The 72,089-nt window shown below is 40.8% G+C and overlaps 2 protein-coding genes across 2 annotated transcripts; both read left to right on the top strand.

Annotated features, from left to right (window-relative positions):
• Positions 1 to 17,589: 17,589 nt before the first annotated feature.
• Positions 17,590 to 20,111, top strand: LOC140364426 (tubulin beta chain-like). Its single transcript, XM_072450554.1, has 7 exons — positions 17,590 to 17,709; positions 17,933 to 18,041; positions 18,332 to 18,442; positions 18,534 to 18,778; positions 18,852 to 19,174; positions 19,510 to 19,854; positions 19,967 to 20,111. Exons 1-7 carry the CDS (start codon positions 17,653 to 17,655, stop codon positions 20,109 to 20,111), a joined length of 1,335 nt encoding a protein of 444 aa, XP_072306655.1. The 5' UTR covers positions 17,590 to 17,652.
• A 1,558-nt stretch (positions 20,112 to 21,669) lies between these two features.
• rnpc3 (RNA-binding region (RNP1, RRM) containing 3) lies at positions 21,670 to 39,970 on the top strand. The gene is made up of 15 exons (XM_072450553.1): positions 21,670 to 22,044; positions 22,133 to 22,180; positions 22,263 to 22,375; positions 22,866 to 22,952; positions 25,900 to 26,011; positions 27,305 to 27,373; positions 28,145 to 28,269; positions 29,328 to 29,453; positions 30,176 to 30,315; positions 33,478 to 33,657; positions 34,838 to 34,932; positions 35,005 to 35,063; positions 36,919 to 37,051; positions 39,560 to 39,634; positions 39,759 to 39,970. The coding sequence occupies exons 1-14, from the start codon at positions 21,892 to 21,894 to the stop codon at positions 39,623 to 39,625; spliced, it is 1,506 nt and encodes a 501-aa protein (XP_072306654.1). The 5' UTR covers positions 21,670 to 21,891; the 3' UTR covers positions 39,626 to 39,634; positions 39,759 to 39,970.
• Positions 39,971 to 72,089: the final 32,119 nt, after the last annotated feature.

The following is a 72,089-nucleotide window of genomic DNA, read 5'->3' as shown; positions in this document are numbered from 1 at the left end:
ACCACTGCGGCCTCACTGACACATTCATGGATGGAAGCATGAAAGAGCTCTTTTAGAAGCTGCCCATGACCTGACTTTACTGTCTGTGCTTCAGTCTGTGGACCTGCTCTGGACCAAATACCATGGAGAGGAGGACGCTAAACCAAGGAAGACTACGACATTGTTCAAGCCAGAGCCAGTGGCCTGTTTGGGGTTAGGTTTCCAAAAATACTGTAGCAAGAAGAATTGAGGCCACTATGGATCACTTGATGTTTGGATAGTTCCAGTGTACCAACAAAATGTGTACTTTTACTACTACAGTGTAATGTGACTAAGTAAACACATCACAACTGGAGCAAAACCCAGGACGGAGATCAACTCAGGAGCTCATCTATGGCAATGAATACACCAAAACTAACTAAGACCCAGACTTTTTGACTTTTTGACCAAGACAACTGTTGGAATCTATCATGAACCTAAGCTCTGTAAATGAGTCGATTTTTGGTGTAATTGTACTTTTTTGAGTATTTTTTTTGTTCTTTGTACTTTAGTTACTGAGTACAGCTCGTGTCCCAATCGTCCCCGTCCCTGGCCGTCTCACCACTGAATCCTTTCTACACCTACACACATAACATCGCTGCGTCGCCTGCTCTGATTGGCCAAGAGCTCAGCAAATATGCAAATAGTGGTTTAAAACAACTGAATTCTTAATATGACTAAAAAAAAATATATAGGGCTATTATAGATGTGAGAGCTCGGTCTGTCTACTTTCCCACATACCGTATTTTTCAGGACTATAAATCACATCTTTTTTCATAGTTTTGGTCGGGGTGCGACTTATACTTATATTTATACTTATATACTTATACTCCTGAGGGACTTATATGTGATATTATTTGTTCTTTTCACACTTGCAACCGCATTTCATACTCCAGTGCAACTCGTATATGTTTTTTTTTCTCTTCTCTATTATGCATTTTTGGCTGGTGCGACTTATACTCCAGTGCGACTTATACTCCAGAAAATACAGTACAACAAACCAAGATCAAGTTTGTCGCCAAAATAAAACCCAAAACCTCAGCCCTTTCCCGTTCCAGCGGAGTCCATATTCCTGTTCAGTATCTCTCCTCCTCCTCCTCCTCCTCCTCCTCCTCCTCCTCCTCCTCCTCCTCCTCCTCCTCCTCCTCCTCCTCCTCCTCCTCCTCCTCCTCTTCCGATGGTAAAATCCAGAGGAGGGAGCGTGGAGGATCGGATGTCCACCGTTCCTCCCATCACCTGTGAAATTTCAGAGCCGGGCCACGCTGAAAGGGGGTATTGTGTCCCCCTGATGAGGAATGCCCTGCGTCGCTCCTCAAAGAAAAGGCTTCATTTGGCCAGGAATTTGGAGGCACCTCGAGAAGTGCGGAGCGGAGAGCGAGCTGGTCAGGGGTGAAGATGCAAATGCAAAGATCTTCAGATGTGGTGAACGGTAGATTTAATAAAGAACGGAGAAAAGGATACAAGAATATAGTACATTTTAGTTATGCACTCAAATGAAAAATATAGTATGTTAAGTGAAGGCAAACCCTGTTATAAAAATGTCATTAATTATTTCTTTATGAGTCGTTAAAAGTTAATCAGTCATTTACTGCATTTTAAAAAGAAAGAAATATGTTTGCGAGGTTTCTTTTCCTGTGTAAATAAAGACTACATCAGCTAGGAATATTTTGTATGGTGAGGATGACATCTAGTGGTCAAACGGTTCAACTATGTTCATCTACATAAAATACATGCTGGGAGTAAACGCCAGGTAATACCTATTGTCTATATTATAATAACAATGGCTGAATATAATAATATTACTTGTTATTGCTCTAAATTATGTTGTTTTATTTAATTTTTAAAAATATGGTCCTAACAATGACATTGATTGACACCCGATGCATTGTTTTAAAGCCCTCAAGGAAGTCAGGTTTGAGACTTAAGTCCCCTAGTGAAAACTTGTGAGTCACGTGACACGCCTGATTCAATACGGTCATCTTCAGGTTGTTCCTTGTGCAGTGTTTAACTCGGTCATTATGAGAGACATTGTGCATCTAAAGGCATCAATGTGGGAACCAGATTGGAGCCACGGTCAGACTGTAGTTTTTGTTTGCATCATAGCTGAAACGTGATATATTGTGTAAATTTGGTTTGGGAAGGCTCCTGCAGTTGGAGCGAATCAACGTTTACTACTGCATGGATCTATATTATCTGAATAGGGTATTGCTAGCCTAAACATGCCGCTAAGCCAAGTGCGCCATCCTAGCCCAGCTCGGGCGCTGATTGGTCAGAACAGTAACTGTCCAGACTGATCAGCGCGTGTAGGTGATGTGAACGAGCTGAAGTGCCATGAACGAGCTGCAGGAGTAAAACTATGGATCCATGGGTTTAATAACAGAACAAATCATCAAACTAATGACCACCATGGATCTGAGGGCAGTGGATCTACTACTCAGAAGCTTGAAATGTTTATGCCTGAAAAACTGAAGAACATAAGAAATGCTACGGAAGGAAAACAAGGAAATGGAATTTATTGCCAGCCAGGTATAACATAATTGACGTTCAAAATCTGTAATTTAATAAACATATTTAAGATAATACATTCCATGTATTTAATAAGACTCACAATTATTTCAATTGTCAGTGAAACAGTTTACAACTTAGACATTAGTTTATGGTTTTATATTGTCTTTGCAATACACCACAAAACACTAAATAATAACAGTAACATTTAGACTAATAGAGCTATGACGCTGCATCAATGTGACATGTGATTAACAGTGTGAGAAAGTGGCACAAACTCAAGGATGTGACAATCATACAATTATTACTCATCCCACTTTTCACAAGCACTCAACATGGTTCCGCTGAGCAAACACTTTTTTAAAACTTTGTAACTCTGTTTGAAGTTATACCATGTAACCTAATATGTGGGTTATATCAAGTGTTTGTGTTTCTTTGAGCAATTATAAGGCCTCAGACTCAGATAATGTGGCATGGTGTACTACGTCATGTTCATAATGAGCACACATGGTCACTGCTGTGACCACGAGCCACTGATAGAGAAGAGCAGTAGGGAGAAGCCATGGACACAGCGAGGTTGTTGACACAATATTTCTTATACAGATCCATTTCTGTGTGTTTACAGGTAAACTTGCTTTCATGTCTTGACAGGTTCTGCAGCTCTTACGTCAATTATTTTGAATAAACGCTGGCTAAATAATGTGAAAAAGTACATAACGTTTAGGCATGTTAGACTTTATTAGTCTCTGATTACACTCCACCACTTTCCCCAGGACAAGCTCTCATTTGGAGAGCTTTCAGAATCACATACTCATGTATGCTACAAAGCACTATGCCTACAGCCCCAAAGTTTATACAGCCCGAACACAACTGCAGCTATAGACTACAACTACCATAACAGCTGTGGTCTTGCAGGCAACAAAGATGGACAACTTTTTTTAAAATATGTCTAAATCATTTTAAATTTAAGTAGAAATATAAAGTCCAGCAACAAAATTCACTATTTTACAAGGCCGTGGCTGGAGAGCCGCGGCGCGGTCAAATTGCCGGTCAGTTTCAGGGACCGCGGCATTTCCCTTATAGCCCGTTATAGCCTCATGGCTAACTCTAACCCTAACCCTAACCCTAACCCTAACCTTAACCCTAACCTCAACCCTAACCTTAACCCTAACCTTAACCTGGCGCAGTCTAAAACGGCGCTAAAACGCGGTCAAATAGCGGCGCAGTTTCAGGAGCCGCGGCGCGCGGCCAGCAGAAAAATAACATGGCTTTTTCGGCCGTGTGCCGCGGCTCTGCAGACACTCCCATTTTACAAATACAAAAAGGTACTACAATAATGCATCCAAGAACTGGAGTGTGCCAATTACAAGCAGTTACATTCTTACGCTCCAGAAGGCCATTGTTTCGGGGAAAGTAGAGAGTGGCCTTCCACAAAGAGGAAGTCTGAGGGAGGATGATCCCAACCGCCTTGAACTTGAATCTGAGGCCCAACCCACAGCAGTTTGTAGCAAGACACAAGACAAGGGGAGCAGCGGGCCCACTCACAAAAGACTAAATGTATATTTTGAGGCTCTTATTATTTCAAAAAAATGTAATAAAGTTTCAAGTCAAGTAAAATATGTTGTTATGCCTTGTAAATGATTGGGGTGTATAATACTGGATTATTTTTAACAATATACTTTGCAGTGACAGGGTAAACATTGATGAAAATAATAAGAAATAAGACTTTGGATTATTCAAAATGAGTGTTTTATTCAGTAGAGTCAAAGAAAGCGTCTCACTTTGAAACCTGTGTACTGTCCCATCGGGTCTGGATAAGTTACCGTTATTCTCCAAACACAGCAGCTGTGTGAGTGTCCATGATAGTCGGCCATTGTATTTTCTTGACATGATTTTTTTTGTAAATCTCCTTTTGCTTTTCTCCTGAACCTCCACCAGTAGCCACAGGTCGACTAAAGTATTGAAACAATGATTGAAACACACGCATACTTGCAGTGTTACTATATTTACATTTTGCAACAGTGCAGTGGCACTTGTAGCTTCTAGAGGCGCAAGACCAGGAATCTTACGCGGTATAACTTTTAAGCCCTCAATGAACTCAGGTTTGAGATAAAAGCCCCCTAGTGAAACACCTGTGAAACACCCGTGAAACACCTGTGAAACACCCGTGAAACACCCGTGAAACACCCGTGAAACACCCGTGAAACACCTGTGAAACACCTGTGAAACACCCGTGAAACACATGTGAAACACCCGTGAAACACCTGTGAAACACCTGTGAAACACCTGTGAAACACCTGTGAAACACCTGTGAAACACATGTGAAACACCTGTGAAACACCCGTGAAACACATGTGAAACACCTGTGAAACACCTGTGAAACACCTGTGAAACACCTGTGAAACACCTGTGAAACACATGTGAAACACCTGTGAAACACCCGTGAAACACATGTGAAACACCCGTGAAACACCTGTGAAACACCTGTGAAACACCTGTGAAACACCTGTTCATGAACCGTCTGAGGCGTTGTTGTTGTGGTGTTGCTTTAAATGGCAGTTAGAAACCAACTGAAAAGGTGCATTTACCGCCACCTACTGTAGCTGTAGTCTCCAAAATGTGTTTCATGCTGTAAAGTAAAAAAACAAAAACAGAGAGAAAGAGAGAGAAAAAGAAAAAGAGAGAAACCGTCTGAGTCACATGACAAGTTTCAAGAACCATCTAAGTCATGTGATCAGTGCTTTGAAACACATTTCCAAAGCAGTGTTTCTTTTTCTTTTCTTTATAGAGTCATAGACTCCTAGGCATCTAGGCTCTCTCTCCTTCTCTCTCTTTGCCAACTGCCATTAAAAGCCACACAACAACAACAACAACAACAACTGGGTTGGGTCTGGGTTGGCCCCTGCTTAAACTGCTGCCCCAGCAAACCTGGCTCAGAAAAGCGGAAGAAGATGGATGGACATTAAAATCTAAATTTAATATGAGCATTAGTATGAAAAACAAAACAAAAATCGAAGGAACCTCAATTCAATGGCATCATCTTGCGTCGCCACAGTTTTCTCCAAAAAACGTCTATGAAGAGAGAGTGCATCTTGTGTTTGAAAACTTTGTTTTTCATTTTATCAAACTCTGGAAAAACAAAGACTAAGCGTAAAATGGATTAGGGTTAGCTAATCCCAAAGTGGACAACAGAAACTACTTCACTTACAGAACGTAACAGGCGTTAACACACATAGATCGTTTAAGACTGTACACATGGGACATATAGCATTACCTTTGGGTCAATCTTCAGCTTTTACGGACACATCTTCAGAAAAAAACAGGGTTATGATGTCCAGATTGATCAATTTTTCAATTATTTTTTCTAGTATTACTTTATTTTTATTCATGGTTCTTTCTATTCAATGGCAAGGCAAGTTTATTTGTAAAGTACAATTCATACACAAGGTAATTCAAAGTGCTTTCCACAACATGCAAAAATGCATTAAAATCACTAAGACATGACATAAATCACATAACAGTTTAAGACATAAAAGAAAAGAATGCAAATTAAATCCATTCCATCATATGCAAAGCTAAACAAAACTGTTATAAGTTTAGATTTGAAAACTGTCGGACTTCCGGGTATGACGTCACTCTAGACGCCAGTTCGGTGCATGTCTTCAGCATGAACCCTTTTTTGTTTTCCATGTTAGCTTGTCATCTGATTCCTGTTTCGGTGGTATTCATGTTAATTTGTTGTGTTCGACCAGAGGGTCTAAAAGCATTCAGAATTTATCAATGGCAAAATCAATATGATCAATCCAATGGCTTCGGAATTTTAGTAGCATCCTTTAATGTTAACGGCATACTGAACCCAATCAAACAATCATAAATTTGAACAAAAATGATAACAGAAAGAATAGATATCATATTTTTAAAAGAGACCCATTTAATGAACATTTCACCATAAAAACTAACCAAATTTTGTTATAAAAAATCGTACTATTCATCATACGAATGCAAACACAATAGTGGAGTTGCAATACTGATTTCAAACCTCTTGGATTCAATATATCTGAGAAAACAAGACAAGGAGATGGTTGTGTAATTCAAAAGAATGAATTCCCTAAAAATTACAGGCTAATACACATTGATCAGCTTAAGCTCTCCCTCACACACGTTTCCAGCAGGTGCTCTGTGTGGAAAACTTACTTTCACATTGTACATTAAGACAAAAAATATGAATATTAATGAAGGTTGAATCTCTCAGGACCAGCTTTGCAGTAATTTTCCGTGAAGATGTTCTTTCGCTGTCCGTTTCTAATATGGTCATGTTGGGGTCTGGAACAGGCGGGGACAGATAACACACAACAGAGGAAGCAGATAGAGCAAGAGTGAGATATGTATTTGCAGTGTGCGTGTGAGGCCTGAACCACACTATTGAACACAAAGCATTAGAATATTAAAGGTTTATTAATGACAACAAACCAAATAGCTTTTGAACAGAATTTTGAATGTAAAGACAAATAGGGTGGGTATGTACTGATTAAAGGAACTATAAATGGAAAGGTTTTTACTCTGCTGAATGTGTATACTCCGCCAGGGAGTGATATATCTCCATCTATACAGATATTATGGACCTAATTGTTAACCACTCTGAGGGAACCCTGGTTTGGGGTGGCGATTGTATTCGCAACCTACATTGGATCTGTCAAATTCGAGAGGCACTGGAAGAACAATAAATAAGAAGTTCCGTAAATGAATGAAGAATATAGGACTGATTGACATCTGGAGGGAGAAAAACCCTAATGCACGCCAATATACCGTACCTTTTGGGCTATAAAGCACTCCCTCCGGAATAACAGAACTCTGAAAACAAACGTACAAGACAAGAGACATTATTCTTTCTGCCACAACTCGGGTATTTTTGACTCCCTGGGCCTCTGCCAATAACAACATCGCTGACGGTGGATTATTGAGCGTTGTTTGGATATTACGGCAACATAGAGGAACGCCTCGGTCCGTATGATGGGGAAGAGGAAGAGGAAGCGTGACCTGGTCGGTGACGATATGAACAGCGGGAAGGACTCCCCTGGAGCCACTGATCCTGTGCAGCGTAGGGCGTCTTCTTACTCGTCTATGGAGGGCTCTCTCAGTGAGGAGCAGGGCGGGGGGGTTGTAGATGTCGGGGATGTGAGTTCAGAGTGTAAGGTGTTCATAAAGCTCGCGCAGGATAATGCGTCCTTTAAGGGGTGGGATCCGATGGCGTTGACAAGGAGCCTGACTGTAGCTGTGGGAGTGGTCAAGCATGCGAGTGTCCTTAGGGATGGCTCGCTGCTGGTCGTGTGCAAGGACGTGGCTCAGCAAAGTAAGGCGATTGAAGCTAAGTGTCTGGGGGGGAAGGACATTCTTGTGTCTGATGCTGTAAGAGGCATGGTCAGGGGAGTTATCGTAGGCGTCCCTACGACGACATCTGTGGATGACATAAAGGAGAATTTGACTGGAGCTAAGGTAGTGGATGCTAGGCGGTTGAAGATGACCCGGGATGGGGTAAGGTGTGACAGCCTGTCGATAATGATTAGATTTGAAGGTGGGATCCTGCCTCGTGTGGTGTGCGTTGGGTACATGCGCTATGGCGTACGCCCATATGTTCTGCCGCCCCTGCGTTGCTTCAAGTGCCAGCACTTTGGGCATATTGCAGCGGTCTGTAGAGGGAAGCAGAAGTGTGGTAAATGTGCAGGAGACCACGAGTATGGGAAGTGTGACGACGGAGCAAAACTCAAGTGCTGTAACTGTGGGGGAGAGCATAGCTCTGCCTACAGGGGATGCGTGTTCAGCAAGAGGGCTGCTGAGGTGCAAAAAGTTAGAGCCTCTCAAGGCATATCCTACGCGGATGCGGTCAAGAAGGTGTCTGGTAGTCAGGTGAAGGTGGATGCAGTGGGGGCTGCTAGTGCTGCTGGTGTCCTAGGCGACAGGGGAGGGGGCAGCGTTGCCCGCGGCCAGGGGGAGGTCCCCACTGGGATGCCTGTGAGTGTGGCTTCCACGGGCAGAGGCCCTGTGGGTGCGGAGGATGTACTGGTTGTGAAGAGGAAAGATTTCTTCCTCTTTATGGTGGAAGTGATTAACTGTACTGGTCAAACCAAGAAGAGATCCGAAAAGACTATCTCTAAAGATCATCGCTAAGGCTGCAGGGAAGTACTTTGGAGCTGGGGGTCCCGAGTGGACGGAGATAGAGGATGCGCTGCGGGAAGGCACCCTGCCCCATTCTGGCAGTGGGAGTGGGGGGGCTCCCGATGCGCCGTCAGGTTCCGGGGGCTCATAATGGCGGTGGTTGTCTTGCAATGGAATGCGCGTAGTCTTCGTGCTAATGGCCAGGAATTTAAGCATTTTGTCTCTACCTTGTTGAACAAGCCTCACGTTATGTGCGTGCAGGAGACTTGGTTACGACCTAGGTGGGGTTTTGGGATACAAGGGTATGTGTGTGTTAGGAATGATAGGGAGCAGGGTAGAGGCGGAGGTGTTTCTGTGTTTGTCCGAGATGACCTAAATTACGTTGTTGTCAGTGTGAGTAAAGCGCCGGAGGCTCTGGCGGTGAGGGTCTGGCTGGGTGGTGAAGCTGTTACTGTGGTTAACCTTTATAATCCGTGTGGTGAGTTAACGTTAGAGTCCTTACATAGTATCGGTAAGGATGTTCGGGGAAAGGCCGTGTGGTGTGGGGATTTTAATGCGCATAGCGCTTTGTGGGGCGGTAGTGGTACCGATAGGTATGGGCAGGTGGTAGAGGGTTTTATCAATCAAAGGGAGTTGGTTTGTCTGAATGATGGGAGTGGGACCCGCTATGATATGGGGACCGGTACGGAAAGTGCAATAGATCTTACGCTTGTGTCCAAGGAGTTAGCTGGTGTTTGTAGTTGGGAGGTTCTTGGTAATCTTTCTTTTGGTAGCGATCACTATCTAGTCCGCACCGAGATTGGCTTTGGGAGCTGTGTGGTCAGGGGGACGAGGATCCAGAGGTGGCAGTTGGCAAGGGCGAACTGGGGGGCTTTCCTGAGGAAAGCTGATGATGGTTCTAGGGTTCTGCAGGAAGGAGGATTGACTCAGGTGGATGATCTCAATAGTGCAATTGTCTCGCTCATCACGCAGTCAGCGGTAGGCACGATTCCTAAGAGTGGTGGTAGTGGACATAGGAAGCGGGTGCCGTGGTGGAATGAAGCATGTGGTCATGCTGTTAGGGCGAGAAATGCGGCGTTTCGCCGGCTAAGGGTTACCCACACTGAGGGTGCCCTCATTGACTACAAGAGGGCCCGCGCTGTTGTGCGGAAAACTGTAAGAACGGCCAAGAGTGCCTATTGGAGGCGGTATTGTTCCAAAATTGGGAGAGAAACGCGTCTCGGGGATGTTTGGGGGATGATTAAGCGGATGCATGGGGTTGAGCGCTGTCATGGGACCCCGGTCCTAATACTGAATGGTGTTGAAGCAGTCAGCGACGTTGACAAAGCTGAACTGTTGGCCAGCACCTTTGTGTCGGTGCACAGCTCTGACAATCTCTCACCTGCGGAAAGGCACTACAGGGAGAGTACTCTGGCCCAGAATTCTGAGCTGATTGGGCACCAGCCTTCGACTCAAGATGACCTTGACCTTCCGTTTAGTTTGTTTGAGCTAAGGAGAGCACTTTCTAAGGCGAAACAGACAGCCCCGGGTAAAGATGAGGTGTGCTATGACATGCTCTCTCATTTGACTGATGACACGCTTGGGCTAGTCCTGGGTCTTTTCAACCGTGTTTGGGATTCAGGTTGTGTTCCATCTGCGTGGAAACAGTCTACGGTGGTGCCGGTTCTGAAGCCGGGTAGGCCAGCGTCTGACCCTTCAAGTTATAGGCCGATTGCCTTGACGTCGCAGCTCGGGAAAACGATGGAGCGCATGGTTACCGAGCGGTTGGATTACTTCTTGGAGAGTCAGGGTTTGCTTCCCGCGCACCAGAGTGGTTTCCGTAGGGGCAGGAACACCATGGATTCCGTGTTGTGTTTGGAATCTGATATCCAGCTGGCCAGGGCTCAGAAAGAAAAGGTTATTGCGGTGCTCTTCGATGTGGAGAAGGCGTACGATATGGTTTGGAAGGATGGGCTCCTCATTAAGCTGCGGAAGTGTGGTGTGAAGGGTAAACTGTTTAGCTTTCTGTCTGGCCGGCGTATCCAAACCAGAGTGGGCGCTGCTTACTCTGGGGTCTATGGGGTGGAGAATGGGATCCCGCAGGGGAGTGTGTGTAGCCCTATCTTGTTCAATGTTATGATTAAGGACATCTTTGACGACGTGGATGGGTCTGTTGGGAGGAGCCTTTATGCTGACGATGGCGCTCTATGGGTGAGAGGGAGGAATCTCCGGTTTTACGAGGCAAAACTGCAAAGGGCAATACAGCAGGTGGAGCAGTGGACCCTGAAGTGGGGGTTTAAACTGTCCGTACGGAAGTCTCAAGTGATCTGTTTCTTCAGGGCATAGGGACGTCTCCCTTCGACTGCATGGGCAGGTGCTCGAACAGGTCAGGGAGGTGAGGTTCTTGGGGGTCACCTTTGACGAGAGGCTTAGTTGGCGTCAGCACATTGATGAAGTCAGTGGTAAATGCAAAAGGGTGAATAACTTGCTTCGTTGTCTATCCGGCCAGGACTGGGGGGCCAGCAGAAGGTCGCTCCTGGGTATTTATCGGGCCGTCATGAGGGCGGCTATTGATTATGGCTGTATAGCCTACATGTATGCGGCTGAGACTAACTTAAAGAAGCTTGATGTGGAGCAAGCCCAGGCCTTGCGCATCTGCTGTAGGGCTTTTAGGACCTCCCCTGTCTCGGCGCTGCAGGTTGAGTTGGGGGAATTGCTACGGCTCCGGAGGCTAGAACTTCTGTTGGCTTACTGGGTGAATGTGCAAGGTCATACGAGCTCTCACCCGGTGAGGGACTTTCTCAGGGTTGATGGGGGGCAGAGTGAGGCTGGCGGTATGGTTTTTAGCCAGGTAGGAAATGCGAAGGCGCGGCTTGCGGGGGTTGGTGATCTGCGTGTGAGCCCGTCGGTGGCTTTGTCTGCTATAGCTCCGTGGAAGTTTGTCCCGGCTCCTGTTGATGTTAGCTTGCATGGCAAGCTTAGAGGAGTCGCTGGGAGGGCACCGCAGTTTGCCGTTCAAGCGCTCATCGATAAGCACTCAGGTGATGTGTTTATTTATACCGACGGGTCTAGGGATCCTTAGAGTGGGCGTACTGGCGCCGCTTATTTTGTGCCTGACCTGGGGCTGGCGGTCAAGAAGAGGTTGACAGATCGCCTTTCTGTTTTCACGTCGGAACTCATAGCGATACGGTTGGCATTGGAATGGGCGGAATCTGCTTTGCAGTGTTGCGGCATTGTGGTGGCCTCTGACAGCCTTTCTGCATTGCAAAGCATTAAATCTGGGAAATCGGATTGCAGACAGGATGTGTTGAATGGCATCTTCTGTCTGATGCTCTCCCTGTCCAGGAAGGATGTGAGGGTTTCCTTCTTTTGGGTCCCTGCGCATGTGGGGGTGGATGGTAACGAAATGGCTGATGCACTGGCTAAACATTCCCTTAGGCGGCCATCAATTGATGTGGCGGTTGAGTTAAGCAAATCTGAAATCGAGCCCGTTATCAAGAGTCATGTGGTCGGCCTTTGGCAGGAATTTTGGAGCCACTGTGTTACTGGACGGCATCTCTATCACGTACAGGGTAGTGTGGGTCCTTGCGGGTCTATGGGCAGGAACGCGTGGGAGGAAAGGGCCTTCGCCCGCATGAGGATTGGCCATACTGGACTCAATTGGTCACTGAGTAGGATAGGCAAACACCCGACCGGTCTGTGTGGTCACTGTCGGGTGCCAGAGACTGTCGAGCATGTGCTGATTTGCTGTGAGGCTTATGATAGAGAAAGGGCCGGGTTGGCCTTGTGGTTTCGGAATAATGGGCGGGAGTTCAATCTGCGGAACGTTCTGGCGATTCAGTCACAGGGTTTGTGTCAGGCTGTGGTTGCTTACTTATGTAGCACAGGGCTGGGTAAACGTTTATAGAGGTGGGGGGTGTTGGAGACTGAGCCGAGGATGAGGAGCAAGAGGATGTTCTAACGCGCTTTGACTTCATGGGCCTAGAAACACCAAAGTGATGGAAGAAGGACTTCTAAAGGATAAAACGACAAAGACGTCCCATGACCTCATGGGCTTTGTAAAACAACAAAGACGTCCCATGACCTCATGGGCTTTGTACTTCCAAAGCACCGAACGTCAAAGAGGGAGAGGAAGATGAAGAAGAGTCTCCCTGGAATAAAGCCGGTTGGTCTCTGACACAACAACTATTCTAGTCACAAAGACATATCATGACCTCATGGGCTTTGTAACACCAAAGCAATGGGAGTACTACTTTTACGGACTATGACAGAGTCTGAGGACTATGAAACGTCTGAGGAATAAAGTCTGGCGGTAATGCAACACTCGGATGCCAACCGCCATAAAACAACAACAACAACAACAACAACAACAGCCGCTCCAACGAAATTTACAAAGAAACAAGAATTTTACATATACGGGGCGCACCTAGATGATAAGGGGCACACCTGTCAATAAGCCGCACCTGTAAATATCTCATGCTTTGTAACATGAGATATTTACACACGCCAGTTGGCTTTTGAACCGGGGGTCTTGCTGCGCCGCATCTAATTAGACTAATTTCTCAGTGAATATAAGTTGGATTGTAATAAAAGACAGAATTTTGAAGTTTAACAAACAGAGAACCCATCACAGCTGTCCCTACTGTCCCCTCTGTCCTTGGTTACTCTGTGTGAGGTGGTTTACCTGTGTCTGTGTCTTCACATCTGGTTCAATCTGCTCCTGCGCTTGTGCTTAGCGAGGGAATTGTAAAAATCTGTTTGTAAGCTGTATTTTAGGTGACTTTACATTATCTTTGCATTGTTTATGCTTTGCACCGACTATGTACCAAGATACGCCTGGTCTTGGGAACGACAGAGTCACTCTGGCTTAAATTAAAAGTAGACTTTTTTTCTTGCAAAAACTGTCGACTTCTTACTCCTGGATGACACTGGAATTGTTTTGTGGAGTGCTTTTTCAGATTCCAAAGCGAATATCTGTGCTTGTAGCTCGTTAATTTCCGACAGCGTTCACCGGAGTTTGCTTCCCTTCTTCTCTCGGACATGACGCTGGCTCGTTAGATATGTTGTTAAAACTGATTCAAAAGCAAAATAAATAAGGAAGCAGTTATAGCAAGCTGGAGCAAGCAAGAAAAGCGTCTGCACTCTTCGGAATCAGGAAGCAAGACACGTATGCTTTATTTTATTTTCAATATGTTTCTTGTGGGCGTCTCCAAACAGGGTCTATAAGAAAGTGGCATTGCAGAAAAATCTGCCCAGCAAGGTATATTTTATACAATATTCATGAATGTATCCATGGGTTTTAGTTAGTACAGTTGGCCATCAATTGATGTGATGGTTGAGTTAGGCAAACCTCAAATCACTATCGTATGCAAACATCCTACCGGTTTATGTAATCACTGTCAAGAGCCAGAAACTGTTGAGATTCGCTGTACGGCTTATGAAAGAGAAAGAACCGGGTTGGCCTTATGGTTTCTAAGTGGAAGATTATATAGTTAGGTTGTGTTACACTACAATCTGACATGAGGGGCGGCGGAAATGACGGGAGAGTCTCCGGGAGGTGCAGCTGTGGTGGGTGGCGGGGTGTGGCACTATGGATGCAGGCCGCCGTGGAGTCCCAAAGAAGAAGGGGAAAGCAACTACAGCAGCAGCTACAGAAGAAGAATAAAGTCTGAAGTATAAGGCTTACAACTACAGTAGGTGGCAGTAATGTAACGCTTGTTGTTGTTGTTGTTGTTTTATGGCGGTTGGCATCCAGGTGTTGCATTACCGCCAGACTTTATTCTTTCGACTTCATTTTGTTGTTGTTGTTTTATGGCGGTTGGCATCCGAGTGTTGCATTACCGCCAGACTTTATTCCTCAGACTCTGTCGTAGTCCGTAAAAGTACTCCTTCCATTGCTTTGGTGTTACAAAGCCCATGAGGTCATGATATGTCTTTGTGACTAGAATAGTTGTTGTTTCAGAGACCAACCGGCTTTATTCCAGGGAGACAATGTTGTTGTTGTTGTTGTTTTATGGCGGTTGGCATCCAACTGCTGCATCACCGCCAGACCTCATTCCTCAGACTTTTCGTAGTCCTCAGACTGTCGTAGTCCATAAAAGTACTCCTTCCATTGCTTTGGTGTTACAAAGCCCATGAGGTCATGATATGTCTTTGTGACTAGAATAGTTGTTGTTGTTGTTGTTGTTGTTGTTGTTGTTTTATGGCGGTTGGCATCCAATTGTTGCATTACCGCCATACTTTATTCCTCAGACTTTTCGTAGTCCTCAGACTCTGTCGTAGTCCGTAAAAGTACTCCTTCCATTGCTTTGGTTGTTGTTGTTGTTGTTGTTGTTGTTGTTGTTGTTGTTGTTTTATGGCGGTTGGCATCCGAGTGTTGCATTACCGCCAGACTTTATTCCTCAGACGTTTCGTAGTCCTCAGACTCTGTCGTAGTCCGTAAAAGTACACCTTCCATTGCTTTGGTGTTACAAAGTTGTTGTTGTTTCAGAGACCAACCGGCTTTATTCCAGGGAGACTCTTCTTCATCTTCCTCTCCTTCTTTGACGTTCGGTGCTTCCAACGTACAGCTTTATTCTTTAGGCTTCATTCTATAGGCTTTAATATTTCCACTGATGTCGCTGCTTGGTAGCCGTGCGTCTACGAGACTGGGCGAGGGCAGGAGACCACCCCCACCCCCATCTCGTCACTCTGATCACTCTGACTCCCCAAAAGCAGACCCCCATCACTCCGACTCCCATTTAACGCCTTTAGCCTGTTTTCTATATCTGCCCAATCAAGCTCCTTTGTTCCAAGGAATCTCCCTGCAGCTTTAGCAATGATCCTGATCCTTTCAGTTCTGCTTTGAGTCTGAGCAGCACAGTTTACAACATCCACCATAAAGAGTACAAAATCCTCTCTATCCACAACCAGGGTATTCTCAATAATTCTGGAACCTGCACACTTGGGACCTCCACTCTTGAAACCTTCACACTTCTTGGGAGCCACGCTGGCCTTTCTCATTTCGCCCTGGCTGGGAGCAGCGCTGGCTCCTCTCTCTGTATTTACTCTGAACTCGTTACTTGAAACTTTCTTGACTGCATCTGCATAGGATATACCTTGAGAGACCTTTATTTTATGCACCTCAGCAGCTCTTTTGCTAAACCTGCATCCCCCGAAGGCAGAGCTATGTTCTTCCCCACAGTTACAGCACTTCAGTTTTGCTCCCACGTCACACTTTCCATACTCGTGATCTCCTGCACATTTACCACATCTTTGCCTCCCTCTACAGACCGCTGCAATATGCCCAAAGCGCTGGCACTTAAAGCAACGCAGGGGCGGTGGAACATATGGCCTAACGTCATGGCACATGAACCCAATTAACACCTTACTAGGCAGGCACCTCCCTTCAAGCGTTACCATTACCGACAAGCTGTCACATCTTACCCCAGACCGGGTCACCTTCAACCGCCTAGCGTCCACCACCGTAGCTCCAGTCAAATTCTCCTTAACTTCATCCACAGACGTCGCCGTAGGGACACCTACGATAACTCCTCTGACCGTGTTTCTTTCAGCATCAGACACAAGAATGTCCTTTCCACCCAGACTTTTAGTTCCAATCGCCTTCCGTTGCTGAGCCGCGTCCTTGCACACGACCAGCAGCGAGCCATCTCTAAGGACACTCGCACTCTTGATCACTCCCACAGCTACAGTTAGGCTCTTTGACAATGCCACTGAATTCCACTCCTTAAAGGATGCACTATCCTGTGCAAGCTTTATGATCACCTTACAGTCTCTGCTCTCACTCCGGATATCAATAGCTTCAGCCTCATCCTGCTGCTCATTCCCAGAACCCTCGGACGAGCTAAGGGACTTTTTACGTTTCCGGGCACGTGCAGCCAGAAAAGGCTGCTCCTCCACGCCGTCCAGAACGTCTTCGACCACCAGGATTCAGTGTCATAAGGGCCAAGATTCTAGAACGTCACTTCAAATACTCTCCTTTACATTGTCTTCTCATTCTAAAGTCTAAAGTCTTAGACGTAAAGTCTGGCGGTAAAGTAACACGTCTGGCGGTAATGCAACACTTGGATGCCAACCGCCATAAAACAACAACAACAACAACAACAACGTCTGAGGAGAAGTCAAGGCACTGGAAGAAGAACTTTTAGGACTACGACAAAGTCTAAAGAATAAAGTCTGGCGGTAATGCAACACTCGGATGTCAACCACCATAAAACAACAACAACAACAACAACTTGGATACCAACAGCCATAATACAATAAAGTCTGGCGGTAATGCAACACTTGGATGCCAACTGCCATAAAACAACAACAACAACAACAACAACAACAACATACTACAGTGGACGGCGTTAGAGGGAACTGAAGAATGGAGTCTAAAGGATAAAGTGTGAAGAATAAAGTCTGACGGTAATGTAACTCTTGGATACCAGCCACCATAAAACACCATAGAAGAAGAAGACGTCGGGCTGGCAGAGACCTCTCAGGAATAAAGTCTAAGGAATAACGCCTGGCGGTAATGTAACACTTAGATAAAACAACAACAACAACAACAACAACAGAGACCTCTCTGGCACAGTCAAAACCGTCATGGCGGCAATGTAACACTTACCAGCCGCCATAAAACACCAAAGAAGAAGAAGAAGAAGAAGAAGAAGAAGCGGAATAAATTCTAAAGAATAAATTCTAAAGAATGAATTCTAAAGAATAAAGAAGAAGTGGCGTTAACGTAACACTTGGATACCAACCGCTATAAAACAAAGAAGTCATCTTCTCATTCCCTTTATAGTCAAAGCACGTACAACTACAAAAGGCGTACAACTACAGTAGGTGGCGCTAAATGCACCTTTTCAGTTGGCTGCCAACCGCCATTAAAAGCGACACAACAACAACAACAACAAGTACAACTACTCTGCACCTGTTTCAATACACTAGTTTCAAGACTGCGATTGTCATCTTCAGGTTGTTTCTTGTGCAAACGTTCTGAACACAGACATTATGAGAGAAATTGTGCATCTACAGGCCGGCCAATGTGGGAACCAGATTGGAGCCAAGGTCAGAATGCAGTTATTGTTTATATCATAGCAGAAATGTGATATATTCTGTAAATTTGGTTTGGGCGGGCTGCCAATCTAAACTAACGTTAGCTTATAAATAAATCCACACTTGAGCCACCAAGATAAGAACAGCCCTGATGCCTTAACGCTAATGTGCCGAGTTTGCTATTACCAGTATAATTATTGACGATCAACACTTTTGATAATTTGGTCGTTGACAGTTTTGGGAGGTGATAAGTGATGAGCATGGAATCGATCCGTCCGGGACGTACCACGGCGACAGCGACCTGCAGTTGGAGCGAATCAACGTTTACTACAACGAGGCGTGTGGTGAGAAACAAGCTTTTTATTTTGTAGGCCGATGTTCTACTGTTGATTTTGGACAATCTGTAGATTGCTAAAACATATGAAGATATACCCGATACTACAATGGTGTTTTCCTACATAATGTTTCTATGATACTAGAAAATGAGAAACAAATCCCCTGTCATTTTATTTTCACTGCACAGTTCTGTCAAGACTCGGTTAATAAACATGCCCGAAATATTGATAGATAAGATGTATGTATGATGAAGAAGAATCAGAATAATAATACATATTTTTCACCCATTTTATCACAGGAGGAAAGTATGTCCCCCGTGCAGTTCTTGTTGATTTGGAGCCAGGAACAATGGACTCTGTGAGATCTGGCCCATTTGGTCAGATTTTCAGACCAGACAACTTTGTCTTTGGTAAGAATGTGAATGTTCATTTAACATTTAGTTACTTTGCAAGTAGATGTCCAGCTTCTTATTTGTTGCATATTGTCATATGCTAATAAAGGCCAGAGTGGGGCAGGCAACAACTGGGCTAAAGGCCACTACACAGAAGGAGCTGAGCTTGTGGACATGGTGCTGGATGTAGTGAGGAAAGAGGCAGAGAGTTGTGACTGTCTACAGGGCTTTCAGCTCACACACTCTCTGGGAGGAGGTACAGGCTCTGGTCTGGGTACTCTACTAATCAGCAAAATCCGAGAAGAGTATCCAGACCGTATCATGAACACTTTTAGTGTGGTGCCGTCACCTAAGGTACTCGCAACTTCATTAAACGGATAGAAAAAGACTGTTTCCATGTCTAACTTTCTCCTTTTTCTCTGGGCAGGTGTCTGACACTGTGGTGGAACCTTACAATGCCACACTCTCTGTCCACCAGCTGGTCGAGAACACAGATGAAACCTTCTGCATTGATAACGAGGCCTTGTATGAAATCTGCTTTCGTACTCTGAAGCTCACTACACCAACATACGGTGACCTGAACCATCTTGTCTCTGCCACCATGAGCGGTGTCACCACCTGTCTGCGCTTCCCTGGTCAGCTCAATGCCGATTTGAGGAAACTGGCTGTAAACATGGTGCCATTTCCCCGATTGCACTTCTTCATGCCAGGCTTTGCCCCACTGACAAGTCGAGGCAGTCAGCAGTACAGGTGAAACTTTATAAAAGTGTTAAATAGTATTTACTAAAGGGTCTAAAGGGTTATTTTATTCTTATTTCAATAACAATAGTAATTTTCTTAGATTTTTGCAATCCATCAAACATTGAGGTAAAAGTATCACACAAAAAGTGAATGAATATTTTAGGAAATCTCACTCTCAATCCTTGTTTGTATCTTTTTTCACACTTAAAACAACAACTCATGTTGTACTTCATATTTTAATGTAATATCTTTCATACATTTATATGTTTATATTCTGCCCACTTCTAGAAAGGACACATCATTGTGCATCTCAATGATTTCTTAGAATGGTGCTTTTCTTGCAGGGCTTTGACAGTTCCTGAGCTAACCCAGCAGATGTTCGATGCCAAGAACATGATGGCTGCTTGTGACCCTCGCCACGGCCGGTACCTCACCGTGGCAGCCATTTTCCGAGGCCGCATGTCCATGAAGGAGGTGGACGAACAGATGCTGAATGTGCAGAACAAGAACAGCAGCTATTTTGTGGAGTGGATCCCCAACAACATCAAAATCGCAGTGTGCGATATTCCCCCTCGTGGACTCAAAATGGCAGCTACCTTCATAGGAAACAGCACAGCCATTCAGGAGTTGTTCAAACGCATCTCCGAGCAGTTTACAGCTATGTTCCGTCGCAAAGCTTTCCTTCACTGGTGAGTAAATGGAATTAATTTGGTTACTGCTGTGGGTAGTAATCCGGGACCTGTGCTGACATGCTACTGCGAAATCATGGATGAATGAATAATAATATAATAATGTTTCCAGGTACACTGGAGAGGGCATGGACGAAATGGAGTTCACTGAGGCAGAGAGCAATATGAACGATCTAGTGTCAGAGTACCAGCAGTACCAGGATGCCACTGTAGAAGAGGAGGGCGAGTTTGATGAGGAGGAAGAAGAAATTTCCTGAATGCTGCCTGAATGTTTTCACACTTGTTGCGTTATGATCAAAATTATGCATTTTAGACTTCCAAAGAAGTCTAAATCCCCGTTTCTACTGAACCCACACAGCTCTACTCTGCCTGGTTCTGTTTCTATTATGTCATATCCTTAGAAACTCTTTAACTTCCATCAGCACTTTGACCAATCAGTGACCAGTGGGTAGCATTACTTACTTAGTGATGGGCAAAGTGAAGCCTTATGAAACAGCAACGCTCTCTCTCTCTCTCTCTCTCTCTCTCCCCCTTTTTTTTTTACGGCATAACGTAAAACACATACTTGAAAAAATGTAAAACTACAGTAGGTGGCGGTAAATGCACGGTCAGTACTAGATCAGTCCCCCGCTGCCTCACGTAAGTCAGAATTGGCTCCAATATGGCGGCCCTAGTGGCGGCCCAAAAAGACAATAATTATATGGCGGCCCTCAATACGCTTCAGACACTGGGTTAAGGTTAGGGACAAGAGAGCGGATTTGGACCCAAGAGTCCAACCTCAGTCGCCGCCATGTTGGGGCCAGTAACTTCCATTTCAGCCATATTTGAATTCTGGCTTTCGTGAGGCAGCGGGGGTCTGATCTAATGCCAACTGTAAATGCATCCTTTGATTTGGCTGCCAACGTCATTCAAAGTAACATAACAACAGTGACATCTAGTGGTATTTTTTAGAATTACAACATGCACAGTGGGTCAAACCACATTCTATTATCTATGCTTGCCAATAAAATAAATTTGCATTTTAGTTGTGTGTATTATTTATGCAACTCTAGAATAATATGAATATAACAAAATCAATTTGATAAAAGCAATGATTTTTTAAATTTGATTTTACATTTAAGGTTTTAATTTTCCTTCTGTGGAGGGACGCATTATATTTTCTTCACTTTATTTGTGCTTTTATTATCTTCCATAGGAACAGCACCTTTAGTCCTGTACCACACTAACCTTGAACTCTGATACTCATGTGTGCAAGGTCATTGCACCAATGTGACAACGTGTGATTAACAGAGTGAGAAAGTGGGACAAAATCTAGAGGATGTGACTATCATAAAACTATGGTAGTCACATAGTTTGCTTGTCTGAATATTTTCACAAATAGTATTCCGACAAGCAAACACCTGTTTTAACCTTTGCTTGTCGGAATATTTTCACAAACAATCAAACACCTTTTTTAACCTTTGTGGAGCAGGTTGAGACTTTATAGAGTCATTGAGACAGACTCTTCTGTGGTTTGTTTAAGTATGGTATATTTATATGGCCTATTGGCTAATTTAAAAGCCAAATTCAACAAAATAAATAAATAAGTAAATACATATTATACAATCCTTATATATTTCCACATCTTCAGTGTCTCATATGTTATTTTATTTAGTAAATTAGACACTACAATTATCCACGGAAACCATTTAAAACAAAAATACATAAAACTGCTGTACCTTTCCTGTCCACAGAGCGGCGGTGTCGCACACGCTTCAGTGGACAAAACCGGAAATGTGTTTGTTTTGGAGCCTAGTTAGCATGCGGTTGTAGCTTCACATTAAATTCACACGTTATTTGAAGCTACCTTTAATGCTACACATGATTTAGAATAATGAACAATACACAAAAAGGTAAATGCAGTTAGTCGATCTATATTCCCTGCCTTTGTTGTGCGCGTGTAGTGGCCGATACCTGTGTTTGTTTTCTCTTGCCTCGATGGTGCAGTCACTCGTTAGCCTCTTCTCTTTCTGTTAATTAACTTGTTACTTCACTAAAATGGAAACGAGTGAAGACACGACGAAGCCAAATGTCAGTAAAACGCTGCTCATCCGCCACCTTCCCGCCGAGATGAGCAAAGACGAGAAGGAGGACATGCTCAAGTACTTTGGAGCCCAGTCTGTCCGGGTATTACCGTGCAGGGGTCGTTTGGTAAGATTATTATTAGGAAAAAAACGTTATTATTATATTACAAGCGTGTGGGATCTTCATGCACGTTTAAATAAATTATCTTACACAGAAAAATGTAGCGTTTGCAACTTTTAGAACGGAAAATATTGCTGCAAAGGTGAGTTCATCTTATCAGTAGCTAATTACTTAATTGAATCGACCGTGTTTAATCATATTTTTCCCTGATTCTTCCTTTTCAGGCACTTGTGAGGTTGCATCAGTTGCAGGTTCTGGGTCATACGCTTGTGGTAGAGTTTGCAAAAGGTCAAGATTCTGCCATAGAGTTAAAAGATCCACCAGTGACAAAAATAAGGTAACAAACTACTTTAAAATATCAATGAATGAACCTTACTGATATATACCAAAGTGCGGCACAGCACATTTTAGATTACATATTTACCGTTACAGATCCACAAAATAAACCATTTCATTAGCTGGTCTCATTTATAAAACTATGGAATTCTGACCAAAAGTGTCCATGTAAAAGAAACAACGTCATACAGTGGTTTCGTGGACGGCACACTTTCACCAGCAGTTTTCTTTTAATAACTCTTGTCAAATTTAACGTGGAAACTGATGCAACATTGGAATTAGATTAAACTAAACAACAAAGCTTGTAACTGTATGACTATGAATTGTTATCATGTCAAATGAAAGAAAAAGAAAGTAGAAATAAAAGATCCTCCTTAGCATTAAATGTGATGTTTTTTTGTTGTGTTTATCAAAATCAGAACTTTAAATCAGTAACATCTTCATCTCCAAGACTTTATTCAATTATTCTGCTTTATACTTTCATTTCACAGTGACAAAACTACCACAGAACTGAAGAGGCCAGAGCCCAAACAGCAAGATGTTCCTTTATTAGAAGAGAATATTGCTCCAAGCCTTGGGTAAGTGCTGCTCCGTTTTTCACCGGTGTTAATGAGCTGGCCTGGATGCATCGTTATTGCTCATAGAAAGCCTCCACTGGACAATCCCGTGCTCGCTTTGCTCTGCCTTGGGGCTAACAGGCAGACCTAACCTGGTGCAGTGTGAGTCGCTGGTCAGGAGATGTCAGCAGGCCTGTGTCCAATTAGACATGCGGGTTCTGGGGAGCTCCTGACAGGGCTGGAGAGAAGAGCCGGGGCTGTAACGTCTCATTCTGAAGCTGACAGCATCTCAGGCTGTTGCAGCTCGCTTTTACAGTTTATACTTGGCACTTACCCTTTTCCTAAGAGCAATTGTTTTGAACTAAAGACACTTGGTACAGTTAAATGGGCAGGGAAATCCGAAAACCCAGTAATGTGATCTGATTTTTGATCATAAAAACGCACGTGACACATTTAATACATTGATTAACATTAACTGTAACAGTTGTATTTAGAAGACAAAGTACAATGAATATTAAAATAACTAACATTTTAACACTAGTTTGACTTTTTTGGTATTAATTTTCCTTTCTAAAACCTAGTTACCTTTATTCAGGAAGTCCGTCTGGGCGTCGCAATCTTTCTTCCGCTTGTAACATAGGGTTGCCAACCTCGAGAGATTGTTTTCAGGGAATTGGTGCATTGTTGACATGTTGGTCACACGAACATTTTACATAAATCAATCCACTTTAAGATATTTTAGCCGCAAAACTTCACCCTTGCTCTCAGTTATAAATAAATGTAATCATGGCTGTACTTGAAGAAGTCTTTGCTGCGATTGTGAGTGTCATTTTGCGCTGCGTGAGGTCATTTTTAGTCTTGGCAGTTTTACTCAACATTTGGTAAGATAAATGGTAAGAAGCCAGCCAGTGGTCCAGGTGAGACAGTCCACTTTGTTCAACAGAGCACAGATATGATGGTTACACTGAGATGGTGCAGTGACGTCTGGAAGTAAGATCGTGATTGGTTTAAACTGGCTGTTTTCATCGTTCTGGTTCACAACCTTGGTTCATATGAAACTTAAGCTGGTCTTATCTATTGTACATTCGTCTACAAATAAGGCAAAGTGAACCATTTGTTGACTTTTTCAGTTCTTTTCAATTATTGCATATAAGCTTAAACAATAAAATAAATATTCATGTTGAAACGTTTTATTTGCAATGTAACGCTGAAGGCTTTTAATCGACCAACATTCTTATCAAGGAATTCTATGGACCACTGCAGAAAGGAGGAGGGATGGAGTGAGTTATCTGGACATTTGGGAGTAAATGACCTTTGGGAGTAAATTACCTTTAGTCCACTTAAGTTGACTAATTGATGCACAGAAAATGTCTGTTGTAGAATTTCTTGTGCACAGTCTTAACAAGGACACCTCCATTTCCACCATTGCTGCTTCTTTGTGGTTGGCTCCATCTATGACGGGCATCATCCAACTGTTACAGAACGTGTCTTTCTCTAACATGAGAAAAGCTGGCCTTCTGAGCGACTATTTAAACCTCTGTGTGGAAGCAGTGTCAGGCTTGAGTAGCCAATACTAGCGCAATGTTTTGAGTATTCAAGACGTGGTGTTCTGGACTGATGGTAAATAAACTTCTATTGCCTCAGACATCCAGATTCTCCTGGCTCTCATCTAGGACTCGTTTGAAAGACAACACTTGTGTTTCCCTAACAATGTCAATGGTCGACTATAGCCCTTCTGCAGTTTTCATGCTAAAAAAGGAATTTGCGGATTTATAGTGTTTGGCTTTATAAAAGATGCAGTGGAAAATCTATTCTATTTAAAGGTTGAATGGACGATTTTTTTGGCCCAAATCTGAGTCTTATTTCCTCGTGGCGTGGACTGCCAATTAGTCCTGCCACGTATCAATCATAAAATGCACCTACCGCTCACCTGCAGCCGCGTCAGACTCGTCCCCCGAGAGTAGCACGGTTCCGCGTGTCTAAGCGCATTGATCTATCATAATATAGTTCCCTCAGTGTACGGGACAAAATTAGGATGGAGATGGACTGTTCGAGCTGTCTCATAAGAGACGGAACTCTACGGGGGACGAGAGATGCGATGTGAACCGTCGCGCTAATAAACAAACGCACGTGTGTGTTGTATCAGTCCGCGCACTTCCGCCTGCGTTCTCAAATCGCCGAAAAATCGTCCATTGCTCCTTTTAATCAAGATGGTTTTAACCCCCACATTTTTTTTTAACAACATGCTATAGTAATTTTACAATTTGAGTAATGTGTACGAAATATTTTGATGTCAAAAAGTGTGTATGCTTTTTTTTTTTGTGTCAATAGAAGTGTCTAATGTGGAATTGCCTCGTTACTTAATCAGATTTACTCACGAGAACCTGGCAAAAAAGAAAAATCACATTGAGTTGGAGTATTCTATGTAAATGCCTTGAGACGGTGTATAAATTAATCTTTTGTCTTGTTGAAAATGAATTTAGAAATCTATGCCGACTAGTCTTCTACCAACATAACCGTAAGTTGCCGCCCTACTCTAAGCGCAACAATTCAATGATTTCACAGTGAGTTACAGTAATAGTTTTGGCTCTGTTCTTCGGCGGCGCCAGCGCGGAGCCTCGTGGCAGGTTAAATTTCACGTTCCGCTCGGCCCACACCTTATTAGACCCGAGCACATTTAGATTTGTTCTCCTGTGTCGTACTCAGCCTTATGAAAGTTATTATGTGAAGACAAGCTGGCACTGCTGACGTGGCAGACCGGTCCCAGTGCCCCTTAATAGCTGGATTTTTATACACTGTGTTGGCTGGAGCACTTGTCATGTTAGGAATAAGCTGTCTTGCTAACACTTACTTCCTGTAGCACCTATTCATTACCGTGGCATGGTGTTGTTGAAGGAGGGAGGAAAGTGTTTTAAAAACAGTTTGGAAAATGATTCTGACTGACTTTTCTTTCTCTCTCATTTCCCAGGTTGAAATTTCAGGCAAATCCCACCTTAAAATATTTATACCCCCCACCTTCAACTGCCTTCCTCGTAAATATCACACACGCTCTCATCTGTGTGCCCAAGTTTTATGTTCAGGTAAGTGCCCACAATGCCCAATTTGCATGCCAGTGTTGAACTAGTTTTGTGTTCCATGCCCTGAGATGGATTCCTTGCTACGAGAGTTTGCTGAATATGTCTCCCCACTCTTCAAACTATTTCACCGTGCTTACAGTCCAGCCTGATAAAAGCTGTAGACCAAAAACATACTGGAAGGACACGGTTTACTCTTTTTAACCTATTATAACATCGTTCCACATGCTGTAGTTGTATTTAGCTTAAGTTGTGCTTTTTTTTAGGAATCAAAATCCTTTCTTCTCACTCACCCAGTTTATTGGCGTCACAGTTGGCTATACCGTGCTGTTATTTTAGTCTGTAAATCATCACCAGACCCGTTGATGGCATTTCCGCTGTCCAATTTTGCTCTTTACAACTGCGTCCCTTGGTTAGTATGTCTGGGGCTAGCCTTTGTAAGTCCCTCTGCTGCCACTAGATGGAGCGCTAAAACAATTCCTGGTGTGGGGAAACGCCAGACTCTGAATGTCTTGTGTGGTTTGAAGATACATTATTATAAGTTCTAAAACATGAGATGCCACTGCAGAGGTACATAAAAGCATGTTTAAAGGAGATTAATGACATTATTACTTTGCTTTAATATTAAAAGGACATAAAAAGCATCTTTAGAAACAGAGAGGCGTGCACAGAAATCCAATATTTTTTTAAATAACTATCTCTTAAATGAATCTGGTTCCACATACAATACAACATACACTTTACTAATGCTTTGCGTCGATTGGAACCGTCCATATTCCTACTTTCTTATTTGAATTATCAGTGTAAAAGCTGAATTTGTTGTACGCGTTCAAAATTGCTCAAGCCTTTCAAACCCTCGCTTTTATATTGAAACTGGGAGAAAAAACCGACACCGTAGTAAATGTCCCAGGGGGAGTTTGAACTGCATCCAACCTTAGCGGGATCAAACGGTAAACATTTGCCTTTTTAAATTTCAATTTGGGGCGTTAAGCAAGTATTAATAATAAACCACTAGTGGGAGGCATGAGTTATGGGCTTAACATTTCCCTGAGAGCAGTGACGCCTGGATTTTCTCAAACGTTTCTTACTCATTCTGTCCTCTTGGTGGTGCTATCGAGCTGTACAGAGTGTGCTGTAGTTTTACCAGTATTTTGCCTTTCTCAATCTCGCCTTGAAGCTCTTGTTGTAAATCCAAATGCGTGCGGATGGCAATCTGTTTCACATACGGTCGACAAGTTCAAGCAGGATGTTTGAGTTCGGATTTTCAGATTCTATTGTCATTATTTTTCCACCGCACAGGTTCTCCATCTGATGAATAAAATGAATTTACCGTGTCCCTTTGGCCCAGTCACGGCACGACCGCCTTTGGTAAGAAAAGCATGTCCTTGGTGGAAACTAAATCTGTATCTTAGTATTGTCACGATACAAAGAAGCGACAAAGAACTGTTATAACACTGCGGGAAAGGCTTTTGTTCCCGCAGTGACAAAATAAATTCTTGTTCTGATATAGATGAAGAGAATTTTAAAACTTCTCACTATTTATGTGATATTTATTTTTCAGTATTGATTCAAACTAGTATATAGTTTAGATTAGTATTGATTGTTTTGAGTTTGCAATACACTACGAAATATTATGTTTGTGAGTAAAACAAAGTCACAAAGTGAATTTACGCACTTTAATTTGTTTTTCCTTTTTGTTAATATGTTCTGTTAAGCTCTGATTTTCATTGTTCCATATATATAATTATCTTATTACTATGTTTGTGGAGATATTGACAGAACTTATTGCAGTACATTCAAATGTTTTTGTTTGTTTTTTAAGTCAAGTTTGCACACTTCTTCAATAGTGGGATCAAACGCAGCGTAAATTAAATTAAAATAGAACGAGACGTAAGAGATGTAGTGTGATCACATCCTAACTCATCAGCCATGTATTTTTATTATGATCGATGTTGGTGATCAGTTAACAACTTGCCTTGCTTCAGTTTGAATCAATAAACAAATATTAAGCCTAATTTAAAAAAAAAAGTTATCTCAAGAGAACATTTTATGCACCGGAAGTTTACAATACAGACAGAAATTGTCAATAAGTTTGGTATTATGTGTAGAAGAATGTAAATTGAACCTTCTTGTCTTCAGTACGAGGTTTTTGCCCCAGCTCCTCCTATGTTTCCTCCGATGCCCGCTGAAAACCCCCCTCTGCCCAGGCACGAGGGGTCCAGTGAGTCAGAGTACGAGAGCGAAGACGATGAAGTGAAGGAGAGGTGAGCTGAGTCACAACGTGCACAACGATCCCATCTAATCAATCTTTACAAATTAACAAGAAATACCAAGACTGCTTCATGGCCAGGTACAGAACATAGTGTCGTCACCAACTAATGGCATATTATTTGACGTTTGAAGTTATGTGATTGATCAACAATTTATTGCATTATTGATATTTACATCTGTAGTAAACTAAAGAAATACTGAGAAAAACATGTACTGTGCGTCAATGGATCGACTAAAACGGGCATGGAAAAAGCTCTCGCATTGAGGATGTAGTGTCTCTAAGATTTGACCATTTATATGTGCAGTGACGAGGCCAAAACATTACAGATCATGCAATTACAAATATAGAAAGCTAGTTAACTGTGTATTTATCTGTAAAAAGGCAATTCACGGCCAAACCTAAAGATGAAACCTGAATATAAATCCTTTAAAAATCCACTCTCAAAATAATTAGTCAATTCATCAATGTTTTGGTTGACCAAGACGCCATCAACTGATTAAGCGACTTTAACGACTAAAGGTCTACAGCCCTATTGGTAATAATTGTCAATATTATTACATTTTGGCCCAATACATGATAATATTACGTAATACATTTCTATATTTGTTTAGCTCTTTATCTTGGGTAGGACACCACCAACTGCATGTCTCCATAGAAATGTTATTGCTTTGCCTTGAACCTGCCACAATATACAGCTTATCTCTTTGGAGGCAGGCCAGGTTACAGGTCAGATCTGTGGATAAGAGAGTCCAACCACAGCAACGACTACTCCATCAGGAAAGTGACGCAGTGAGACTTTAAAGCAAGTTCTGCTCTATAAAAATAGACATTCGTTTGAGACTTCGCATTTGCCTTGTGCTGAAGTATAAAATGTGTGAGTGCGTGTGATTGGCAGCCACATCTGTCAGTCAGTCCGCCCCAGGGCAGCTTAAAACGAGAAGCGTGTTCTAAAACTGTATGATGCCTGTCGATTTGGGGTTCAAGTGTAATAAATGACTCTAATCCCGGCTAATCATTTCCTCCTGATGTGATTTCTCTGTGCTATTTCAGGATTGCCCGAGTGATGGGCCTGGTCAACCAAGCGTGCAAGAGACCGCTGAGACAAAAGACGTCCTCCAAACGGAAGAAGCCCCGGATCAAGGATCTCCTCTTCGCTCCGAAAGCAGACTCCCAGAGGTACAGCAAAGGCACTCAGGCACGTCACCGCGCTCATCTCCAGACAGCATCCAGGCATCTAAAAGGAGAACGCCCATCTCCAGGCAATAAACGCTCTCCTTTAAGACATTCTTTTGAGGCCGCGGGACTGTTTGTCACACCTTAACGACAGACCACAAAACTTCCAGGCTAAGTATACATACGGTAGTGGTCTCCGCTGACTTGTGCATTGATTCACTGGGTCGTCTTCGGTTGCCTGGAATAAAGTTGTCAATGTATATGAAAATGTATAGACAGATAATTGACTCTAAAACTAATATTGAAAGTAGATATTCATTTGAGCAAGTATTAAGAATTAGAATAGAGCAAATGTCATTGTGTTACATAAAAAGATGTTTCATTATTATTGTGATGGGGCTGTGAAATTAATCATCTGAATCGTAAGTCTGTCATTTTTAATTGTGTATTTTTAATTAGCCTTTTTTTCATGAGGTAAAAGGCCAAAAGTCTAATCTGTTAATGTTCATGAAATTAATATTGAAATACACTGTTATTGTTAAAATTGTGACCGATCCAAATGAGAAAATAGTTTGATCTTCATTTTTCTGTCAAATCGCCCTTGTGGTATTGAGTAATGAGCCTTGAGTTTGAAAATTAAATATCGTTGCAAATCTAAACCAACAGAACCAATGTGAAATATTGTGGGAAGGAAAAGGTTGATTTCCGTCTTCTTGTGCCCAAAGTGCCTCAGTGCTGCAGCCGTCAGACGTGTTTGAGCAGCCAAACCCGACCGGGCACAAGAAAATCGAGTTCCACATTTCAGTTTCGGAGACAAAAGTAGAGGCAGCTGGACCAGGTGTGGAGCCTCAGCGCGAGCAAAGAGGTAATAATATCACTGCATTCGTACTGCGCGTTATTGAATGTAAACAGAAATATAATAGATGTTTGTACACGTACAATCCCCAGCAATAACATGTCCTTGGACTAAAATAAATAAATGGGCACTAAAACATTACAGTTATAGCACACACAATCCCCATATTTTCTGTCTTTTTAAACTTTTGTTGCTGTTTGTTTTGTTTCTGGTATAGAATTATATTTTCAGTTAAAGATTGCCTATAGCAAGTCTCACTTTGATGCACACTTTACCACCTTATGAAATATTTAAAAAGTTCAGTTTGAAGACAACTTTTCAAACAAAGAGCAGTATAATCTACCTCTCTGTCAATAATGTTCAACACCAAAATGAAAGATGGAATGCAGCCATCTCCCCTCTGAGCGTCAAACACACAAATTATGATGTCATAAGTAGAGCTCCGAGATCTTCTGCACTATTGAGTCCATAAATCATCGCCTGAGTCAGTCCGAGCATCTCATGTCAAATCACAATCATTACTGGGTTAGGGGAACAACTGCATGTTTGCATCAGCAGCATGGCAGAGGAAATGCATGTAATTTCCTCTGCAGCCAGTAGATGGAGCCCACAGGCAAATCATGGCATGGGGAAAAGCCACGGCGATCTTGTTTTTTGTAAAAAAAATAAAAAAATGTTTTGATCTAAATCATGAAATTCTAAAGTCAAGGGAAAGAGCAATACAATTACAAATACTGGATACTTATTGTCCTTTTAATACTCTAATTGCAAGGTAACATTTATAGATTGATCGATACTGTGGATGGATTGATTTACTTGCCCTTTTCAGGATCCTTAGACCCCTCACACTTCACCTGTTGTACTGCCTGTAACTTAAAACCAATGGATAAGTCGATGCAAAGTGAAGTTATGCTAGTATCCATAGTGAAAAAATATTTTTAAAAGAGGACAATATTCAACCTTTCCCGCCAAATCTAGATCTGCCTTAATCTCTAACAGAACTAATACAAAACATCAAAACTACTAATATTCTTGTCCTATCCATTGTATAAGTAAAAGTCCTTTGTATTGTCATTGTGATATTGAACTCTGTATTATAGTTTGACATTTGTGCATGGTGACAACACTAGTGTCAACAGTTCAATTGGTCAGTAAATAAAAGTACTACTGGCCACACAAAGCCTTCTCCATGATCTGTTTGAGGGGATGTCACTGGAGGAGCAGAGGCTGTTTTTCCAGCTCTGCACTCCCCCATTTGCCTTATCTCCCTTCTCCCTGCCTTCCTCCAACTTCACTCGGACGCAAACCCCCGAGTAGTAAAATAGATCTCAAAAGTCGCACACAAAAGCTTTCGTGAAGGCGTGGCGGTGATAAACTTCGACAGGTGGCTTTTTTGGATTAGTCTTGTTTCGGGGGAAGTGGCGCTGGAGGGAGATCCGATAAACACGCCATTTAAATGAAAAGGGGAGCAGGGCCAGCGATAAGGAGTGGGATAATTTCTGAAAGCAGTGATCTAGTTCTGTGGCGAGCGCGTATCAGGAAAGCTTTTTACTCCAGCGCATAGACACACACGCACACACACGCACACACATGCACACACCTTAGAGGGATGACAAGTCTTTTCTTCTCGCCCTGTTTCGTGGATTTGAACAGGCTCACTGCTCCTGGTAATTCCTCTGACAATGTGTGCAAAAGCATGGACGTGGCCATACCCGAGTCTATGCAGTCACTCACTCGCACTGGAAAGTAAGGGTGCGCAATATTGGAATTAAATTAACACCTCCAATAAGAAGTAGTCAGAAGATGTTTTAGTAGTTCGACAGAAAGGTGCTAAAAGCGTATCTTTTTAAAGTTGATGTAATCTTGTTCCATGGTAGAAAAGGTTGCAAAGATCCTCTGAGACTTTTTTGACCATGTTATGTACAAATTAGCTGAGGTTTAAGTTTTAGACAAATGTGAAAAGACTGTCAAACTCCACACTATACCACTTTGATTCCTTTTGTTTGGAAGTTTACAAAAGAAGTATTAGAATTTTGTTACCACTTTATAATAACTACACCTAAATTTGCCTTAACAAAGCATGAACAAAGACATACCGGTAATGAAAATATAGTTTATTAAGAATGATTTAGTTTTAGTAACCATTAACTAAGCTTAGGTGTTAGCGTTAAGGTTAGGAATTAGTTGTTATAGTAATAGTTAAGTGGTCTGAAGTGTAGTTGTTATAAAGTTTTTTTTTTTTAAATTTAGCACGTCTTTAAAACATTATTCAGTTGATCAATTATTTTCTATATTCATTTTCTCATGTTTCCATGGGTCAGTCCCAGGGCAATGTAGAGTAATTTAATAATTGTTTTCTGTAGTACTAAGATGCATATATTGCATATCAATCTAATATACTAGAACAGTCTTTTTAACTTATTTTTTATGAAATACAATCATAATTTGGGTATAGTCACAAGGAAAACAATATGCAATGCATTTAATTTCTGCATTATTTATGAACTCTTAATTCTTCACACATTTTGGTCCATATAGGGTTCTATAGCGCCACAAGCATCAGTATCTCAAACTAAACTGGATATGACAGAGGATTTGCCTCCACTTTGGTTCTTCCCTCCCTGAGCTGCTGTGGTTTACTGAAGAGGATAAACAATGTGCAAGTGATTATTCGGCCATCTGCTGTGAGATGTTTAATAATTCCACCTGTTTCGATGCACACTAGTAAATACGCTTTCCTAGTCAAAAAGCACAGAGCAACATGCTATATTTAACAAGGCTGCATATGAAAAGTCTGATATATTCATGTGTTTTTGGGGCTTTTTGTCGTTTTGACATATGGTCTGGATACTATAGTTTTAGCTCTTTTGCCAATGTGAGATTCAAGCCATCCTTAATTTAGTGGATCTTTATCTGTGTGGGTTCCAAATGTAGATTTTCTTTAAAAACACCTTTTACAAGTATGATATTTTTGCAGCCTTATTGTATTTACATATTTGTTGTATTGCCTATTTTAGTTAGTATTATTATTAGTATTATTTAGTATTCTTATCACGAAATGCAATATATTGTACTGCAGTGTTCCATAAGTACATAGATTATATGTGTCGATCGTCACGCTTTGCCCATTGATTTGAATCCATTTACTTGTTCCATGTGTGTGCGCCGTAGAAGAGGAGGTAGAAGACCCCCCGAGCACTCAAGAGGCAGCAGAGGTGGTCGAAGGGTTTGGAAAGCTCTTCCCCAGCGCACAGCCGCCTGAAACCCAAGAACAAGAGAGTGAAGACGAGGATGTGCCCAAAGACGTCATATCCCGGAAAGAGCTGGACAGGGGACGGCTCTCCAAAAGTGGCAAGTTTTTTAAATCAATGTCACGTAATGGGCTGACTTCAGGATTTTTCAAATGGATTTTTTGATCTGATATATATTACAATATATCCAATATTTACTAGCGACATACCTGATTTATACAGTCTAAACTTTCCACTATCCAAACTTATTCCTCACGTTCCAGAGAAATTCCTTGTATCCCAATTCCTCATGTTTTTCCACAATTTTCAAAGAGCAGAGTTTTGCTGTCATCTTTATTATTATACTTTATATAAAAATAGTCAAACACTAACTTCCTTCCTGCATCTTCCTTTCCATAGTTGGGCCACATCACGGTCTGTTTTTAAAATTATGACTAGACAATATTAATGGATCTAAGAAGCATGCAGACAACACACAGCGGCCTCATTTTGCAGTATATTTGTACTAGATGGACAAATATGGATTAGAGACATTTAAATAAAGATGGGGGGCAGCATAATATTTCTTGTTAAGATCCAGATTATTGTTGTAATGTAGTGAGGGGTTAATTCACAAATAGAAATTATCCGGTTTATTATCTGTTATTGTCTGGATATTTATAACGAGAATGTCATGTTATCGATATCAAATCTGGCTCTTGGAGTGTGACACATTTTCTATGTATGAGTTTGCTGTTTAAATCAAAGTTTATGGCCCCGCAGCATTGTAACATTCATTTCTTTAACCCCATCAGGCTCCAAATCCAAGATATTAAAGAATAGCATGCGATGCCATAAATAGTAGCAAAAAGGTTAAGAAAACATTAGCATTCTCAGCACATGCGATACATTGTCCCCAAAACAAATCAGTTTCTGCACTGCCACGATGAAAAAAAAAAAAAGTACAAGCAACAGCCTTTGAAATGCATATTGGAGAAAAACTGGCAGTTGGTGTGGGCATGCGAGCGTTGAAAATAGGATAACACTGTGAGACACGTTTGAAAAGATAACACGCGCATAGCAAAAGTAGCAGGATGCGTGTAGAACAACTCGTACAATAGTGAAAACACAAATACTAGTTAATCCATTTTCTTGTGCATTGATTGAGAGACTAGTTATTTCTCAATTTAACCCTGCGTCTTCTCGGATCAACTTTATATATCCCTGTTTTATAGGTCTAAGCAGGTGTGGAAGCCTTTGTACAGGGCTTTATTTTCCTCTTTTCTCCCTTTTTAAAACAGAGATTAAAAGGATGTCTGTGTTCAAAAAGTATGAGGCGGGCGAGCCGACCTGCAGACTGTATGTGAAGAATATCGCTAAACAAGTGGACGAGAAGGTAAGAACGTTCCTGTTCGAGCCACTACAAAACCTCTTTTATGTGGAGAAAGTCAATGTATTTGTGTTGCAGGATCTGAAGTACATCTATGGGAGGTATATTGATCTTTCATCTGAAGCTGAGAGGAACATGTAAGTGAAAGGGAATGTATATAAAGGGAATATATATACATTTATAAATCGAGGTTCAGTTTTGGATATTACCTGCTTTGCTAGATTTCTCTTGTTCATATTTTTTCAGTGTCGACACACTTTCACTCAAAACATGCAATAACTATGCTGATTGCAAACAATTTTATATATTTTTTTAGCAAATTATACAGTTTTGCAGCAAACCAAAATAAATATTTTAAATGTTAAATAAAATAAAAACAAGTACAGCATTACCAAAAAAACAAAACAAAAACGGCAAACTTCAAAAAATAGACTTGTATTAATGTCGATTATGTGCTGCCCAGAGGGTTCTTGTAGGTAACCCATTTTTGTCCTTTTTCACCAAATTTGTTCTCTTCAAGTTGAAAAGTGAAGGTCATTTTCCCCGTGAATAGTTCTTGTACAAAGTCCGCTCCATGTGGCCGGGTGACTCAGGAGTCAGCCATTTTCTCGTAGTGACCTTCCTCACCGCAGTTCACAATATTTTGACCAAGTACAAATATATTGCCCAAGCACAACACTGGGTGTGAAAGGTACAGGATACTGAAGTATATTTGATGAAGCTAAATGCACAGTGTTCCAGAAGGTTTCGATCATCGAGTATGATCTGTAATAACCGTGTCTTTGCCTCGGCACATCTGTTGAATTACCACTTGTCTGCTTTTAATAGACGACAAATACCGTTCTTTCATTTGAAGCAAACACTATTTTAATTTAATATTAATAACAAACTTTATTTATTATGCACATTTATGAACCAAAGTACTTTTATAGTATGATTAAAAACAAATTGGTGGACAATCAATAATAAAACGGAAATGCAATTCTATTAAACGATAAAAGCGATGTAATAATACAACAACATTGGGATCAAGAGGACGGGCATAAAACACTTTTTTATTGGACATACTTGAGTACCCTTTAATTTGTTAAAGCTATTTTTAACATTTTTATGTAGTCGTTTCTTTTTGGTCTAATGATATAAAATGGGACCAATAAAAATGTAACTGAAGTCTAAATGTTGAACTTAATTTCAGACATTGATTAAAACAACAAGTAGGCCTATGTTTTTCCACCTGATATTGTAAGTCAGTTTATAGTGTTTATCAAGTTATTCTGATCGATTTTGTAACTTCCCTATATTGATTATACATAATATTACTACTAATAGTATAATTCATGCCTGACACAAACCACCCCAGTCACATTTTTGATATTGTCTCATTTGGCACAGACTCTTATTGACACATTCCTCCACTTCATATCTTCAGCTGCTATTTCTGACTCTGACGATTTGTCCCTGCCTTCTGGGGATTCTCTGGTTATTCATGCTGACTGCACATTAGGATATTAATAAGTATTTAACCTGACGTGGAGACCACGAGGGACGTTTTGCGTTTGTGCACCCGCAGCACTTCAAATGAATCTTCCACTGACTCATCAAACGGGCGTATGTTCAGGAGACGGGGCCAGAGTCTGAGCGCAGTCGTGTAGGCAGCAGACGGCGAGGTGCTACTCTGCCGAATAAACAGATTGTTCTGCTTAAAAGTGGTTTGGTCCGGGCTTTTGGAGGTCTTCTTCCAAATCTGGAGACCAGTAACACTGAAGAGGGAGAAAACTTAAATATAACCAGTAACTTCAGGCCACACTTGTACCTCTTGTGCATATACATTTATTTAATTATTTAACTCCTTTTATGGCTCAAACAAGTTATTTGATTAATTCCAACTTGTAAACTAATTTAAATATATATTGTTATATGGGGGGTGGGGGTGTGGGGGGGGTGTGGTCCGGGCCGGCCCGCAGCGATAATGATGTCGTTTTCGTGTCCCAGGTTTGACATCGTGCTAATGAAGGAGGGGCGGATGAAAGGCCAGGCCTTCGTGGGGCTCCCCAGTGAGACGAGTGCACAGCGAGCCCTGCGGGACACCAATGGATACGTGCTCTACGACAAACCTCTTGTTGTTGTATCTTTTAATACCCGCTCTCGAGATCAAACGGGGACAAGCATTTCAGTTTGAGGGATGCAAAAGCAAGAAATGTGTTTAATAGCCTCCTGTAATGTAAAGCAGAGTAGAAGAAGACGACGATGAAGGTAAAACTGATGTAAACACATAACTTAGTACTTTTTAACTGTGGATATACTGATGAACAATAGGGGAAACATACTTATAAATGCTGGATGAAACTACTACTGGTTGGAGGAGCTATTGTTTTATCTAGAATGTTCCACAGTACGGCTTTAAACATCTCTATCCCCACTGAGGCGACCTGCTTACATTACATAACATTACATTACATAACATCTCCATTGAGACGAGCAGGTGGCGGACCCCTGACCACATAGTGCACCTTTTTTAATTCTGATGAACATGTTGTCAATATCAGGAAAAAAAACTACATTTGCTGCTGTAATCGATTCCATTGATACAGCATACTTCATATAGTATAAACATGTGAAGTACAGAGTGATTAGTCATTAGTAATAGTCGCTAAAAACATAATTAAAGCTGTCATTTATGTTTAATGAAGTTATAATTATGTATTCATATTTTTTAGCAAGCAAGCCATTCTTCACAAATGCACTCTTGGCCCCGTCTCCAACTTTAAATGTACAAGGATGGAGTTATTTCTGCCAGCTAAAACTGACATTTCTCTCTCGATTCCCAGTTGCGTCAGATACAGCCAATGTGAAAAAGTCAATGCTGTTAGTGTAGAAAAGGAGCTGCCCGAGTTAACGATTCACTATTTTAACTTTTCATGAGGGCTCTTAATACACAAGGGCAGAAGGAAAAACAAAGTGTGCATGTAATAAAAATCAAGATGAGAATAAGTTGTATATTGAAGCTATTTACTTTACAAATCCAATCTAATACTTTATTTGTATAGCACATTTTACCAACAATCTCCAGTACAAAACCAAACACAAGTAAAATATGTAAAAAATAAATAAAAAAAACACATTAAAAACCATATGAAATGATAAAAGACAGTCAGAGTACCACACAACTAGGAATAAGAATTATAATAAAACAAAAAATGTGTAACGTAAACAGTAATATACATTTTTTTTTTTTAATAACCAATGTAATAGATAAAACCATAACTAAAGTAGACTCTAAAGTTCATCGAGGTAATGTCGTCCTAGTCAGAGGACAGTGGCTCCCAGCACGAGTTTCTTTTTAATGATTATTTTAATGCTTATTTTAATGCCGGAGTGAGACTGCAGCGTTTTGGGCCACTCCTCTCTGTCCGCTGTGCAAATGAGTGAACAGAAATGGGCCACTTTAAATTTGATTAGCCCACGCCGCAACCCTTCCACATCTGGCTCCGCAGTGACCTTTAACCTACACAAAGCCAATCATTTCCTATGTTTTTCGCGAATGGTTCTAGACTAGCGGCTGTCACTGGAAAATGAGTGAACTTCAGACAGAGCCAAGCGTCTATGAGGTCCGTTATTTTTTTTTTGGCCACTAGTCTTCTGGCATTTAAGAGGGAGCAGCTGCGACCTTTCCTCAAATTAAATTCGTATGAAGCAGCGAGTGTCAGAGGGAAGACGGTCCCAGTGGCTTGAAGCTACCGCCGGAGAGGAGAGAAATGTGCCCGTGGTTGTGCTCCAGGTTTTCTGCAATATACGCCGGGGTTAGCATAATAATACAGGGGCTTGGTGCGAGCGGCCGCAGAGGAATTAGCGGAGTTTGAGCCAGAGCCAAGGAGACTGTGAGTTATGACCCGAAGAGTACTGTATGGATGAATATGAAGTAGTTTTGGCGTCTACCTTCAATAGTAGAACGCTTTTATTTTTGCTTTCATCGCTTACGTCTAAGGTTGAAGGGTGTGGCTGATGTTTTGGTCTAGTCTCTTTCACTGTATAGGCAAAAAAGATAAGTGATGAATTCTTAACCGATATTTGGCTTTTCGACACTATTACACATTCAGAATGACTATTTTAAAGGTGCATTATGTGACTTTTCTGCTTTTCTTTATGGCAGCAGTATTGTTTTTGTGGATTTTCCAACAATATGACATCGAGCTGCAATTATTCAACTACAAGTCCGTCTAAATTGAAAAAACGTGCATTCTTAGAGTGTGGGGGTTTCTTTCCACCAATGTTCACTCTCTCTGAGGTAGCGGACCCTTTACTAGGAAAGGTGCATAGTGAGAGAACCTTTTATTTTGTCCCACAATGGAGAAAATCCAGGGTTGCAACACACAATCCGTCAGGAGAACTAGAAATCACATCTGGTGTTGGGCTAGTTAGTTACCCATCACAGCTTCCAAAAAGTGATTGCCTTTGCTGCATTATTGGGTACCATAATAAAAGTAAATTACACTAAAATACACTCACTGCTGCTGGTCTAGAAATCACCGAATTCACCCAGAATTGTTTTTCCCATTGCCTTGACTCAATTTCTTGTTTATATTAATGCCTGAAAAGCTCATTTATGTGTGTAGACCTTAACATAACCCCACAGCAGTTTGCCCGGTCAGCCAAACCTAAGGACAACAGCGACACAAAGAGAGGAGCAAAGCCGCGTTGAGCAAACCCGGTGAGTTTGACAATGAAAAACTGTGGAGCTTCTGCCAAATAATCCTCAAAGACCGGAAAACGACTCTTTTATCATTACAATGGTGTTTTCTTATTGCATTTTGTTTACACTTTATTTATTCAAGATGCCATGGCTTGATATTGTGGTCCAGCAGAAGCTTTTGTATCCTTATTCTTCTCATATCCTTTTAAAAAAAAAGCAGGGCAGTTACTTCGCAGCCCTTTGCAGAACAATTGGAAGTTTATGCTATTGGAACTGTATTGTGCAATAGTCGCCTAAATTTAAAAGAGCTTGAAGCATGTTTTATTTTTTTGAACAATGATGATGGCTGTAAACCAGGGCTATTTTCATTCTTTATAATGCTCTCCACTTTTTGTACTTTTTAGGTGATGCTCATCAGATGTCTCCACTTTTCGTAGACAATAAAATATTTTATAATAAACATTTTTTGTCTAGTTTTTTTTGTTTTGTTTTTTAGTATACAGTTGGGAAGCTTTAGTAATACTTGACTGATTAAAGTGTGCACAAATACTCACAAACTACAGATCAGAGCAGAGAAGTGGCCCTATCTTGCAATATTAATTTCCTAGACATGGACAGACAATGAAAATGCTCCTATTTGACACATAAACCGGGCAAACAAAAGACGATTTATTTTCTTGTCGAGTAAAGTTGTCGTCCGTTGTTTTGTCCAAATAATCACGTTCGCACTGGTCTAGACCCCAACACCAAATTATTGTTCTTGTCCTTTGTGAATTCTGACCTTTCTGTCTTCGAGAAGGAAAAAACAAAATCAAATTCAGTTTTTATTAAAGCATTTTTCACACCTTCCTCAAACTTCTGGAGTGTACTGTCTGGTCCCATTCCAGGGTACACTCGACTCAGACGAGCTCATCCGATTGTGTGCGGTCCCAAACTTAAAGCTCTTGACAGGCGAGTAAATACAGAAGTTATGAGATGTGGATGGGCTCTGCAGCAGATGGTCGGCTGTCAACACAGGAAAAAGCATGCTTCTGATGAGACTGCAAACAAAGCCTGCATTCTGCGCTAAATTACTGCCACTGGGTTAGCTTACCTTTCCGGTGCCACGCTGGACCCATCTGTGCGGTGTGGGAAGTGACGCTCGCAGGTAAACCTACTCACACGTCGGCTTTGGATTTAGAAACTATATTAGATGGGTTGATGTTGTAGTAGTATTTGTCAGTCACATGATAAAATGCACAAACCGCAGTTGATCGTCAGACGTTACAAAGTGTTCCAATGTATTTTGAGCTTCGTTTTGACCTTGCAAAAATAAATGAATTCCGTGTGTCAAAGGTAATTAGCTGGAGTGGCCTTTAGTGAGGTTTTATTTGTTACAAAGGAATCTCGAACAATTCTGTGGTGTTTATTTGGCTCGCACAACTAACATAGATGTGGACATGAAGTTTAGTTTGATGCTTTTTAAGGCAACTTCTACACATTTTTCATTAGACTTTTCTATTTCCAGTCTAAAATGTAACTAAACAAAAAGGTATAAACATGATGCCAAGATTTAGCTGTGGAATTTCCTACATGCAGCGGACACAAAAAGGACACACACAATAAATTAAATGGTAAAAAACCCAACATATTTTTAATGTTGCTTTGAAATATTAACTTTTAGTTTTGTTTACCCACACACAGATAAAGGTTTTACATATTTGGTATTGGATCAAAACAGATATCGCCCATCACTTCCCCAAACCTCATGTCTTTAAGTCTATGTTGGAATGTTATAAACCTACATATTGTCGCAATAATTTAAGATTAGATTGTGATTGTCTACTGAAGCGCATCGCTCTCTCTTTGACCCCCTCGGGTCGTTCACTTCGGCCCGTGTAAAACATCCCACACTTCATTAAGTCCCGTTGTTGCAGCTGATCGGAGCTGGTCCCGACCCAGAGGTGGAGACGATCCATCACACACGATCGTCTGGTCCGACCAGCGCCTCGTATGTCACTGCCAGAGAGAGGCCGGGCTCCCCATCTGCGCCCCGCTCTCCGCCGCGCCCCAACCATGACAAATGTTTTCCCTGCTGCCGAAATATTGAGAGTCACCGGGACGTTTATCAGCTAACGTTTGAACAAATGAGAGATAACCTTTTGTAAGCGGACGCTGATAGAGGCGTATGCTGTGCCGCGGCTTAATACCGCAGCAGCCAGGAGTAATGTGATGATAATGTGTTTCTTATTAAAGGTTTAACCAGGTGTGCAGGAGCTTAATGACACACAGTTTGTATAGGTGCGCTGAAAGAAAGAAACTTAAAGGCACAACAACTCCAAATGGATTAGTTTGGTTTAGATCAATGCAAAGTGATATCCAATTGTTTCAGTGAAGGTAGAACTTTTTCTACTTTCTACATCTTGTATTTTCACTTGAAACCAATATGATTCTGAATTATTAAAAGGGAAACGCTTTAACAAATAGGATTTCGGAAATGGGTTTTTAGAGGCTTCATTAAACCTGAATCCTATTTTGATTCTGGTTTGATGACGCCTCTAAAAAGCCTCAAATATAGTTGAAATTTGGCTTTCTTTTTACTTATTTTATTCCACACATAACTGCCTATCATCATATTATTGCTGAGATACAAAACAAAGACCAATTTTGACACGCTCTCTAACCCGAGAAGTAGTCCAATTACTTTCCCTACAGCCTTAAGAAACTTTCAATCACTATTAAAATCCTCTTTATGCAGTCGAGTCAACGTAAACAACGCATTAAAACCACCAGCACACCCTTTTTCTCCCAAATCACACAGTTTCCCATTCACCTCAAACTCCCATTGCTGGAGTTTTCATCTAAATTGGATATAACGTTTACTCTTGTCTTAAACTTGAACCTGAATGTGGCGGCGGTTTGCCCCGGGGCTGGAAAGTGTCTCCAAATACCTGCCGATGATGACACCGACGTGTGTGATTTTGCTTGTGGGCTTTCGACTGCTATTGTCAGGAGCCTTGTTGGGCCAGATATAAAAGTACACAGGCTGCGGCTCGATCCAGACTGAATCCTAATGCGACCACAAGCCACAAGCCGGGTTAAATCACTCGCACACATGCAGTTTGCCAGTCACCGGGGAGACGGTCGGGTTTACTGCACGTCTTTTTTGCGAGAAGAGAGAGTGGAAGGGGGTGACAAGTTTAGGAGTGAGGCGAATACGCAAACATTAGGCGTGTTTTGGTGCCTTTTGGAGAAATTTGAGATGGTGGTTCAGATTTTGAGAGATTTCGCAGTGGAAAAAAAAAAGGATTTGTTTAATTAAAAGTACATGAGTGAAATTTGGGGCAGCACGGCCTTAAATATTGCATCTCTTCAAGCACTCTGATTCATCTGAGGTCGGTGTCTTTCATTTCTTTATTCTGAATACAGGATGCAATATTGCCCAATTTGCCATCTGCTTCTCCCCGGCAACCGGTCCCTGCTCTGGACCCCAGCTGCTCTCCGTGTAGTAAGTGTACATAGTCATCAAAAGTCTTACGTCTTACGGCTACAGTATTTCTTCCATGTTAAAACAAACAATATTTATTTTTAGTTTTCATCTGGATTTATTGTTGGGAAGTATACAAATCACAGTGTAATGTAATGCCGACTCTTAGTATATACAAATATATACAAGTGTTGTTGCCCATTAAGGAACATAATAACTGTTATGCTAAAGTATAAAGAGCATTTGATTGTAATAGCAATACTTAATAAATTAACATACAGTACATGACTAAACCATGTCATTATTCATTCATTTTCTGTCATAAATTTGTATTGCAAAATGCCTCAAGTCAATGTAATTTACAGTTGGGGGTGGGCAATATTAACAACAAAATTAAACAATATTTGTTCACATTGATCACAATATTCAGACAATATTATATCAAAGCATCAGGATTGTGCTAAAATCTGCCTGTTAAGGTCTTGTTTGAAGTTTAAGTATTGCACAAAACATGAACGGATCATAATATTAACCTTAACAGTGTAAAATATCACTTTATAGATGTCTTTCTCAGCTTATTTTCAATAGTTTTAGGAATTGACAATGTACTTGATATTCTAATTTTGCACATTTCCTAAAGAACAATTGCAATTTCACAATATCTCCCACAAACCAACATGTGGATTCTATATATTTACTGGCCTCTGTGCATATTTTAATCCTCTTTTAGCCCACATGACATTAACGGCTTAACAAGAAGAACAACATTTGATCATACGTTGCTGGAGATTCAATAAACTAAATCCTATTACACCACAGCATGTTTATGGAAACACTTAAACCCCCCTGACCCCGCGGAGCCTCTGACCACACCCGGACATCAATAAACAGTATGTAAGGAGAATGTAGATGGTTAAAAGATGGATCCCGGCCCTGGAAGGAGTCGTTTCCTGCAGATTGATAATGCAGAGAGCCACACGGGTCATCCAGGTGTAATTGTATTCGCCGCATGATAGTGATGCGTCGCCATTTGCCACTGGACCAAAATTAGATTCACTGATTGAGCTCTTTTTAGGTGACTTGAATGTAGATGCTGTTGTGGCTGCTTCAGATGCAGACTTGTAAATATGAAACTTTGAATGTATTATACTGTGGCCGGTGTCATAAAACATTTTCATTCAAGGTTTTAAGACCCATCTTTGAATAGGCTTAATGTTTTTCATACCCATTATTACATAAAGGTTGTATTTTTACTTCATACTTTGGAAGATTGTTTAATTACCAAAGACTGTCAGCTGTAATGCATTCTTCCTCAATATATCATACCGTATTTTCCGGACTATAAGTCGCACTGGAGTATAAGTCGCACCAGCCAAAAAATACATAATAGAGAAGAAAAAAACAATGAGTATGAAATGCGGTTGCAAGGGTGAAAATAATAAATAATATCACATATAAGTCACTCGGGAGTATAAGTATATAGTATAAATATAAGTATAAGTTGCACCCCGGCCAAAATTATGAAAAAAGGTGCGACTTATAGTCCGCAAACTACGGTAAATAAACGTATTAAGTGTGTATTTTGCTATTTCACAATAAGGGTGTCATCAGGCTATTATATTTACAATTTTTCTACATTTTGCACAATATTTAGAGAGTTGTTCTTTTTCTGACCCAAAGAAACATAACCTGGCTCAGCCTTTCAGAGCAAACTAGATTATATGTTATTTTCCTGTTATTCAAAGCCGATTTCTGATTATAAATTTGGTCCGTTTCTCCTGCATCTCCCGCTGACCCCAAAGTGGAGACGAGGGACGTGGCCAGTGCTACTTTGTGCTGACTTTGAAGGAGCAAATGTCCGGAAGAGGCTGAGTGCTTAGTCAACTGTAGAGCCACACGTCGTTGTCACTCACACTCCACTTCCACCACGGAAAATGTGTCAATTCTTAGGTACCTTTATTCATTATGTAGAGAGTGATGGCTTGACGCTGTTTAATTCATGCACTAAAACCCTGCAAGTTTCATGAAGTTGTCCAAATGAGTAGCATTTAAAACTCAAGTGAAGTAATGCAGTTGAATAATTTAGCGATAATGTTTTTGATTAGCGCCATGGTCATCACATTTACTTCATCATGAGTTTCTGTTATTTATTTTGTATGGATTATTATGGATTGGAAGGTAACGTAACGAAATCAAATGTAGTTTTAAATGTATTTTTGTTTTTTCTTTGAATTGTGGAAGGATTTGTGAATTAATTTGATTTGGCTACAATGGAGAAGGTGTCATGAATATTTCTTTACATTTAATTCAACTCAAATAACTCAATAAAATCATACAATTTCATGTTTGTGTATTAAGGCTTGTGAATAGGAATTTCATTTCATTTTTTTTCCATATTTGATTCATTTTTAGCATTATGTCACTGAATAGCATCTCCCAGTGGCAGGTAGAGTAGCCAACATGTGTATTTAAGTAAGCGTAACATTATTTAAAAAGTAAAAAGTAGTAGTCAGTGGCACTACTACAGTATGTGAATATGTCACAGTTTGGACGTAAAACAAATGGGAGTTCTGATTTGTAATGTTGTAATGTAATGTAATCAGACACACAAAACATTAAATAATGAACAGATTATGGCCAAATCATTAAATATTGTCATCAAACGTAAATCTTTTGTCAGAGTCAGGCGAAGAACCAAAATTTTAAAAAGAGTACAGTTACTTCAAACCAAATATGTATCAATTTGAAGTAAAAGTATGGTACCTTAAAGTAACATTTCTTCAAAAGTTACTCACATTGGCCTAAATATACCACCTCTGTCCTCTCCGTTATAACTCAGACATAATGTTTTTTGAATCCATGAGCAGAGATCTTTGCTGCCCACGGGTGCATGCAGCAGAATAATACATTTTGCATCATATTTTATTATGGATTTCCAGTCGGCTTTACTCACAAGTTGCACAGTTTGGTACAGTTACAGCATAAGATTCTAGATTTAGTTGCCTGGCCCCGTAAGGCTGCGGCGTAAAAGTACACCCTGTATCGCCATAAAGTGCTCATCCCACTATGAACCACTGCCTCTCCGCTTCCACACTCCCCCCTCCGCTTCCACACTCCCCCCTCCGCTTCTACACTCCCCCCTCCGCTGCCATCGCTCTGTCCGAATCGCCTGCTAAATCTCAGCTTCATCATGTACGCCCGTAACCTTGTTTATTCCCAATTGTGGCATTAGCAAACCTGTAAAAGTATTTATGGGGGTACAAATGCGGTACAGCCAATCTAAGGCAAATCTATAAATCGTGGGATGTTGATTTCTCAGGGCTGGAGGTGCGGGGCCGGTGATCAGTGCGAGTCCAAAGTATTCCCCGGGTGGCTCTGAGTGTCTGGTGCGCAGCATGCTAAAAAGCGGCTGTGGCTGTATACTGTCTTGGGTACTGCCGCGCTTTTATTGTGGCGGGGTCGGCCTTTTTTCCTCACCAGTGAAGGGCCACTCCTGATATCCATCTCACCCGGAGCAGGCATCATTAGCTAGCACCCCGCTGGGAGCTGAGTCAGCACAAGCAGAACTGTGCATATGTTTGTGTGTCCTTGGTTTGTTGTGGTGAGCTGTGTACAAGCCGGGAGTTACAAACAGGACAAACTTAAATGTACTGTTTAGACCTGTGTTTCTCAACCAGGGAATGTGAGCACTTGTTATTTGGTATTTGGTATTATTTCAGATTTAAATCAAAGGTGGGATTAAATAGGTTTTGTCTATAAGAGATCTTCTACTGAAAGTGTTTTTCAGACTTCCTATAAGTGATCTGTTCTTCTGTATCTACCTCTGTATCTACCTGCGTTGCATCAATGAAATTTACCCATGTGGGACAATAAAGGATTATCTTATCTTATCTTATCTTATCTTAAATAGTATTTGAATATAACATGTTCTTTGTGGTCCATTTTGCATCCTTAGTGATGTTTCTTTAGCATCAGTTTGGCTTGAAAATGAATTTACTCAAGAAAATATAATGGTTAATTGACAATACACTAGTTTTCACATTTATTATTACAAAAGAAACACCAGTACACGATATACAAAGGTGGTATACTGAGTTAGGTTGTTAACTCTGAATGAATAGGAAGTGGAAGAGATGTTAATTTATTGTTTTGCCAGCCAATTTATACAGTTGTCCAAAGTCGAGTTTAGAACTACTTCATTTCGTAGTTGGTTCCATTCGTGGACATTTTTTTATTTATTTGTATTTGTCATGTCGTTGAATTACTGCTGACCCGTCTCACCCTGGACACGGTCTAATTGAGCCAGAACAGAACACTTTAACTATGATTCAATCCTCAACCACTCATTCACTTCTGCACTACTCCTGTGAATTTAACTGTCAATTTTGTGTACATAGAAAGTATTTAATTTATATATTTTGCTTTATTATTGCTCATTGTTTAATGTTGCACCAAATCACCAAAGCACGTTTCTAGCCTGTGAATTCTGTTCACTGACAATGGCAATACTTTTTTTTATGATTCTGATTCTGAAATATTGACAATTTGCTGAATTCTTCTTGTTTCTCAGCGTAATTTTGCGTTAAAATGTATTTTCCAATCAAGCTTACATGGCTAAAAAATAAAATACAGTACAGTAGGTCAGAATTATATAGCAGTAGTTGCCGTTTATATGCTCAGTTGCTGTTTAAATGATCAAAATGTGTCGCTTTCTTTCATCCCTCTGTTATTCATGTACTGTAATTCAAATTGTTAGCCAAGTGGAGTCTATTACATTAGGGATTTGTAAAACACGCTCAATATCTGCTCATCTTTAGCGTCACCCAGTCAAACATCTTTCACCCAAACTTCTTTTAACCTTGCGCACTCTTCCGCTTGCAATGTCATCTTTAATACGATCTACTGCGAGAACAGGACTGAGAAGAGGGCGATTTGTCTCCGGAGCGCCATCCTCGATATTGGCGGCTAAATCAATGCGTTGAATAAACCTTACCGGCGCCGTTTGTAATCAGCCGCGAGGCCCAAAGTAATCATTGTGTTGAGATAATCCTCCCTGGCGCTCCCCACTGTAGCAAAGTTAATAAGAAAAGACCTACACCACGAATTAGATATTAAACCTTGTATCAAGAATAATTACAAGGAGGGTTCCCAAAGTGCGACCTTGGCCAACTGTGTTTCTTTTTCCCAAATGTCCGTCTGAAACCATTCTCTCACTCAGAAGCGTTTACACTGTGGACAAGATGTTATATTGTCATTTGTAGTATAGAGTGAATGATAACGTAAAAGTAAAAACCCTCAACCCTGTAATTAACTTTGAAATCATCCCAATTTTACATTTAGAATAACAGTATATTATTTAACAAGGGGCAATTACTCGGGCTGGTTTCAAGTTGTGACGGCCCTGGGGCAGACAGATGGAGACATGGCTGCCAGCGTCCACGTGTGCCAAGTCTGGGGCCGTCACACACAGTTCTTTTAGCAGTCGACTAGTCAGTTGTTTAAATCAAACTTTAACCAGATAAATGTTGACACACGGTGACTGAGGCTTCTAGAATATTTACATAAAGTGTGTATTACTAAAGGAAGTAGGAAGTATTCTTTTTAATATTTTTTTTATTTTCAAATGTAAATCAAAACTTTTAATAATGCCGCTGTCTTTGTTATAAAAGTTTGTTTTAGAGTTATGTGGTCAAGATAACAATTATAATATCAAACTACGATAATAATGATTAGATTAACCATTGCAACATTATGTCGGTGTAATCCCTCATTCGTCCAGGCGTGTTCCATAGTAGAAAAAGCTTCAGTTGTAGTCATCTGGACTCAGTTTGAAAAATAGACGTTTCGACTCTCATCCAAGAGTCATTGTCAATAACAGAATTTAGGTCGAGAACTCCGATATTAATACTGTTCTGTGGTAAGACCCGCCCATTGGGAGGAGCCTTCCTGAAGTAGAAAGAGTTGTTTGTTTCAACAGAAACTCCCCCCTTGTATCTACCGAGCTAGCCTATTCAGAATCTTAATGGGCTATTAGAAACCTCTTTGTCTTTGTGAGACCCTGGCTCAACCACCCTGAGTACCTGATTAGCATCTGAATGTCCTTTACCTTTCCAGGGGTTCAGAATCCCATTATAAATAACAGGAAGATGAAACCTAAGCCCTCCATTTCTGTTTAAAGAAGGTCTTTCTTTTTTAACAAAAATAGCTTCCTTGACTCCTCTTTCAAACCATATTTTCTCCCTGCTTAAAACCTTCACCTCACCGTCTTCAAACGAGTGATTAGAGGCTTCAAGGTGGAGATGCACGGCGCTCTGTGGACCTGAACTAGTATTTCTTCTGACAATGACTCTTGGATGAGAGTCGAAACGTCTATTTTTTCAAACGGAGTCCAGATGACTACAACTGAAGCTTTTTCTACTGTTGCAACATTATGTGTATCATGTCCATCCATCTTCTTCTGCTTATCTGGGGCCGGGTCGCGGGGGCAGCAGTCTATGCAGGGACTCCCAGACTTCCTACTCCCCAGACACTTCCTCCTACTCCTCCAGTGGGATCCCGAGGCGTTCCCAGGCCAGCTGACAGCTGTCTTCATAGTCCCTCCAGCGTGTCCTGGGTCTATCATGTGCATCATGTCTCTCCTCTGAATTAAGCATTTTGAGGTCTGGACTGTTCCTGGCAAGAGGCTCAGAAAAAAACTGCCTCATTGCTTGAAATATCTAGCTCAAAGTTTGTTTTGTAAATAATCATAATAATCATTGTCTGATTCTTGCTGTTACTTTCTGTATCCCTCGGTCTTATCGTTTTTCGGGATCCGTCGTCAACTTTGCAAATTTTCAATTTTTTAATGTCATTTTTTAAAAAGTTTTTTCTGATGTCCGTAACAACGTCAGTCCAGTCCTTGATCGTAGGTGATCTTTGTGTGATTCATCCGGTCCTTTTTTCCTGCTGCCACTAGCACACATCCGCTTATTGTGTCCACGTCAGGAGTTTTGAGCCCCAAGTACATAGTTCTCAAATTCAAAGGGATGTCAGTGTGTAGTTACATATGAACTTCAATCCAATACTTTTGAGCAACAGGACAGTCACAGAACACATAAGGATAGAGACTAAATACTGCAGGGATCTATAAAAAAAAACACTTTGGGCACATAATATACGAGGCACCAATAGCACTGTAAGAAGGTTAAATGCTCTGAAAAGTCGATTTTGCATGATATGGGACGTATGAGGGACTACACCGACATGATATGGGACCTTTGAAGCTCACTCTGGGCTTTTCCAAACTAGACTCAACACGTTAACAACCTCCAACAAAATATGAACCTCTTTAATGGACGAAAATAACAATCGTAACCCGGATAAACCTAGTTATGGCGTTAGCAGCTATTCAGGAAGAGCGCACCGATATCATTTTCAAATCTGCCGTCGACACGTGCGCACTAATGAAAAGCTCCACGTTAAAAGCAGGACAAACAGCTTCAGTTTCTCTCTCGGTGAAAAAAAAATAAAAATAAAACACGGCAGCGATGATCAGAGCGAACCAGCCCGGGCACGAGATCTATCACCTCGCTGTTACCTGCTCGTCTGCCACCGCCGCACTCGCCCCCCGCTTGCTTCAACGCCGCGCCGACACCGTACATGGACTCGCTGCGGCCCCCCTGGATCCACAGATGCACCGGGGGGGGGGAGCTCTCGGCGGTGGGTCCCCGTGTGCAGCTCCATAATGACCTGTCAGGGATGCGGGCCTGGGAAAAACAGGGATAATCCACAGAGGCTATCGCACTAAATGAAGCCGAGCCACCTCCTGAGAACAAGCGTAATGTATTCTACTGGCCCGCTATCAAAACTGACAGGGAGAAAAGGGAGAGCGAGTCTGGCCGGAGGTAGCTGGCCCTTTGTAGTGGAAGCGGAGGGCCATGTGATGACATTTTAGTTGCATAAACCGCTTTTATTCTGTGGTTTTGGAGTTGAAATGCGTTAAGTTCAGTGACGTATGGAAAAGGAAGATCCTGATTGCGGTCGAAATGCAAAGAAGACTCGCGCGCGGTTCACAATTCATGTTCAAAATGATGGCGTCTTCTTTATTTTCCCGCTACTCTCGTAACCGCAGTGATTTGTCAAGTTGCCCTGTCAGGGAAAGTAAAGCGGCGTGAAATGAAAAGAGTGGAGAGGCTTTTTGAAAAGGGTCAGACCCGGGAATCTATGGATATGATATGACGCTGTGGCTGCCAGTGGTGGAAAGTAACAAAGTACAAACGAAAAAGTACTGTCCTTATATATAATAGGTATCTGTACTTCTGTTGTAGTTTACTCTGTACTAACACATTTTTTTACTATAGAATTTGAGAGCAAGGGACATTTTTAGCACATTCATGGTGACGTCCTGCCTAAAGATATAAAGTTAAATTGGTTTTGAGCAAACTAAAATATATATAAATAAAATTGACTAGATAAATGATCAATTAAGTAATTTTCTTTGACCAAAAATCAGCACAATTCTTTATCAAGATGACAAAAATACTTCTCAAAGATAGTAAAAAAAAATTCAACTGGCACTTTCATACATTTACTTAAGTGGATTGTTTGATATGGTAATTTTACTTAAGTCATTTTTTGCCAATATATCTCTACTTAAGTATCAAAATGAAATACTTCTCCAGCATCACAGTATTTTTATTGTGTCTTTTTCTGGTGATTCTGGACGTTTAGCATTTGTGATTATAAAAATGAGATGTGTGTATGTCTTTATTTTATTAAGTACATAAAACAGGAAATTGGAAGGTTAAAAAACAATAATCATACGTAAAAGATTAACAATGAATCTTTTTATGTCTAATGCATTATATATTTCTTTATTTCGCTTTCTGACATATTTTTTTGCTTTATGATGATAGAATAATGAGTATCTTTCCTCCCATATAGAACACAGTTTGTATCAGTTTTGCTCATGTTGCTGCTTTCTTGGGTAAACATAAGCACTCCAAAGGGACATGCTCAGTCCAGCCCTACAACTGTAATTACAAGCCCGATATGGGCTTTGGCTGCTGGGAGATATTAAACCGTAGAAGAACAAGCTGGAGCAGCAAACATGAAGCCGTATGCAGCACATTAGCAAACAAAGGCGAAGGGTCAGGGAGACGGCCGGTCAATAATGTTATACACTGTTGAGTACAAGCTCAATTTGTTTTTCCTTTAAACATACACTGCAGAGAAATGCCAGCTGTTGGATATAAAGTATCAAAGCCACAAGTATATCTTTTTAGTTTAGGTTTAAATGACTAAAACAAACCAATAAAGTCCTGTGTGAATGTATGTATCAACCTTTAACCAGAAATATTCTAATATACCTCCTTAGGCCTGTCGTGATAATTACTATATCGACTTCAATACATACAGTAATATGTGACACTATTTTATTATGGCCTCAGTATGTATTGTGTGCATGTATTTTTGTTATTTTCTGTAGTATGATAAGATTTGAGCTATAGAGGCTCAAACAAGTAACGTCTAAGAATAATTATAGACATTCTGCTATTTATTTATACAGTTGGAAAAGGGTTTACTGGGATTATCATCTGACTTTAGGGTTTTTGTGCTGGTGCAAAATAGCTTCAATGTTGTCATTTATCATGAAATATGATATATTTAACATGATATTTATTGCAATATAAGATAAGAATAAGAACCTTTATTTGTCCCACAATGGGGAAATTCCAGTATTGCAACACAGATTAGGAACAGAAGTATAATAATAAAAACTAATCATTTATTAAAAAAAAAAAAAAAAAAACACTCTTGTAAAAAAACTCTTATAAAAACAAACTCTTATACTCTTAATAAAAATAATGAAAGCTTTTGTCATTTGTTATCATAAGAGGCATAGAGCCTGTCCTTAATTTCAGCACTTGGCATGAAGAAACTCGCCCAGACACGAGGAAAAATGGCCCACTTGACTCGGGAAACTAACGTGGGACCTACTGGCTGTGAGGTGTCCATAGGTTTAAGAGTCATGAAAAAAAAGTTGCTAGTATTTATTCTCTCTTTTAAATGGTAAAAAATCCTCAAAACAGTGCTGAAACCCCTGAATAACCACCACTCGCCATAAATACAACTCATTAAGGCCCTACATCATTTTGGATAATGTACAAATATCTTATATTTTCTGTACCCAGTCATCGTCAAAGCACTTCCTCACTCTGTCTCCCACTCTTAAATAAAATCCTTTGCGTCTTTCACCCAAATACCCAACATTTTGGATTTAACATCCGGACTTAAACTGTCAGCTTTCAATTATTAGTCTCCGATTCTGATCTCTCAACCTGTCAAGTGGAAGAATACAGCCATCAGGCCCGGAGGTGCCTGGATGGTGACCTATTGTTTGGGGGGGAGTGACAGGGACTTGATGTAAGACGCACAAGTCACTCACACACAAATAACACGCGCACAAGTCTAGACCACACATTCACAGACGCCTTCTCTGCCACCCTCTTTCCTCGCTCCGCTGGGACTATATTTTTCATGCTTTCAAACCAGCCGGCGGTGACAAGGCACTGACAGAGCCTTCTTACGGTGACACCTTGGAGGGTCCAGAGGTGGACCCGGCACCAGCACTGGCGCGCTTTGATGGGTGCTTGGCGAGAGCAGACACATTATGCCGCCGTGATGCTCGCCGCCGATGATTGGCACAGGCGGAAACTTTCAGGAGTGGGAGACGTGGCAGGCTGAAGGCTTTGACTGATTCGTACATTTCGGATGGAGACAAGAGGGGAAATGGATGCAGAGATGTGTGATCCGAGAGTGACTTTGAAAAAATATGGAAAATGATTCATAAATATATGTTAAATAACAACTTTTGCCTAGGGTTTAGTCTTGAAATAGTGAAGAGATTTTTCATTACAATTTGGATTCATTGTATTCATATTAACATAACTTTAAAAAATAAATTATTTTGAGGGATATTCATTATATAAACTTCTATCATTATTTCATAGTTTGTAATTCTCAATATTAATACAAAAATAGCTTAATAATAGAAACATGGCCATTGACTTGCTGTTCAAACCTGCAGAACTCAAGCATCAGGGACTCTATATTTTCTAATCCTCCATCCATAACCCAGAGTACGGAATTTTTCAATTATGACAAATAAATACAGAGAAGTGGGCGGAGATAGGGGGTATGTAAAAACAGGACAATGAAGGATTACCCAAACATGCATGAATCAATCAATCAATCAATCAATCACAATATAACATTGTGTAAGATAATGATGAGTGAACATAGTTATAAGGCGGTTAACGGTCGACTACTTTGCCCTGTGCACAATAGTTAGACGTACCCAAATGACATTGCTTTTTAAAAGAAGATCTTTCTGCCCACATGCAAGTGTGATGCATCATTAGAGCTTAGGCCTTCTAGTTTCTGCAGATGCAGTGTCAGGGCTTCAGATCTTACACTACAGAAGCCCAAACATAAACAAAACATATTTTTTTTGATGATGACATCATGACATGATCCTCACCTGAATATTGTCAACTGAATAGTCAGCTTCCCCTTAGTCTAAGGAATAAAGTCTGGCGGTAATGTAACACTTGGATATCAGCCGCCATAAAACAACAACAACCACAACAGCTTCCCGTCTGGCTTATTCCTAAAACCCACCCACCGTTTGAGAGCTTGGCTCATTGGCTAGAATAATATTACAATCAAAAAGTACTACGTCACATCTTTAGCATGCTAGCACCATGGCTAGCACAGGTAAAAGACCAACTGCGCAGATGTCAGAGGGGGACGCTTGGTTTATCTAAAGGGCTGTGCCAGACGAACCCGTGAAACGATAAACCAGTGGATGTTCTCATTCTGTGGCTGACAGTGCGTAGAAAACAAACACACCCAGCACCATATTGCATCTGGAGTCAGTGTTTTGATATGGACAGAATTAACTATCGACGCGCTTTATTTGTAAGTTTTTTCACCGAAAAAAAAACGCTGTTTACTGGACTGCATTTCTCCAAATGGGATTACTTCAGGGAAAATACAAGTGGATATTGTTTTTCTGTGGATTATTACAGACAGAAAGTACAGCTACTGATGGATTGAACCCGTCAGAACCGGATCACAGGTAAGAATTGTGTAATGAAAAGTAGATTTTTATTACTTTTGGTAATTGCTTATTGGGGCATATTATTCAATGCAAATCAATGACAATCAATTTGTTTTGTTGAGAAAATAATCTTTAAAATGATGTATAGCTTGCTGGTATTGACAATGAAAATAAGAGAAAAGTCCGGTTTTAGCCTGTGGTCGTGTGAAGAAGCTCTTATGAGTCTATTTTGCGTACTATTTGACCTACAAAGTTTCATGATTGTTACATTGCAGAACTTAATTCAATTGCACTTAATTTATTATTTTGCATAGCCTAAAGTTCATTTATTATTCTTATTTATTCATTTAATTTTATATTATTATTAATTTGTTGTTGTTGTACAGCAGGCTAAATCAATAAACTTGGATAGATTAATACATTAAAACGTGTTATATAGGGTAAGTAGTAAAAACAGAAATGCACGATTGAATTATATGTATAACTTCATCTTTTTTCAGAATTTTTCACATTACAATGCAAAAACAAAGCTACAAAAAAAAAAAGAAATATAGATTGCCACTATTTAGTATGTTGGCTCCTCCACTTGACTTAGCCCTCCTCCGTCTCTAAGGTTACCGCCCTGTCCACTCTGTTACCTGCGGCGTACACAGGAGAGCTGTTGTTAAAGGCAGGGGCCAGAACCTGACAGAAGAGGCTCCGTCGGTCTCGCCTCACTGCAGCTGTGCACATGAGCGGCTGACACACGCACATGCACACGCGCGCACGCGCACGCACACGCACACACACACGCACACACACCTTTTCAGCCCCTCTTCACTGCCCAAAATCAGGCATCACAACAGGACATCTAAGGTCATCCCGCTCCAGACAAACTCTTCCATGACTTCCGCATAATTTACCCACATTTACAAGCGGAGATGGAAAATCATTTTTGCAGATATGTTTATAGATGAAGATGTAAACGTATAGGCGCTATCATTACTGCCACATCAATGCAAATGGACCTTTACAACCTGTAGCAAATTGGAATTTTCTGGACCAAAATGCATAGTTTTGTTGTATCCTCCTGAAAACTACATCTGTTTCTACTTTCTATCATAGGCGAAATTGTTAGGACTTTTCACCATTTAAAAGATGCAATATTTTTCTTTCCATTTGTTAATTGCTATGGCAACAGTCCGTATTTTTCATCTGAAACACGTGCATACTCACATTTTTGTCCGATTTAAGGGCATCCGAGAAGCAAAGGAACCAGCTTGTTATTAATATACTTTATAAAATACTCTGTAAACAAAAACACTAATACTTTAAATTGTATTACATCCCCCTTAAAAGCAGCAGCAAAAATAGCAGATACTTATTCTTGTAAAACAGCACTTTTGTTGTTTTTTTAGATTTCCATTTCTCTCCTCTCAAGCCTCTTTGTATCGCAGCAATGAAGATTTGAATCCATGTGGAGGAAGGACGAGGGTGAAAAGCAATTAGTTGTCATGGCAACACAGAGCCGTAATGCTATACTTCTGATATTTTCAGTGGCAAAGTTTTTCATCGGATGGCCTTTCCAACACAGTTCATGCATTCACTCGTTAGTGCCGTTTTATTTGATGCAAACTTTGCAATTACATCGGACAAAGCTGCGTTTTATTGTGTCTAAACCTGCACAACAACCTCCATTTCATACAACTCTGTCATGTGTGCAACTCTGCCCTGATTTTAGACACAGACGTTTCAGTTTTTGGCCGGTGGGAAGAGAGTTTGGACGAAAAACTGAACTGTCAAAAAGACCTTACATTGTACACTTTCCACCACTGCAGTCCACCCCCACCTCACCCATGTCTCACCCATAGATTGTTTTACCCATCTTTTTGCCTCTCAATATTGCACCTATTTATTTATGTACAGTTTTGGTTCTTGAGCCACAGTAAGAGCCTTACACCTGTTGATTATACATGGTGAGTGTCTGAGAGAAAGGAAGCCAATTGAATAAAGAAAACAAAAACATTAGAATATAACATTTGGGATCGAATGCATATTATTATTATATATTATTATGCATTATATTTTATTTGGTAGAAAGATAAGAGAACCTTTAATGTCTCACAATGGGAAAATTCCAGTGTTGAAACGCACAGCAGGAGAATAGAAACACAAGATCAATATCAAGATAAGATATTAAAATGGTATAAATAAGTGTTTTGGGATTTTATTGTATTGTTTAAATTGTGCTATAAAGAGACACTGAATCTACGATCAATGACTGGACTGACATTGTGACTGAAAAAAATTGACCGACTTTGGACAAAATGGGACTTTTATTTTACTTTAAATATGCCAGGACTTTGTTTGTATTCATGTTTAGTTGAAATCTACTTGTGTTTTATATTGATTTATTCTCTCTGGTCGTTTTGTGTTCTGTTCTTTTAGTGTTAATATGTATTATCTTTTTGTATATAAAACTGAGCTCCAGAATTAATTCCAAGGTGACGAAATTGTAATAGAGCTCAAAATAAAATATAAGTTACACCTAATAACTAACTGTGCCAGAAAAGTACAATTATAATGCTAGACCAGTATTACAGGTGACACACGTGCAGAGCTCACATGTTCAATCATCTGACAGCAGCAAGTAATATGTTTTTTTTTAAATAAACGTGCCCATTTGTTGTATTTAAAATGTCTCCTATTACAAAATGTTTTACTCAACTGGCTAAACATGACACAAATACTACTGTTTTCTGGCATCTTAAATATACACGTTTAACTTGTTGAGTCTAACGATCGCATAGTGCAGATTGTATCTCACCACTAGGGGGCAATGTTGAAGCAAAGACTTTCCATGCTGCCCTGTCCAACCAGGCATTGCAGTGTTTCTCTTTTTGGAATGCTTCTTCTTTAACTTGTATTTGTTCCAAGAAGTTTTAGTGTGCTAAGGCCTCTATTTTCCCAGTGGTTTTAGAATTTATGTTGAAAACTTTAAGGCATTTTGAAGCGGCCTGGTGTAAAAAGCGATTGGATATTTGGTCACTTGAGTGTGATGTAGCCTAAGCATATTGTGATTGCACCACCACAACAACAACTGCATTCCTTTAAGATTGTATGCACCCCGAATGTCCTGAATTTCCGCCGCAGATATGCAAATCACACTGGAGTTATTAATCGCCGCGTCGCAGGGATTATGCAAATGAAGATGTAAAGCGACAGACAAAAAAAAAAAAAGAGGGAAAATCTGGACGTCAGCAAACTTGTGTTGGCATTCAGCGAGAGGAGATTATTTCTTTGAAGGAGACTGTAAACCGGGATCGTCCGAGTCTGTGGTGAACCGGAGGCGACAGTCCCAGAGGTTTACAAAGGGCACAAACACACAGATAGTCACACACACCACGACAATAACTGTGTAACAAATGCACACAACTGTCAGTATAGAATGGACGATACTGAAGAAGAACTTGGCAATCTCAAATGGAGTTTTATAATCCGTTTAATATACTATACGATATATTTTGTGTGTGATTACAGCCGGGTTATTCAAAGGTGCATGTGACTTGGAGGGGTTTACTCATGTCAGTTATTTCAGGCAATAAAGTGATCTTAATCTAAATCTTATCTAATGCCATCCACTTTAGCTGTTTGTTTGAAGTTATTAAGAGGGCTTTCCAAGTAATTATGGAGCTTAACGTCGTATTATGTGTATGTGTATGCTTATGCGTGTTTGATCTGCCTGAAGCCTTGATATTTCTTGCTTTAAGTGAATAGTTATAATTATGATCATTGCTGTAGACAATTACAAAAAATATGTAAATAAATGTGATAGATCTCATTGCATACATGTTTCCCTGAGTGGAAAGTTGCTCACGGATTAGTTTCATCTGTTCTTCCTCTTCATTTTGGATGCACTGATGCCCCACCCTCTCTGTAAACAAATAATCGTTTGAATAATTGTGATTTCAATTATGATTTAAATAATCACGATTATTCTTTTTTCCATAATCAAGCAGATCTAACTCTAGGTATATTCTTGATAAAGAAAGAACCATACCATGATAAAAAACACATTAAAAAACAAATGTACATTTATTTACACATGATTTCATGAATTTATGGGCAAAGATAATTACAGAATCTTGTCATATTTAACAATAAAGTCATTGATTCCTTTCCTGGCATTCATCAAAAACATTTTCCCTTTTCATTTTAGACTAACTTTATTGATCCAGAAGGGAAATGCCTCGAGCACATTGCAAATAAATAGAAATAAAACTACCACATAAGATATCATTTAATGTCTTAATAATAAAATGTATAATAAATCCTCTGGTCTGTGCTATGGGTCAATCTTGTTGCAGTTTTCTGACGCCTGTTTCCACTCCTAATCTACCCTTGGGACCGTCCAGATTGAAACGCGATCACATGGCAACGGCCGAGCCTCCCGCAGTGATTTTTTCCCACCCCGCTCGACCGGTATTGGCAGGTTCCGGAGACCTCGGCACACAGGGTGAACCAATGCGTTTCTGTAGATGACTGTGAGGCGCGGAAAGATTGAATTTGCACTTCCTTCCATCGCCGTGTTAGTCTCTGTGAGAGTGTGTGTGAGTGTGAGTGAGTGTGTGTGAGTGTGTGCGAGACGGGAATGGGTGACTGTCCCCGAAATAGGCAGTGATGTATGAGCTACACGGGAGAAGACAGCTCACCCTGCTCACCGGGCCGGCTGCATCAGGGAACTGTCTGACAACTAAATGGCTCTACAACCTTCCCCCTCACCAAACTCATTATCATTTCTCCCCCCGTTCCCTCCGCTTACGAGTCCAGGCTCTTTTGTACGCGCGCCACCATGTGTAGTCGTTATAAGATAGTGCGTGATATCATGGTTTAATGAGCGCAACAGCCACGGTGAGACTTTCAGGTTGCAGCTAATGGGCAAAGGAGCGGGACTTTTTGTACTTTTTTCAAGCGGCGAATGTGCTTCAGAGGTAATTAAAATGGTCGTCGCAGGAGTCTCAGAACGAGGTTGCTGCTAATGGCTCACGCAGCTGTCAGTTAGGGATATAAGGATTGTTGCGGGAAGAAACATTACAGTTTTAAAGTTATTCATGATTGTTGATCGTGAAACTGTATCTAAATAACTGTTAATTGTCTGTTAGATAATCCATAGCTCTAGTCTCATATGTGCCAGCGTAATGAAATCAAACTAATATGACATAAACATAGAGAAACAGACAGATAAAAAGCAGTTTATTTAGGTTGACTTATATTATTATTATGTTGTAAACTGAATATAATCACATTTATTGATTACAGAAAAATATTAACTTTTGTAATATTTGTATTTAGGGCTAATTAGAAGTTATGTTATAGTTTGAAAGATAAAAAATACTTCATTATTAGATGCTGGTCTGAATTTGTCGCAAAGTGGTGCTTTTACAAGTTATTATATTGGGGGGAAAAACTAAACTGACTCATTTACAAGAAAAAACGTCTGGTACTCCAGCTTTAATTAACATGTTTACTTCAACTAGTCTTACTGTGAATTAGTCCTAAACTGGGATACGACCTTTAAACCACTACATTCTAGGAGGCATGCTGAATTGCCATTATATATATTTACATATGATATATATATTTTGCAGGGTGCACGGTGGCAAAGGCGGTTAGTGCTCAAAATTGGTGACTCTAAATTGGCCTTAGTGAATGAATGTGAGAGTGAACTGTCTGTAATGTCTGTGTCTCTGTGTTGGCCCTGCGACAAGTTGGCCACTGTCCAGGGTGTACCCCGCCTAAGGCCCGAAGTCACTGGGATAGGCTCCAGTCACCCGCGAAAGGGAACAAGCGGTAGAAAATGGATGGATGGATGGATATATATATTTTGCACGGGCAGATAACCTTGAAATAAAATCAAAATAAAACAAAACTAACCAGCAATGGTATGAGTTAAAGTTTGTGAACTGTATTAATCTTTAATTAAAGGGAAACAAGAGCACATTTTGCCTGTTATCACTCATAGTTTTGGTCTTTTACTAGTTTTCTTCACTGACCTTGATCTTTTGGTCTTGGACAGCTTCAGCTCAGCTCCTAAAAATACATATTTATCATCTGCCATATTCTATTTCACTGGAGAATACTTTTTAGCTGGATAACCATGAGTCAAAGGTGCAATGCGCTAAGCCAAAAGTCAAGTGCAGACACAGTGTCATCATCTGCGACCCCTGACCTTTTGAAAGGCCTTTGTTTAAGCCTGAGGCCCTCTTCCACAGAAAGGTAAATGTTGTATTGGTCCTTTCTGCTACAGTGCTGCCCTCGCCTCTTGTTCCTGTCCGCCTGTGCTTCTTTATTCATTGCCTGGATAAAAGTACATGACCCCTTAAAATAACAGGAGCTGGCCCCGGAGGGCGCACTTGAGTGATGTGACATTCTGGCTAACCTCAGATGACTTTTAAAGGACGGTGAAGGACAGTCAGGACGACGACGAATAAAGAGGAATAAGAACATTGACCAAATCAAATCAGCGTAATCAGAAAAGGTTAGAGAATAAATATGAGACCAATGATATATATTATTATTATTCTCAATATCAGGGAAATTGCCACAGACTTTTGACTCAAATTGATTCTTGAGTACATTTGATGAAAAAAGTAATAATAATAACTGTTTACCATAACATTTGAATACTCTATAATAACCAGTGGTGTGTAGGCCTGTTACTAGTTTAAGTAATGTAAAGTTTTATACACGAACAAAAAGATGACCTTATACAGTGTGTGATCAACAAATTAAAATAGCAGAAAATTGTCCTAAATGTGCTCCTGTAGTAAAAGTAGCTTAACTGAAGGCACATTTTACAACTAATGTTTGTTGAGTACTTTTCTTGCAGTCGTTGCAGTGCCTGGTGCTCCTCATCACTCCAAAGACCCCTTGAGGCCCCTAGACTATGATATTGAAATATTCACTCAAAAGCCTTTAAAGACCGACAAGAAAGTTTAGACATTTAGACATTTCTACCGTGTCCCCGAATGTATTGCAATAATGTACTCGTTATCAGTAGGTTTAGTGAAATTGAGACACAAATTGAAATTAAATTGATTGAGTTGTTTGAATAAAGGCTGCACCGTCTTTCATAATCAGTGGAGGTTAATGCTTTACAAACACACACAAAATGTAAAGCTAGCTCTCTGTCTCTGTCTCACCTCAGAAATAATTTGAGTGAGCTAATGGCTTATGTTGGTGTTAAGCTCTCTTCTGCTGGAGCTGTCATGTTCAAAGAGCCTAACCATGATGATGATTACCGGTATGATGATGATGATGAAGAACTCTCACGTCAGGGAGGATAAACTTACTCCACAATTACAGAGTAGTTCCACTATTTTCCCCACTAAAAGATCAATTGTTTGTTAGATTTGCTATACGCTACATACACAAACCTGTGGTCACCGTGCTGTTGTGCATGCGTGATGAAGACCCCAGTGCGGCCTTGTGCAGCTCCCGCTCCACGTGTCTGCTTCTCCTGGTACTGTACTTAAAGCCTCTTATATAAACTGTCAATGGTTAAAGCCCATCTCCTGCTGCTATTAGGCCTGATAAATGTTTTAGATTAGCTTCAACGTAGCATTTATGCAGTGCATTTTGTGTTGTCACGTACAGCGGAGTATTAGGGCCGACCCAAATAAAACAATTGTGAGGCACTATGAGAATAAAGTCTTAACATTTCAACATTAAAGTTTTAATTTTATTAGATTAAAGTTGAAGCCAGAAAAAAATCTAAATTTGAAAAGTCATCACAGTAATCACAATTATTAAGCCCATTAGCTTACAAATGCTATTTAGACTTCGCTTGCTTGCACTTGCACGGGTTTACCTCCTACATACTATAAGTCAATATGTGGCTGGTTGTGCAGGGCGGGGTCACGGGTTTGTCTCTCGAGCTGACCCGGGTCACGGCTACTACTGCAGTGTAATGGGACGTATGGGACTCACAATCACCTCATTGAAGTCTTGTGGGCATTTTTACAACATACATGTTTAAAAGCAAATTCATGGAGTCGTGCGTCATAGAGCTGCCCCATGTCATGGTTGTAGCTCCATGAGAAAGAAAGATGGGTCCATCGTGGCAGAGCAACACTATCAGTGCTGGCCCTATGCCCACATCATGCTTAGGGATCTTCTCAAAATAGGTTGAAGCTTAAAAGACGACATTTTTTTCATCTTTCTCTGGACCCCCTGCCCCCCTCAAAAGACTAAAAAAAAAATGTCTGGCTTCTCATAAAATTTTACGCGTTGATAAAACGATAGTAGCTTGATGGACCCTGCTCACCCCTAGTGAACATCCCTGAACATCCTTTGCTATTTTTATATGTAGAAGTTATGAACTCTCCAAATAATGTCACCTGTCGCGCATGTTTGTTTACTCAATCCACATGGTCCACGGGCCCTAGGGGCCCTACGGCACATCCCATTCAACCTATACTGTGAGATGACAACATTGAGATAGTCTCAAGAGGATGAGAGAGTGAGAAACTAATGTTTCTTGTTAAAACCTGTAATTGTCAATTGCCTGAGTTTAGACCTTAGACGTGTCAGAATGACAGAAGCAGAAGACGTGAGAATCTCACGTCTTCTGTGATTGGCCGAAACCTCATGCAGGTTTGTTTTGTTTCCTTCTTCCGGGCAGTGCGTAGGCACGTTACTAGAGCAAAATCTCTTGATCATTTGCTGCGCCGCGTCTTGCCGCATTAGCGCTCCCCGCGCTGGCCACGGTGCGCCGTGCTCCCCCGCATGCACTCGCCGTACGCACCCGCCGTGCTCCGCGCACGCACCCGCCTTGCTCCCCGTACGCACCCGCTGTGCTCTGCGCACGCACCCGCTGCCTAATGTTGTCCTGATGTTGTCCTAATGTTCGTTGCTGATAGTTTCAAAACAATTACTGCCACAAGATGTATTGAAGCTTCAAAGCAACAAAAATACTTAACCAAACCACCCAGCATACAACCAAGACTTAACCAAACCACCCAACATACAACCAAGACTTAACCAAACCACCCAGCATACAACCAAGACTTAACCAAACCACCCAGCATACAACCAAGACTTAACCAAACCACCCAGCATACAACCAAGACTTAACCAAACCACCCAGCATACAACCAAGACTTAACCAAACCACCCAACATACAACCAAGACTTAACCAAACCACCCAACATACAACCAAGACTTAACCAAACCACCCAACATACAACCAAGACTTAACCAAACCACCCAGCATACAACCAAGACTTAACCAAACCACCCAACATACAACCAAGACTTAACCTAACCACCCAGCATACAACCAAGACTTAACCAAACCACCCAGCATACAACCAAGACTTAACCAAACCACCCAGCATACAACCAAGACTTAACCAAACCACCCAGCATACAACCAAGACTTAACCAAACCACCCAGCATACAACCAAGACTTAACCAAACCACCCAACATACAACCAAGACTTAACCAAACCACCCAACATACAACCAAGACTTAACCAAACCACCCAACATACAACCAAGACTTAACCAAACCACCCAACATACAACCAAGACTTAACCAAACCACCCAACATACAACCAAGACTTAACCAAACCACCCAACATACAACCAAGACTTAACCTAACCACCCAACATACAACCAAGACTTAACCAAACCACCCAGCATACAACCAAGACTTAACCAAACCACCCAACATACAACCAAGACTTAACCAAACCACCCAGCATACAACCAAGACTTAACCTAACCACCCAACATACAACCAAGACTTAACCTAACCACTCAGCATACAAGCAAGACTTAACCTAACCACCCAACATACAACCAAGACTTAACCAAACCACCCAGCATACAACCAAGACTTAACCTAACCACCCAACATACAACCAAGACTTAACCAAACCACCCAGCATACAACCAAGACTTAACCTAACCACCCAGCATACAACCAAGACTTAACCAAACCACCCAGCATACAACCAAGACTTAACCTAACCACCCAACATACAACCAAGACTTAACCAAACCACCCAGCATACAACCAAGACTTAACCAAACCACCCAGCATACAACCAAGACTTAACCTAACCACCCAACATACAACCAAGACTTAACCAAACCACCCAGCATACAACCAAGACTTAACCAAACCACCCAGCATACAACCAAGACTTAACCAAACCACCCAGCATACAACCAAGACTTAACCAAACCACCCAACATACAACCAAGACTTAACCTAACCACCCAGCATACAACCAAGACTTAACCAAACCACCCAGCATACAACCAAGACTTAACCTAACCACTCAGCATACAACCAAGACTTAACCTAACCACCCAACATACAACCAAGACTTAACCAAACCACCCAGCATATAACCAAGACTTAACCTAACCACTCAGCATACAACCAAGACTTAACCTAACCACCCAACATACAACCAAGACTTAACCTAACCACTCAGCATACAACCAAGACTTAACCAAACCACCCAGCATATAACCAAGACTTAACCTAACCACTCAGCATACAACCAAGACTTAACCTACTGGTTAAGAGCAGCTCCAAGCGTCATACGCACTCCTCCAAAATCAGATACATTTCATAGCCTTGTAACTTCAACATATTTCCCATATGAATAAAGATTGTTTCCACAGTGTCCACAAATGTGCTGCTCAGTGTCCGTCCTGACGAGGCAGCACCAGTCCTGCCCCGCGGTCAACCACGGCCTACGAGGCAACAAGGCCGATCCCCTCGCATAATATTAAAACCACCAGCCAATCAAAATATACAACCCACATTTTAAAAACAAAATAAGACATTATATCCTTACATTATTTCTTGTACTCTGCTCTTACTTGTACTCTGCTCCTACAATGATTTCAAAGTAACATTACTCTTCTCTCCTTATCTCTGATCAAGATGGAGATTCTTTTGTGTGGTATTTTCTCTTTCTTTGTGTTGGTGGCTTTGGATACTCATGGAACTGGCTCTTTTCCGTGTAATAGACTGGTAACTAGTACATATTTATTTTACAATGTTAATATTACCTGTGACATTATATTATTCTGTAAATTTGTCAAAGCTACATTGCTGAGACAACCACTTTCCTGAAGACAAAGCACCAGAAGCTCTGACCAATGTAATGTAATGTAATGCTCAACAACAGCCCTTCCTCTTTGTGGCGGTTTAGTCACACTTCATACACATTGGTTTACATGTGTGGACACTAAACACTTTGATTATCACGAGTGTGTGAGCCCTCTGTAGCTCAGCCATGTCACTGGCATCAGTTTATTGGCCTGAAATACATTTTGCCACAAGTCAGCGACGCAGCATTCAACATCAAACACTCTGACAGATCCTTCAAAATGTAGTCCAGTCTCTAATGATGGGACAAAATGTGCTGGCACGTGCACATTTGGCTCTTAGGAAAAGATCTCTGTAACTACTATGATCTGCGTTTCACACTGTTCAGGGTGAAGAATTACAAAGTAGAGGTGCCAAAATGCCAAACTTTTCCTCACATTACTGGTTCCCACAGTTATTTGTTTGCTTTACCATCATTAGTATCTTAACGTTAATGTCCTTGTTCCCTTCCTAAATCTCCTCCCTGCTTTCTCAGGCCTCTTTTCTTTCCTCTTCAAACCATCACAGACTGGCCTCTCTGACCTTATTCTTAAATATTGCCCATCTAAAAAGACAGGTCTTTTTTTTTTTTTTTTGCAACAAGTTGTCCTTAATGTTTAATGTGCTATAAAGAATGATGCATGTTGTTGTTGCAGGTGTTCAAGGCTGCAGTGTGAAATCAGCCCCACCAACCACAGCAAAGTACGACTGTTACTGCCATCTCTTTATTGTGTTAAAAGCGCCACTTCTCACACTGCCTGCTTAAAAAAGATCATCTGAAGAAGTTGACGAACTCCTAGACAAAGGGTGCCATTACGGCGCAGATGATAATCAATCTCAAATCAATTACGCAGTAATTGCTGAGTCAATGTGAGAGGCTGGTTAAATATTGATAAGTGTCTAAGAGGCCAATCAGGTGCTATTGACAGTTCAGAGACAGACAGCGCTGTCGAGTCCAGAGCCGAGCAGGAATGATGCAGCCACTGCTTTGGACTGCAGGTCATATGTTCTACTTGAGCCTCTTTGCAAATCAATGCAAACCTCCTGCACAAGCTGCAATGTCTGCCTTTAACATGCAGGACTTTTAGATCTTTAGAGGTTACCATTAGTTTTCATGGAATAAAAGACTCAATTAAAAAGTAATAATAACTCAAGTAGAAAATTATTTCTTGTGACATTTGCCCGAGTGGTGTAAAATCTGTCTGCTAGTTGTGAATTTATGGTGAGACTCATCAGGGGAGATGAGCAAGGACTTTGGCCCTAATTATCATGTTGGCTAAACATGCTGTGTCGGGTGAATGTGTTTGCAACCTCAGGCTGCTTATAGCAGCTACTTCCTGACACACTCAATCAGCTTGACTGATTGGATCAGGGCCACTCCCAAACCCTGATTGGCAGTTTAATGACAAGGACGGAGCAGAGAGGGAGGCCGCGGGTACGGAGTAATCTAAAGTAGTTTTAGTGTTGCTTTTAAGTGTGTTTGTTGAGCGCCGTTTGTCGGCAGCAACACAGAGGTACACTGGGAAATATTCATCCGTAATAATCTCTTGGGCTTTTCTGCGGCTTCCCTCAAACTGTCACATCCATCAAGATTAGGCGCCTGGTGCAGCCCAATGCTTCTTTAAAATGAATCAATCTCAGCGAGCGGCTGCAGCGACTGTCCAAGAAACACAGTCTGACAAATATTCAGGGCTCATACAAACGTCTGATTACAGCAGGCCGTGATCCATCTTCTGCAGAGCCATGTGTGCATCCATCTGCATTCTCTTCTATTGGCCTTTAACAGCTCCAGCCTTTGGAGACGGGCTTTTATCTCATGGCTCCTGGATATGGACAGTCTCGCCTCAGTTATGAATGATAATGAAGTGGCTTGAATGTGCCGCTTGTAAACCACCAAAGACGTTTGATACCAACAGCGTTTATCAGCTTCTAACACAGTCATCTTTTGTTTATTTTCTGAATTATTTGTTTTATGATTAATTGGGGCTCTATCATTATTTATCCAGCTGAACGCGGCTTCCTTATAGAGTTAATTGTTTGTAATCAGATAATTAAAAGAGCTTTTAATCCTCGAGGCTTGTCTTGTGGAATAGCTTTGATGTGAGCTAATTGAGTATGAATGTTACCTCAGGGCATAGAAAATGTAGATGGAGTTTAGGATAAGACGGCGCTTTGAGAGAGCAGAGGATCTGTGTACGGCTGAGTCTATCACCACTCTGCTGGAGAATACTGATGTGATTTCAATCCATGTTTCAGTGGGGATTTTCTGCATTCAGGCACATATCAATATCTTAGTAGGTTTCATTCATAATACTCTAAATAATAAACTTTTTCAGTTGCGACCCCCATAATAACAATCGTTGAAGTAGGCAATACTGTTTCATGTTAGAGCAGAACTACCAGAGTCAGGGTTTCTCAGGAGAGTTGACTTCAGCTGGTTTCCCGCCCAGACACAGCAGGGGGCGACGACGGACACTTGAAACGCCCCAAAAAACATATTTAACCATCACAGGGACTTCCAAAGACGTTCGATGAGGTAAAATGTTAGTTAGTTCTCTTCTGCTTTATCTTCTTTAAAGATTCGTTGTCTGTCGTCTGGAGGCGGAGGTGAAAGGTAACGTGTAACATTACCAGGGGCAGATTGACTGGTACAAGACTCAGCGTTTGGTCCAATTCTAATTAATCCACAGCGTCTCCGAGGGGCTGCTGTTAGCGCGGAGAAACTTAACTTGGCCAAGGACACCGACTAAGACCAGTTTAATCAATGTGACGGAGAACATTTGTCTCACTAAATCTTGCACTATTTCCACTGTTAACTGCTTCAGGCACTGTCAAGGTTTTTACTAGTGTTCTTTTAGGACAGAAGCAGGAAAAAGTATTAAAACTTATAAAGTATAAGTATAATGAAATATTATAATGTGTCCAACAAGATGATGATATAGGTGCACAAAGATTTCAGTTTATGTCTGTTTTCTTTTTACGTATATTGTGTGTATTCATGTTGTGTAATTCACGAGTGTAATTTTTTATGTAACATCATTGTGAGAAAAAAAACCTAATAATTTAATGATTGTTACTATTACTGAGACCAAAGAGGAAATTATTAATATTTGTTGATTTACTATTTATTTTACATGCTACTATTCCTCAAGTTTGTGTCCAGCTAAATGACAAAATAAAGTTAATGTGACAAAACAGCCAGAAATAGTGTTTTTGGATAATAGATTGAAATAAACCTAATTTTGCTTCTAAAATTGTCATGATTTGTCTTTATTTCTTATTACATTGTGATCTGTATGTTCACGAATAAACTTGACATCCACATTCTCAACTCAAGTAATTTGTGGAGAAAGATGTTGCAGAGATTGAAATATACAGTTGGATTGTGTTATTATTTCTTCCATTCGTATTATATTTGCTGTTGCCGCTGTCATGACGTTAATGCACATATATATGTATATGTAGAATGTAAATATAGCATCATCACATAGGCAAACGTGTCAAATTCCAATAGTAAACTGGGCTTGACAAGTTGAAAACAATCTTCTATTATAGGTCAAATGGCTTCATTGGTGCTACACTTGGTTGAGTTGTGTACAAGCCTCAGTGGACAGACATCAAAATGTGGACCTCCTTGATGTAAACATGTGTGTTAAGAAGACAAAGAGTAAGTAAGAATACACACACACACACACACACACACACACACACACACACACTATTGTATGTCTTTAACACTCATCTTTCAACGGTAGGTTCTTATTTAAACTACAAAACTATAGCAAAAGTTTAATTCTCAAATTTCTCAAGAAGTTTCCGAGGTTGAAACATTAAGTGGGATTGCCGCAATTTCTTTTTACATAGCAATTATTAAAAAAAATATATATATATACTTACATAGAAGAGGGCAATATCTCGAAATATAGTTAAGATCGTGAATGTTTGAAGTTATGCAATATTTGAATATCAAGTATATCATGTATAGTGAAAATGCTACTAAAAAACAGTTGTAAACTTTCAAATAAGGGTATAAAGTGACATTTCTGTACTTTTATGATTAACTTCACAGACATTTCACATTGTCTGATGATTAAACCTCAACACATTTTGTTAACGGGATTGCCCACCCCTAATTGCAGCCATTTTTTTACAACTCAACCATGATTTCTTTATGTAGTGACGAAATACCGGACTGAATGTGGCAATGAGGGCTGTGTTTGCTCGCTGTAATACAAGCCTGTGTGTGTGGGCCATATGTTGACTTTGTGCAGCTCACAGAGGAACAGTAACAGAGGAGAAGGCGGGGGGGGCGGTGTTAATCAAACCAAACTCCAAACTCCAGCTGGTGCTCCCTGGGTAAATGGCTCAGCGTCTTCTGACTCGACAGGGCAGTAAAGAGCCACTGTGTGTCAGCTCTTCTGTTCTGCAGGCAGCGTCTGCAGACCGGTAACAAGGCGTCCAGGCAAGACCGTCTGAGATCATGGGAGCTGACCACACGCTTTTGTATCATCACTGGCGGCTTCACCAAAGTTCTTGATATTTATATTTGTCTACTTTCTCCGTGGTGGTGACTTGAAGTGTGTATTGGTAAAAGGAAAGACGTCGTGAGTGTCTGGGATTTGTGAAATTGCACTTCAATTTGGAGTAATTATCCAATGACAATGGCTACAATTATTTACATACAAGAAAGTCCTTTGCAAATAACAATATATTCAGTAGTTTTGACGTCTACAGACATATTAAAATATATGGACAATGCAGTCATACATAGTTCTGAAGCAAAGCATGTACAATGTTCATGGCAAGTGCTAATTTTCAACTTTCAACAGTTTTGATTTTCTTTCAGCCAGCACTTAAGTCTGGAGGGGAACATTTTTCAGTTTTAGTTTGAGGAGCCTCTTCTCACTCTGTTGTTGTTTAGTCTCTGTATAATTGAGTGCTTCAGGGACTCAGTTATTAATACATTTGAAACATAATTTGAGAAAACATAAATTACTGAAGCTTTCAAAACTTGTGGCAGTGATTAAAGCGAATAGGTTTTCTATCCATAATTTTGGTCGTACAATGTGGTTTGTGGCAGACAGAGACTGGGCCGATGCTGTCAAGATGTATGAAATATGAACTATGCAATCATGATATTCAAAATGTAGTATTGGATTAGTTTGAAGCAATTTAGATTTCTTTGTATTGTACATGTACATTAAGCCCAGCCTCCACTCTGGAGATGGAGGGGTCCTTCCATGGGTCCTTCCCAGCCTTGATGACAAAATTACAGCCAATGGTCAATATTAAACATTTTCAGTTGATCTCTAGCCATTTATAAAGAAACTAAACGCAATGGTCCCAATAAACAACCCTCAGGTTAATTATTAAGTGTTAATTAACCTTGATTTTGTCTGTTAAGTTTTTATTTTGACACAATTTGACTAATGCATCAAGGACGGTACATTGTTTTACATTGCTGAAACTGATGTGTCACAGAATATACAAAAGAGCACATTAAAATATTGCAATGATATTGTTATTGCAGCACATATCACATAGATGTCCTGTCCCGTGCAGCCCTAGCCTGGTACAAGAGATTGATTATTTACTCACCCTGTTGCTGCTGCTGAATGTCTCATAACTCATACTTACACTTAGTAGTAGTAGTTAGTAGTTACACGTAGTTTAGATAAGCCTGTTGCAGAATAGCGTAGAAGAAACTGTAATGTTTAGGAAAAGACTGTTATATATATTTTCAATCTC

The sequence above is a fragment of the Eucyclogobius newberryi genome, unplaced genomic scaffold (genome assembly GCF_026437365.1).
Source record: "Eucyclogobius newberryi isolate DKJ021-1_F unplaced genomic scaffold, fEucNew1.0.hap1 SCAF_18, whole genome shotgun sequence".
Classification (NCBI taxonomy): domain Eukaryota; kingdom Metazoa; phylum Chordata; class Actinopteri; order Gobiiformes; family Gobiidae; genus Eucyclogobius; species Eucyclogobius newberryi.
The sequence above is the reverse complement of the archived record's forward strand: the minus strand, read 5'-3'. Positions and strand labels throughout refer to the sequence as shown.

Coding starts and splice junctions, on each gene's coding strand:
- LOC140364426 (XM_072450554.1), top strand. CDS start 17,653: ATGAGAGAAATTGTGCATCTACAGGCCGGCCAATGTGGGAACCAGATT. Junction 18,443..18,533: donor ACCAGACAACTTTGTCTTTG/GTAAGAATGTGA, acceptor ATGCTAATAAAG/GCCAGAGTGGGGCAGGCAAC. Junction 18,779..18,851: donor GTGTGGTGCCGTCACCTAAG/GTACTCGCAACT, acceptor TTCTCTGGGCAG/GTGTCTGACACTGTGGTGGA.
- rnpc3 (XM_072450553.1), top strand. CDS start 21,892: ATGGAAACGAGTGAAGACACGACGAAGCCAAATGTCAGTAAAACGCTG. Junction 22,953..25,899: donor AATATTGCTCCAAGCCTTGG/GTAAGTGCTGCT, acceptor CTCATTTCCCAG/GTTGAAATTTCAGGCAAATC. Junction 33,658..34,837: donor GGGACGGCTCTCCAAAAGTG/GCAAGTTTTTTA, acceptor TTTTTAAAACAG/AGATTAAAAGGATGTCTGTG.